At 41.9% G+C, this 72089-nt stretch overlaps 1 protein-coding gene across 1 annotated transcript; it reads left to right on the top strand.

The window, feature by feature from the left end:
- Positions 1-34532: 34532 nt before the first annotated feature.
- Positions 34533-62400, top strand: LOC142687897 (uncharacterized). Its single transcript, XM_075847564.1, is given in 5 exon segments — positions 34533-34671; positions 54368-54503; positions 55799-55950; positions 59367-59495; positions 62354-62400. Coding segments are annotated over 5 exon segments (603 nt in total).
- The last annotated feature ends 9689 nt before the right edge of the window (positions 62401-72089 follow it).

The raw sequence follows: 72089 nt of genomic DNA, 5'->3' as shown, positions 1-72089 counted from the left end.
CGCAAAATGGATACGTCCATGTGAATAAGGCCTAAAGGAGACTTAAACATCTCTAGAATAAAAGGCCTGTGTAGCCTGATCCTGAAGTCATACTCTTATCCTGAAATTAGATTAGCAAAATGTAGGGAACAGATGAAAGGGAGTATGACTGCAATATCAGATTATACAGGTTTTGTTTGTAGTATGTTACCCTGGAGCATTGGTCTGCATATGAACTATAGACAAAATCATGGTAGGACATTTTTTAAACAAGACCTACAGTATTGCATAGTTGGATACAAGAGAAGACAGGTGGTTTGGATCCAGCGTAGCTGTAACTAAAAAGGAACTTGTTCCAAGTTTAATGGATTGTATTAAAAGAGGTCAATCGGCATGATGTCCTCGAGTGCTGGGGGAGAAGTAGGAGGATGGATGAAGCCATTACAGCCATGACTAAGAACGCAGCTAGCGTTTGAAACGCGTAGGCTTCATCCATCCTCCTACTTCTCCCCCAGCACTCGAGGACATCATGCCGATTGACCTCTTTTAATACAATCCATTAAACTTGGAACAAGTTCCTTTTTAGTTACAGCTACGCTGGATCCAAACCACCTGTCTTCTCTTGTATCCCACACGACGCGTGCCGACGCGAGGATCCGTGCGAAGACTACAGTACACCCACTTGTACTCACAAGGTGAGCTGGAGGTTCTCCTCCTCCTTTCTTTCTATATTGCATAGTTGCTTTTTCATTTTAGTAGCATTGGTAAAATTAAAAAAAATATAAAATCACACTTGTGTAATCCTACTGCTTTCGTTATTTAAAGTTTATGTGCACTTTTGTCATGAAAAAAATTATTTTTAGGTATGTGTGTATACACCTGGAGAGGTTCCAGTTGTTGACTGATTTCTGTATTGCTACTAGGATATGTAACATGCTGTATGGGAATAATACTAACCTTCTCAGTTGGGGGTTAGAAAGAAAAAGGAAAATATAATATATATATATTATATAATATACAAATGGTTTGTATGCAGTCTGTAACTATGGACCCATAGCTGTATCAACCTGGTGCACATATGTCTAGATTGGAGCAGTAGACAGGAAACGGTAGTATCATTTAATCAAGAACATTTGCAAAGTCGCACTAGAAGCCAAAAGAACAGCAGTAAAACTCACTAAAACAGATTTCATTAACACAATTTGTAAATGGGAAGTAATAAATATCTATTGATCCAAGTGCAGCAACAACATACTGCAGTATAACAACCACCTCAAAATGTTTGTGAACATTGTTTTACGGTTAATGACAATACAAAATACTGCAACACCCTGTGCAACTCCCTTTTCATGGGAATTAGATGCTAGCAGAAATAACATATTATTATTTTAAGAGATCAACCCTTGTTTTTGTTAGCAAATTGATGGGAGTAATTGTGACGTACGATCAAATTTCCTGTATAAGTTCACCACTCTGTAGCTTTTATACTACATAATGGGTTATGATTTGCTACAATGAATATAGCATAAAATAATTTATTGTGTATGACATTTTTAAATTAGGCATACCTAAAATGTTGTATTTGTTTAACCAATCAAATTCCAGTTTTTCTTTTTTCTAATAAAGGTTAAAATTAAGTAGTGATCTGACTGGTTGCCATAATCATGACCATGGACCTGATTAGTTTTAATATATGATGCCCAAGTTTGTAAAAAAAACAAAGAAACAAAACATTTGCACTCAATTGTACAGTTTATTTGCTTTTTGAAATGTTTATGAGCACTGTATACTATTACTAAATCTTTTGTCCAGAATTCATAGGTAGCAGAAGAGTTTTTGCAACTTTTGTTGTTCAGCAAGGTAACGTAAGGTAACATGTCAGGCCAGTCAGCTGTCAGCATGTAAAGAAAGCAGCTAGATTATGTATTCCAAGAGAGCAAGACAGAAGCAGAACACCATAACCACATAGTGACTGAGTAATACCCCAATACTGTTACTGAATAATACCGCCACACCATAACCACATAGTGACTGAGTAATACCCCAATACTGTTACTGAATAATACCTCCACACTATAACCACATAGTGACTGAGTAATACCCCAATACTGTTACTGAATAATACCTCCACACTATAACCACATAGTGACTAAATAATACCCCCATACTGTTACTGAATAATACCTCCAGACTATAACCACATAGTGACTGAATAATACCCCATACTGTTACTGAATAATACCTCCAGACTATAACCACATAGTGACTAAATAATACCCCCATACTGTTACTGAATAATACCTCCAGACTATAACCACATAGTGACTAAATAATACCCCCATACTGTTACTGAATAATACCTCCACACCATAACCACATAGTGACCGAATAATACCCCCATACTGTTACTGAATAATACCTCCACACCATAACCACATAGTGACTGAATAATACCCCCATACTGTTACTGAATAATACCTCCAGACTATAACCACATAGTGACTGAATAATACCCCCATACTGTTACTGAATAATACCTCCAGACTATAACCACATAGTGACTGAATAATACCCCCATACTCTTACTGAATAATACCACCACACCATAACCACATAGTGCCTGAATAATACCCCCATACTGTTACTGAATAATACCGCCACACCATAACCACATAGTGACTGAATAATACTTCCATACAGTTACTGAATAATACCAGCAAACCATAACACATAGTGACTGAATAATACCCGCCATACTGTGACTGAATAATAACTCCACACCATAACCTCATAGTGGATGAATAACACCCCCATACTATTACTGAATAATACATCCACACCATAATTACATAGTGACTGAATAATACCCCCATACTCTTACTGAATAATACCTCCACACCACAACCACATAGTGACTGAATAATACCTCCACACCACAACCACATAGTGACTGAATAATACCAGCACACCACTACCACATAGTGACTGAATAATACCTCCATACTGTTACTGAATAATACCCCCATACTGTTACTGAATAAGGGCTGATTCAGACGAACGTGCCGTTTTTGCGCACGCAAAAACCGCAGCGTTTTGCGTGCGCAAATGGCACTTGACAGCTCCATGTGCCCTGTTCATATGAATGCGCGGCTGCATGCTTTTCGCGCAGCCGCCATCTTTATGACACTCCGTTTGGATGTTTGTAAACAGAAAAGCACGTGGTGCTTTTCTGTTTACATTCATTCTTTTACTGTTATTGCGCGAATAACGCTTGTCCCACGGAAGTGCTTCCGTTGGGCATGCGTGATTTTCACGCACCCATTGACTTCAATGGGTGCGTGATGCGCGAGAAATGCCGACACAGAACATGTCGCGAGTTTTACTCAGCGGACTAACGCTGCGCAAAACTCACGGACTCTCTGCACTGCCCCATAAACTTCTCTAGGTCCGCGCGAGCCGCGTGAAAACCACGCGGCCGACACGGACGCAAAACACGTTCGTCTGAATTAGCCCTAATACTGCAACACCATAGCCACATAGTGACTGAATAATACCCCCATACTGTTACTGAGTAATATCCCCATACTGTTACTGAATAATACCGCCACACCATAACCACATAGTGACTGTATAATACCTCCACACTATAACCACATAGTGATGGAATAATACTCCCATACTTTTACTGAATAAAAAAAACACTATACAAAGACCAATATTACCACCATATGGTGACCATATACAGTGAAGGAAATAAGTATTTGATCGCTTGCTGATTTTGTAAGTTTGCCCACTGTCAAAGACATGAACAGTCTAGAATTTTTAGGCTTGGTTAATTTTACCAGTGAGAGATAGATTATATTTAAAAAAAACAAAACAGAAAATCACATAGTCAAAATTATATATATTTATTTGCATTGTGCACAGAGAAAGGGTATGTGCACACACACTAATTACGTCCGTAATTGACGGACGTATTTCGGCCGCATGTCCCGGACCGAACACAGTGCAGGGAGCCGGGCTCCTAGCATCATAGTTATGTACGATGCTAGGAGTCCCTGCCTCGCTGCAGGACAACTGTCCCGTACTGTAATCATGTTTTCAGTACGGGACAGTAGATCCACGGAGAGGCAGGGACTCCTAGCATCGTACATAAGTATGATGCTAGGAGCCCGGCTCCCTGCACTGTGTTCGGTCCGGTACTTGCGGCCGAAATACGTCCGTCAATTACGGACGTAATTAGTGTGTGTGCACATACCCAAATAAGTATTTGATCCCTTACCAACCATTAAGAGTTCAGCCTCCTCCAGACCAGTTACACGCTCCAAATCAACTTGGTGCCTGCATTAAAGACAGCTGTCTTAAATGGTCACCTGTATAAAAGACTCCTGTCCACAGACTCAATTAATCAGTCTGACTCTAACCTCTACAACATGGGCAAGACCAAAGAGCTTTCTAAGGATGTCAGGGACAAGATCATAGACCTGCACAAGGCTGGAATGGGCTACAAAACCATAAGTAAGACGCTGGGTGAGAAGGAGACAACTGTTGGTGCAATAGTAAGAAAATGGAAGACATACAAAATGACTGTCAATCGACATCGATCTGGGGCTCCATGCAAAATCTCACCTCGTGGGTTATCCTTGATCCTGAGGAAGGTGAGATCTCAGCCGAAAACTACACGGGGGGAACTTGTTAATGATCTCAAGGCAGCTAGGACCACAGTCACCAAGAAAACCATTGGTAACACATTACGCCGTAATGGATTAAAATCCTGCAGTGCCCGCAAGGTCCCCCTGCTCAAGAAGGCACATGTACAGGCCCGTCTGAAGTTTGCAAATGAACATCTGGATGATTCTGAGAGTGATTGGGAGAAGGTGCTGTGGTCAGATGAGACTAAAATTGAGCTCTTTGGCATTAACTCAACTCGCCGTGTTTGGAGGAAGAGAAATGCTGCCTATAACCCAAAGAACACCGTCCCCACTGTCAAGCATGGAGGTGGAAACATTATGTTTTGGGGGTGTTTCTCTGCTAAGGGCACAGGACTACTTCACTGCATCAATGGGAGAATGGATGGAGCCATGTACCGTCAAATCCTGAGTGACAACCTCCTTCCCTCCACCAGGACATTAAAAATGGCTCGTGGCTGGGTCTTCCAGCACGACAATGACCCGAAACATACAGCCAAGGCCACAAAGGAGTGGCTCAAAAAGAAGCACATTAAGGTCATGGAGTGGCCTAGCCGGTCTCCAGACCTTAATCCCATCGAAAACTTATGGAGGGAGCTGAAGATCCTAGTTGCCAAGCGACAGCCTCGAAATCTTATTGATTTACAGATGATCTGCAAAGAGGAGTGGGCCAAAATTCCATCTAACATGTGTGCAAACCTCATCATCAACTACAAAAAAGTCTGACTGCTGTGCTTGCCAACAAGGGTTTTGCCACCAAGTATTAAGTCTTGTCTGCCAAAGGAATCAAATACTTATTTCTCTGTGCACAATGCAAATAAATATATATAATTTTGACTATGTGATTTTCTGTTTTTTTTTTTAGATAATCTATCTCTCACTGGTAAAATTAACCTAGCCTAAAAATTCTAGACTGTTCATGTCTTTGACAGTGGGCAAACTTACAAAATCAGCAAGGGATCAAATACTTATTTCCTTCACTGTAGTTGTGGATGCCAGTTATACACAGGAGCTCTGCAGAGGATATAAGTGATTAAAGGCAATGTGTTGCCAGAAAAACATGTTTTGTTTTTTTTAATTAAACATTTAGTGTGTAGGTGATTAAACATTGTTCAAATTTTTTTTATTTTTTTCACGAGTCAGGAAATATTATAAATTAATTCTAATTTATAATATTTCCCATTGCTGGTCACTAGATGGAGCTATTCCCAAAATTGCAGCATTGCATGTGGTAAAGCAACCACATTGCTTTATGCTGCAAAATTGGGTAAAAAGCCCTCGCTCTAGTGAGCTCTCAGCATCCCCCCCCCTCCTTTATCCTGGCTAGTGCCGGGATAAACGAGGGGTTTGAACGGTCTAACCTCCTACACTGTGTGTCGCCATTTTTTGAGCTAACACACAGTGTAGTAGGTTTACATACAGTAGTAAACGTACACAAACACGAACATACATATAAATCTCTTACCTGCTCCTGCCGCCGCGGCTCCCTCCGGCCCGTCCGCTCCGTCTGCTGCCGCTGGTCCAAGTGCACAAGTCCGGAAGCCGCGACCGGAAGTAGTAATCTTACTGTCCGGGCGCGACTTCCGGTCCACACGAAAATGGCGCCGGACGGCGCGCATTTCAAATTGGACTGTGTGGGAGCGGCGCATGCGCAGTTCCCACACAGACGGCGTACATTGAAGTGGATGAGACGGGAGCCGTTCGCAGTCCCTATGGGACTGTGGCTGCCGTATTCCATGTCTGTATGTGTCGTTAATCGACACATACAGAAATGGAAAAAAAAATGGCAGCCCCCATAGGGAAGAAAAAGTGTAAAAATAAGAAAAAGTAAAACACAAACACACAAATAAATATAAACATTTTTAATAAAGCACTAACATCGTTAACATATTAAAAAAAAAATTGTGATGACACTGTTCCTTTAAAGCACATTATATCTGGTGAGTCACAAGTGATGTTTCCTCTGATCAGAGTCATTCACATTCCCTTTTCTTCTCCACCCGGCCCAGACCACTGTGACGACTTATTCCAGCCACGACTTGTCTCTGCAGAATTTGACACACAGACATGTTGGTTTCTCGCTTTACCAGCATCCTTCCCACCTATATCCCATTCTCTTAACAAACTCATAAACAACAGTGCCCCAGATGGAAATACTGATCCCTCAGTGCTCGACATAATAAAAGTGCCCCATCAATAACCGTGCCCCTTTTGTGCCCCCACAGTAATAATACCCCCTTTGTGCCCCCTTTGTAGATATTGCCACGCAGCCCCCTTCTTTTATATGCCACCCAGTCCTCCCTTCTATATAGTGTCACACGGCTCCCCCCTCCCCCTGTATATAGTGTCAGTCAGCTTCTCTACCTCCCCTTGTATATTGTCACACAGCCCCCCTTCCCTTGTAAATAGTGTCACACAGCTCTCTCCTCCCTGTATATTGTCACAGCTCCCCCTCCCCTTGTATATAGTGTCACACAGCTCTCTCTCCCCCTGTATATTGTCATAGCTCCCACCTCCCCTTGTATATAGTGTCACAAAGCTCTCTCCCCTGTATATTGTCACAGCTCCCACCTCCCCTTGTGAATAGAGGCACACAGCTCCCCCTCCCCTTGTATATAGAGCAACAGCCCCTTTCCCATTGTATATAGTGCCCCATAGCCCCCTTCCCTTGTAAATAGTGTCACACAGCTCTCTCCACCCCTGTATATTGTCACATGGCCCCCCTCAAAAAAACTAAAAACAATTCTGCTTACCTTGCCCCGTTACCGTGACAGACGGATCACTGCATAGACTCTGGGCAGAACTCATGTGCAGACAAGCGTGATGAAAATAATCGCCGCATCCTAAAAGCATATAGCAATTTGCATTACATTTTGCCAGCATATTATAGATTTATGCCTTTAATGTATCTGACGTGTTTCAGCATTTTTTTTAAAGTTTCCTATCCCATATGTACATGCTCGAACAGCCCCTGCAATGCTATTTTTCATCTATTTCATTAGGTGGAGGAGTGTCCAGCGATCTTAAACTTACCCCCACTAGTCATAATGACGCTTTCCGGACCATAATTTCCAAAGTGCTGTGCATAATAACAGGAGCGTGCACAGCTTCTGACCAATAAGCTTTCAGCCCCCCTCCTTCCCTCAATATGTAAATGCACGGGAGTGCGCTTGAGGAGGCAAAGAGACGGAAAAGACCTACCAACAGGAAGTGGATGTTGATTTTATAGTTTGTGAAACCAAGTGGCCAGGACTTACATTATGTTTATATGGGGCAAGCAGCCATATTTTCTTTAATTAATGTTAACTACAAACATGCTCTACACCGGTTGAATTATCAAAATAGAAGTAGCTGTCTCAAAGTGCAGTGACCATTAAAGTCCAAAATAGGCTGCGTCCTGAAGGGGTTAGGGCTTGTCTTTTTTAGACAAATATTTGGAAGTAGGGTTAGAGCTACAAATATACTGCAGATCATCTGTAGGGGTGCAATTTGTATTTTTTACTAACTCATTTTTTAATTCTTTACTTTTTGCATAGTGCATTCCAAATATGATCGCAAAACACCTTTGATGATCTATTAATAGATTTTTATAATGGCAACCACAGTTGTGGGGGAAAAGTACCAAATAAAGCTATTTTGAGTATAGGTCAAGGTCTAGGACATGTATTTATAGGGCACAGATAGAATGTGCCACTACCTATTATGTCATTTCTACAAAGCACACGTAGAGCACTTTGTATAAAATTATCTGTTGCCTGTCACTGAAAGCTGGGTCCCATACCTCCAGCTGTACAGTTGTTTTTAAGGCGGCATAAAAAGTAATTACCTCAGAATAAAGTCAATTAAAGTGAACCTGTCACCTCTCGTAACATGTCTGTTTCAGTAAATATTTGCATTCCCCTTCAAATAATTCTAAAACATATTTTCTGAGAACAATACAATTGTGCCATTCCTCTGTTATTCCTCCTAAAAATATATGAATAAATTGACAAATGGGTGTGCAGAGACACACCCTTTTGACAAGGCATAGAGCAATACATAGTTGCCAATTTATTCATACATTTCTAGAAGTAATAACAGAGCAATGGCACAATGCAGAGTTCTAAGGGCTCATGCACACGACTGTGCCCGTAATCACAATCCGTAATTACGGGCACGGCCGGCCGCAGACAGCCATCCGCATTTACGAGCCGTGCTCCCATATAAAGTATGGGAGCACGGTGTGTAAAAAGCAAAAAATAGCATATGTCCTATCTTTTGCAGAGCCTTTCTACGGCACGGACACCTTCCCGTAAGGGTATGTGCACACACACTAATTACGTCCGTAATTGACGGACGTATTTCGGCCGCAAGTCCCGGACCGAACACAGTGCAGGGAGCCGGGCTCCTAGCATCATAGTTATGTACGACGCTAGGATTCCATGCCTCTCTGCAGGACAACTGTCCCGTACTGTAATCATGTTTTCAGTACGGGACAGTAGTTCCACGGAGAGGCAGGTGGTGTGCTTGGTTTTAACGTTACTTTATTTTTTCATGAGTTATTTACAAGTTTCTGACCACTTATAAAATGTGTTCAAAGTGCTGCCCATTGTGTTGGATTGTCAATGCAACCCTCTTCTCCCACTCTTCACACACTGATAGCAATGATTTCATTTTTGGCCAAGTTATGAGCTATTTTATATATATGCAAATGAGCTTTGAAATGGACAATTGGGCGTTTTTTTTCCGTTATGTCCAACTGGGCGTGTATTGTGTTTTTAACTGGGCGTGTTTACGTGTATGACGCTGACCAATCAATGACCAGTCAGCGTCATACACTCATCTCCATTGATTTACACAGCAGCGATGTGCAGCCGCATACACAGAGATTAACGTTAATCGAGTGTCCTGATAATGAATACACATGAAATCCAGCCTGGACATCATGTGTATTCAGAATCCTGACACTTCTGAATCTTTTCTGTGAGATTCCCGCAAGCCACGCGTAATCTCGCGAGATTACGGAGGTAAACGAGATTTCGTTTCCCTTGCTGGAAATCTCAAAGAAAAGAGTCAGAAGTGTCAGGATTCTGAATACACATGACGTCCAGGCTGGATGGTCATGTGTATTCATTATCAGGACACTTGATTACATTATCACACAGTTCTGACACTTTCATACATACACATTTCTTTTTTACCATACATTCACACCCTAGCACTACACTAACACTGACACTCATTTATCGCACACCTTTGAGCACTTAGTTCGCCACTCCCCTCAAGACTAGTGGGAGTGGCTATCACTATTTAATGCACACTCCTTCTGCAGCATTTTTTGACCTGTCTGCGTCCTGCTGGGAGTATGGCCTTTTTTGTGGTTTTGATTCTGAATACACATGACGTCCAGGCTGGATTTCATGTGTATTCATTATCAGGACACTCGATTAACGTTAATCTCTGTGTATGTGGCTGCACATCGCTGCTGTGTAAATCAATGGAGATGATTGTATGACGCTGACTGGTCATTGATTGGTCAGCGTCATACATGTAAACACCCCCAGTTAAAAACACAATACACGCCCAGTTGGACATAACGAAAAAAAAACGCCCAATTGTCCATTTCAAAGCTCATTTGCATATATATAAAATAGCTCATAACTTGGCCAAAAATTTAAGTTTTTAAAAAACAAAAAACGTTACTGTTATCTACATTGCAGCGCCGATCACATGCAATAGGAGATAGGGATTTGAGAATCTGGTGACAGAGCCTCTTTAAAGTGGACCTGTCAGCTCTCCTGACTTGTCTGTCTTAGTAAATACTTGTATTTCACATAAAAGAACACTGCAGCACCTTTTCTAATAAGGGCATGCCCCCACGTGGCGGAATTCCTCCGCAACTGTTCGCATCAATGCCGCACCTAATCCGGGTTGCGGATTACGGCTGCGGATCTGCCCAAAATGTGCAGTAAATTGATGCGGACTAGCTGCTGCGGACTGCGGAAAAAGGGCATGACCACACATGGCGGAATTCCTCCGCAACTGTCCGCATCCATGCCGCACAGAATCTGCGTTGCAGATTCTGCTGCGGATCTGCACAAAATGTGCAGTACATTGATGCGGACTAGCTGCTGCGGACTGCGGGAAAAGTGCTTCCCTTCTCCCTATCAGTGCAGGATAGAGAGAAGGGACAGCACTTTCCCTAGTGAAAGTAAACGACTTTCATACTTACCGGCCGTTGTCTTGGTGACGCGTCCCTCTTTCGGCATCCAGCCCGACCTCCCTGGATGACGCGCCAGTCCATGTGACCGCTGCAGCCTGTGCTTGGCCTGTGATTGGCTGCAGCCGTCACTTACACTGAATCGTCATCCTGGGAGGCCGGACTGGAGACAGACCCAGGGAGTTCTCGGTAAGTATGAACTTATATATTTTTTTACAGATACATGTATATTGAGATCGGTAGTCACTGTCCCGGGTGCAGAAACAGTTACTGCCGATCGCTTAACTCTTTCAGCACCCTGGACAGTGACTATTTACTGACGTCTCCTAGCAACGCTCCCGTCATTACGGGAGCCCCATTGACTTCCTCAGTCTGGCTGTAGACCTAGAAATACATAGGTCCAGCCAGAATGAAGAAATGTCAAGTTAAAAAAGCAAGACGCATCCGCAGCACACATGACATGTGCATGACAGCTGCGGACTTCATTGCGGAACTTTGAATCTCCATTGAAGTCAATGGAGAAATTCCGCCATGAGTCCGCCACTGCTCCGCAACAGACAGAGCATGCTGCGGACACCAAATTCCGCTCCGCAGCCTATGCTCCGCAGCGGAATTGTACGCATCGTGTAAACGAACACTGCTAAATTAAAGTGAAAGTCAATGGAGAAACGGCTCCGCTGCGGATTAACGCTGCGGAGTGTCCGCAGCGGAATTTAAGTGAAATTCCGCTATGTGTGAACCCGCCCAAAGTGCTTCCCTTCTCTATCAGTGCAGGATAGAGAGAAGGGACAGCACTTTCCCTAGTGAAAGTAAACGAATTTCATACTTACCGGCCGTTGTCTTGGTGACGCGTCCCTCTTTCGGCATCCTGCCCGACCTCCCTGGATGACGCGGCAGTCCATGTGACCGCTGCAGCCTGTGATTGGCCTGTGATTGGCTGCAGCCGTCACTTACACTAAAACGTCATCCTGGGAAGCCGGACTGGAGACAGAAGCAGGGAGTTCTCGGTAAGTATGAACTTCTATTTTTTTACAGGTTGATGTATATTGTGATCGGTAGTCACTGTCCAGGGTGCAGAAACAGTTACTGCCGATCGCTTAACTCTTTCAGTACCCTGGACAGTGACTATTTACTGACGTCTCCTAGCAACGGTCCCGTAATTCCTGGAGGCCCATTGACATCCTCAGTCTGGCTGTAGACCTAGAAATACATAGGTCCAGCCAGAATGAAGAAATGTCATGTTAAAAAAGCAAGACGCATCCGCAGCACACATAACATGTGCATGACAGCTGCGGACTTCATTGCGGAATTTAGAATCTCCATTGAAGTCAATGGAGAAATTCTGCCATGAGTCCGCAACCAGTCCGCCACTGCTCCGCAACAGACAGAGCATGCTGCGGACACCAAATTCCGCTCCGCAGCCTATGCTCCGCAGCGGAATTTTACTCAACGTCTAAACTAACACTTCTAAATTAAAGTGGAAGTCAATGGAGAAACGGCTCCGCTGCGGATTAACGCTGCGTAGTGTCCGCAGCGGAATTCAAGTGCAATTCCGCCACGTGTGAACCCAGCCTAACTGTGTATTCTGCCGTTACTCTGCTGTACCTACTGAAAATGAATGGATTGCCTGTCCACACACACTTCCACTTTTACCTCTGATTGACTGGTGTCAGTATATGTAGGAACATACCCCATAGACAAGGGGAATGGTAAAACCTATAGGGGCGATTAGGAACAGTGAAGCTTGGCATTTAAATGGTAAAGTAATAGTGCCTATAATTGAATATTTTAAATTTCTTATTTTGTAAGTCATAATAACCAGAAAATACCTCTGGTGAATCTTGAAAAATGTTGGATTATATGTTAAAGGACGTACATTTCATTTTTAATCACATTATGTAAATTTTGCTAAAACGTTCTCTGGAGTGATGAACCACATTTCACTATCTGACAGTCTGATGGACAAATCTGGGTTTGATGGATGCCAGAAGTACGAGACTTACCAGAATGCATAGTGCCTACTGTAAATTTGGTGGAAAAGAGACAATGGTCTAGGGCTGTTTTTTAGAGCTTGGGCTAGACTCCTTATTCTTCAGTAAAGGGTAATGTTAATGCTACAGCATAAAAATACTTTTATAGTGTATTCTTCCAACTTTGTAAAAACAGTTTGAGGGATTGCCCTTTCCTGTTCCAACATGACTGGGCCCCTGTGTACATAGAAAGGTCCATAAAGACATGGTGTGACCAGTTTGGTGTGGAATAACTCAAAGGGTCTGCATAGAGCCCTGACCTCAACCCCATCAAACACCTTTTAGATGAATTGGAACCTTAATTTTGAGCCAGACCTTCTCATACAACATCAGGGCCTGACCTCACAAATGTCCTTTTGGCTGAATGGGCACAAATTCCCACGGACACTCCAAAATCTTGTTAAAAGCCTTCCCTGAAGAATTGAGCCAGTTATAGCCGCAAAAGGGGGTCCAAATCAATATTAACGCCCCTTGGTCTTGGACTTAATGTCCAACAAGCTCATAAAGGTGTGATAATCAGGTGTCCATATATTTTTGCCCATATAGTGTATGTCCTAAAAGGGCATATGGATGGGGGTTCTCTGCTTTAACTGCTTTAGATAAAAACGGAAAAGGGTCGAATGCATAATGTTATGCAGTTTTACAGTATGCACCTCTGAATTATACTTATTAAAGTGTATCGAGTAGGTAATATTGGTGCATGATTGAAAACCTATTTTTTTTTTAGAAGATAATAGTAGTAGTAGTAGTTTCACAACAGCTGGAGTGCTGAAGGTTGTTGACCCCTGCTTTAATACATATAAATAAACTAACATTTACATACCGAATCCAAAATGTAAGAATTTTAAGCCACACCCAATTCTCCACAGAAATGCCCCCCAAACTACCTACAAACCCATGCATATTTGCATAAGCTCCACCTCTTTAAATTCCCATTCGTGGGATAGTCCCACAAAAGAAAGGAATTGTTGGGAGGTATGTAGTTATATATATGTTCTAAATCTACAGTATATGCAAGATGTCACATTTGCGCCTCATATAATTGTCACATTTTACAAATCTCATGAACTACATTTTTTAAAGATTATAAAATGAAAAAAGAATATGTTTTATTAGATCTATTTCCTCTTGTACACTGTAGCTTCCTGAAAACAATAGAAGTTTTGTTAATTTGTACATAAATGTATCACCTTTTAAGTCTGTAATTAAAGTGTGTTAGTTAAGGATTTCTGATATGCAAATTGGGTTCTTGATGTACTATCCATGGCCAATATTATTTAGTATATTATGTTCTTCAATAAAATGTTATTTGTCACATTCATAAAACTTCTCAATGATTTTTTTTCCCCTTTGCCCCTTTAGAAATAAAAAATATATTAGTGTTCGTTTATGTGTTCTTCTTCTTCTTCTTCTTCTTCTTCTTCTTCTTCTTCTTCTTCTTCTTCTTCTTCTTCTTCTTCCATGGCTCACTCCCATCATATCAGGGGTAGGATCCGGGCAGGTCACCCCGCTTTTCCTGAACCGGTTGTTAAAATTACAGCTGGTTCGGAGAACCGGGGTACAGCGGGAACACGGAACTGGTCCCCTGCACACAATTATATCCGCGTCCTTAGATACAATTGATTTGGCTACCGCTGCCCTGGCGATGCACAGGATGCCTCGCCTTTCGGCGCTTTAGCGATGATGCAGTCGCTGTGTCGTTCTGCTGTATGAGGCTTGGTGTCGCTGGAGGACGGTGTGGGAACAGGGGTCGCTATTTAAAGGGGATGCTACAGGGGGCACTATATACAGGGGACTCTATAGGGGTCCCTATCTAAAGGGGCCCTATCTACAGCGGATGCTATAGGGGGCCCTATGAACAGGGAATGCTACAGGGGGGGACTATCTGCAGGGGACTCTATAGGTGGCCCTATCTACAGGGCGCACTATCTACAGGGGACTCTACAGGGGGCCCTATCTATAGGGGACCCTTTCTACAGGGGCCCTATCTCTGGGGAATCTATAGGGGGCCCTATCTAGAGGGGATGCTACAGGGGGCTCTATCTACAGGGGACTCTATATTGGGCCCCGATAGTGCCCTCTGTAGCGTCCTCTGTAGATAGGGCCCCTATAGTTTCCCCTGTAGATAGTGCCCGCTGTAGCATCCGCTCTAGAAAGGGCCCCCTATAGAGTCCCCAATCTAGAGGGGATGCCACAGAGTGCACTATCTACAGGGGAAACTATAGGGGCCCTATCCACAGAGGACGCTACAGGGGGCACTATCGGTGCCCTATATAAAGTCCCCTGTAGATAGTGCCCCATGTAGACAGCTACAGGGGCACTATCTACAGGGGACTCTACATGGGGGCCCTATCTACAGAGGACTCTACATGAGGGCCCTATCTAGAGGGGACTATAAAGGGGCACCCTATCTACAGCGTACTCTACAGGGGGCCCTATCTACAGGGGACTCTACAGGGGGCCCTATATAAGGCCTATGTACAGCCCCCCTGTAGAGTCCCCTGTAGATAGGGTCCCCTGTGGAGTCCCCTGTACGTAGAGCCCCCGTAGAGTCCCCTGTAGATAGGGTCCCCCTGTAGAGTCCCCTGTAGATAAGGCCCCTATAGTGTCCGCTGTAAATAGGGCCCTCTGTAGCATCCCCAGTAGATATGGCCCCCTTTATAGACCCCTGTAGATAGGCCCCCCTTATATAGTCCCCTGTAAATAGGGCCCCCAACACTGCCCACTGTAAAAGAAAAAAAAAATTATATGCCAACCTGTCCCCGTTCCCACGCCGTCCTCCAATGACGCCAGGCCTCATACAGCGGATATATAAAAGGTAAATTAGAGTGCGATTTTATTGATTTTATGATGATGTTATGGGGTTCTCAACACCTATCAGCTCTAAGCCCATGGTAGAAAAAAATATTTTAGGTAATTAGGTAATTGCCACTCGAATACCGATTCAATAATGTGACTTTTTAATGTTATAGTAGATGCAGGATGATGAAATAAAAAATATGTTTGTTCCCAATGTTCAATTTAACATTCTCTAAAAATATGCCTGTACTGAAAAATAATGTAACTTTAAAGCATGCCTAACTTTTCAGGTGACTTTTCAGAAAAAGCTGTCATATTTGTGTACATGAGGAATAACATTATTTCTGGTTATTACATGATTATTGTATTCTGCATTTTTTTTTTAGCAGTTTTCCCCCCTGCAGGCTCTATCTCTAAGGCCCCATGCACACGAACGTGCTTTTGCGGCCGCAATTCCCCCAAAAATCCATGGGAGAATTGCGGCCCCATTGATTTCTATGGGGCCATGCACATGACTGTAGTTTTTACGGTCTGTGCATGGCCCAGGAGCCCGCACCGCAGAAAGAACGGACATGTCTTATTACGGCCGTCTTCTGCGGTCCGTGCTCATAGGAAATAATGGCCGCGGCCATGTGCATTGCCCACGATTTGCGGGCGGCTTGTGGCTGACAGTCCGCTGCCGGCTGACCCGAAAATTATGGGCGTGCACATGGCTACAGTCGTGTGCATGAGGCCTTAGTCTCAGTTGTTGAGCTAGTGGGCGGAGCCTAACTGCTATCATGTATTTTATACAGTACATTACAGACAAAGGATAGGAGAATCCTGCTCTCCTATCTCTATCTATCACATATATAGTAGCAGCAGCAGTAGCATGGGGGACATTATACAGCAGTATTGAGCAGTGTAGCTGACAAACCAGCACTGGGTTGAGACAGTAAGGCCATGTACACACAGAGTGTTTTGAAGGCAGAAAAATCTGTCTCAAAATTCCTTCAGGAATTTTGAGGCAGATTTTGACCTGCCTGCACTTCCTTTGCCGCGTCCTTCGTGGCGTTTTTCGGCCGCGGTCATTGAGTGCTGCGGACAAAAAACGCAGCGAAAAATGCTTTCTCTACCTTTCATTGATTTCAATGAGAGGTCAGAGATGGAACTGCAGGAAGAAAGAGGATGTCGCTATTATTTTCTGTAAGCATTTTTTTCTGCTCGCTCGAAAAAAATGCCTCTGATTGAAATCAACGAAAGGAGATTTCGGATGTTTTTTGGCGCGATTCTGATGCGGTGTCTGCATCAAAAAACTCAGTGTGAGCTAGCCCTAACACTTACCAGCAGCAGCTGCACATCTGTTTGTGCCTGTGTCTCTCACACACTCTGTTCCCTCTCTCCCTCCCCTTTTTATATGCTTGTATGGACAGTCTGTGTATCTCTCTCCCAGCCCCCTCTCCACAGACTTCTATTGGTAGGAAGTGAAGAGACACCCCCCCCCCACTTCTGTAGTCCATCTCCTCTGCTTTGTAACCAGGGTCGGCCAATGCTTGACAACAGGGAGTGGACAGCAGATTACAGGAAGGGAGACACCTAGTGGCAGTAAATCCACACCGAATTTGCATGGATGATACAACTAACTTTTAACAGTAGGTAAATTACAAAGTTGTTATATATCAGGTATACTATTAGATTAGCATAAGTTGTTTGAAAAGTTAGTGTCCATTTAATCCTAAAATACTTTAAACATTATAAAGGAAAATATGCAGATTAAGCTGAAAACATTAATTGTAAAAAAAAAATGTTATGGTGTATTTGTGGCTGTGTGATTGCCTGATGAACTGTATGAGCTAATCCAAAAGAAGGTTTTGTAGGATCAGGGACCACATAGGTAAAATTCTGAATAAGAGGAAAATTACAATTTCTCAACTATCATCAGCGTAATTCAAAGTCAGTCAGGTTCTCTGGCATTGAAGTTATATGCTAGAAAATAGGAGGCGTTGACTTGGACAAAAGGATCCTTAAAAAAAAAGTACAGTTTAAAATTTCCCCATGGCCTCAATGATGCTTTTCCTAACCACATATTGATCATGGTTGTTTCTATCTGGTTAAATGTATTATCATAATTATTTTTCAATGTATTGTTAAATAGCCATATTACCCCCTATGTATATACTTACTTTCTCCTATAATTTGCATTCTTATCTATATAGTTTAGAGTTAAAGGGAACCTGTCACCAGCATTTCACCTATTGAACTTTACTTATCCCTCACTGGCCGCTGCTATCAAAAGTTAATTGCCGTTATCCCCTGTCCTAAACTCCTCCTCCGACTGTAAATAACGGTCTGCAAACTTTTCGCGCTTTTTATCGTAATAATCCGGTGTCCCGTTGTACGTACATACTAGAATAGGACATCAATGCGCAAGCTCAGGATTTTGTGTGCTGGGGGAAGGCCAGGAGCTGTCAATCAAAAGTGAGGAGGCGTGGTAAACTCGGAAAGGCTTGAGGAATGAAGATATGACTCTTTTCAAACGAAGATTTGACTCTTTTCGAACGAAGATTTGACTCTTTTCTGCTCATTAGCATACAGTGTGGGAACACTAAAAAACTGAATACTAAAGCTACAAAGCCGACTAAGAAGATAATTATTGGTTATATAGAAATGATTTTTCACCCACTACCACCAGGTATTGCTGGTTTAATAGGTGAAATGCTGGTGACAGGTTCCCTTTAAGGCACTATTCCAGTTGCTGATTTTTGTCTATTTCTGTATTACTTTATTAATTGTATTGAAAAACATACATCACTTTTCGATACCAGGGGCTTATTCAAAAGAGTATACATTGTTTAATAATAGGAGTCAATGGTGGTCGTATGGAACTGTGCTGTATGAACTAATTTTTTTGTTCTATTCAATAATTTTAAACATGAAACAAATTTGCTCCCTTTGATCATAAAAATAGCAACTTGTTATGGTCCTTTTAGTATTTATGCAATGATGTTAATTGCATTCCTAAATATTTTACTTTCTAGCTGGAAACGAGCATTAGAGAAATCTTGTACAGTATTCTTCCAAAACAATTTCCCCATTTTTTGCTTAGAAAGGACACTTATGTAATTCTTTTTTTCATACTCCAATTACCATGTTTTTCTTGCCATGGAATATCTAATACCACAGTGCCTCAATTGTGTTGATTTAGTAAATAATATGAAAACCTGGACACAAAAATCTGTTCATGGGGTAATGAGGAAAATTATAATGGATTAAAAAAGGGAAAGGATAACCTATTTCTTACTATGAGAGGACATAGTGGAACAGGATTGTTGACTAATGGAAGGGATGATGAATATGATAAAATTAAGTCCCTATGGTGCAGACCTCAATACATATATGTATATTTAATCTACAGTTAGGTCCATAATTATTTGGACAGTGACAGAATCTTTATGATTTGGACTCTGCATGCCATCACATTGGATTTGAAATGAAACAACTGAGATGCAATTGAAGTGTAGACTTTCAGGTTTAATTCAAGGGGTTGAACAAAAATATCCTGTGAAACATTTAAGAATTGCAACAATTTTTCTACACAGCTTCCTCATTTCAGGGGTTCAAAAGTAATTGGACAAATTAACATTACCATAAATAAAATGTTTTTTTTTAAATACTTTGTAGACTATCCTTTGACCGCCTGAAGTCTGGAACCCATGGCATCACCAAACGCTGGGTTTCCTCCTTTGTGATGCTTTGCCGGGCCTTTACTGCAGCTGTCTTCAGTTGTTGCTTGTTTGTGGGTCTTTCTGCCTTAAGTTTTGTCTTAAGCAAGTGAAATGCAGCTCGATCGGGTTGAGATGTAGTGATTGACTTGGCCATTGCAGAATATTCCACTTCTTTTCCTCCAAAAACTCCTGGGTTGCTTTCGCAGTATGTTTTTGGTCATTGTCCAGCTGTGAAGCGACGTCCAATCAACCTAGCTGCATTTGGTTGAATCTGAGCAGAAAGTATATCCCTGAACACTTAAGAATTCATCCGGCTGCTTCTATCTTCAGTCACATCATCAATAAACACTAGTTACTCAGTGCCTTTGGCAGCCATGCATGCCCATGCCATCACACTGCCTCCACCATGTTTTACAGAGGATGTTGTGTGCTTTGGATCATGAGCCGTTCCAAGCCTTCTCCATACTTTCTTCCACCCATCATTCTGGTACAGGTTGATCTTAGTTTCATCTGTCCAAAGAATGCAGTGCCAGAACTGGGCTGGCTTCTTTACATGTTGTTTGGCAAAGTCTAATCTGGCCTTTCTATTTTTGAGGCGATTAATGATTTCCACCTTGTGGTGAATACTCTGTATTTGCTGTCATGGAGTCTTCTCTTTATGGTAGACTTAGACTGGGGCGTAGCTAGGGGGGGCAAGCGGGGCACGTGCCCCAGGCGCAGTTCAGAGGGGGGGTCGCATTGAACGCGGCGTCTATGAAAGGCGCTGATTGGCTGGGCAGGATGACTTTCCCTGCCGGCCATTCAGCGCCTCTCCACGAATGAAGCGACTGGTACCTTTTGTACCAGTGACGCTTCCATCGATGAAAGGCGCTGACTGACTGGCAGGGAAAGTCATCCTGCCCAGCCAATCAGCGCCTTTCATAGACGCCGCGTTCAACCCCCAGGAGACCTGCGCAGAAGAGAGCAGGTCTCCATGGCTGCCGGACGGCGTGGGAGCGGGAATAAGGTGAGTTTGAATTTTTTTTTTTTAAATTGTAATAGAAGTGCATGGCTGTATCTGCGGGGGGGGGGGGGACTTTGTCTACACGGGGGACTTTATCTACGGGGGGTGTTTATCTACAGGGGGACTATATCTACAGGGCTGGGCTATATACAGGGGGACAATATCTGCTGGGCTATATACAGGGGGACTATATCTGCTGGGCTATATACAGGGGGACTATATCTACAGGGGGGCTATATACAGGGGGAATATATCTACAGGGGGGCTATATACTGGAGTGGGCTGTCTATAGAGCACCATATACAGGGGTGGGCTATATAGTATATAGCCCCCTGTAGATATAGCCCACCCCTGTATATGGTGCCCCATAGATAGCCCACCCCAGTATATAGCCCCCCTGTAGATATAGCCGCCCTGTATATAGCCCAGCCCTGTAGATATAGCCCCCTGTAGATATATTCCCCCTGTATATAGCCCCCCTGTGTATAGCCCACCCCTGTAGATATAGCCCCCCTGTGTATATCCCAGTCCTGTATATAGCCCAGCCCTGTAGATATGGTCCCCCTGTAGATATGGTCCCCCTGTAGATATGGTCCCCCTGTAGATATGGTCGCCCTGTAGATATAGCCCACCCCTGTATATAGTCCCCCTGTAGATATAGCCCACCCCTGTATATAGTATCCCACAAATAGCTCCCCCCTATAGTGCTCCACAGAAAGCCCACCCCTGTATATAGCCCCCTTGTAAATATAGTCCACGTCTGTATATAGTGCTCCACAGATAGCCCACCCCTGTATATACTATATACAAGGGTGGGCTATCTGTGGAGCACTATATACAGGGGTGGACTATCTAGTGGAGCACTATATACAGGGGTGGACTATATGTACAAGGGGGGGCTATCTGTGAAACACTATATACAGGGGTGGACTATATGTGGAGCACTATATACAGGGGTGGGCTATATCTACAGGGGGGCTACATACATGGTTGTGCTATCTGTAGAGCTCTATATACAGGGGTGGGCTATATCTACAGGGGGCTATATACAGGGGTGGGCTATCTGTAGAGCACTATAGGGGGAGTTATTTGTGGGACACTATATACAGGGGTGGTCTATATGGGGGCACTATCTACAGGGGCTCTATGGCAGGCACTATTTACAGGGGGCTCTATGGCAGGCACTATCTACAGGGGGGCACAGTGTGTGTGTGTGTGGGACACCGTGTATGGTGCTATTATAATTAGAGGTGCAGTGTATGGCGCTATTATATTTAGGGGCGTAGTGTGTGGTATAATGATAACTTTATATTTATTTATAGGTGCAGAAATGTTGGAAAAGTGAGAAGCTGAAGACATGTGAGCGGCAAACTGCAGAAATGGGCTGTGACCGGGAGAAGTCATCATAGAGGTCTGGACCAAATGGAGAAAAAGAACTAGAATCTGAGACATCACCAGTGAGTCACTTAATGTAAATGTTTATTCTACCTCTGATAAGCACTGTAGTCACTGTATGATCTGCAGCGAGATGATGGGTGGTATGATTATGATAGGATTTATTTTTTGTGAAACGGCATCTCCCAGCATATCCTTATCATTGTTCGGGCCATGCTGGGAGCTGTAGTTTTACGCCGTACACACCTATACGGCAGGGGTTGCACTAAATTGAGCTGTATTTGTGCTGGGGCTGTATATATGTACCGAGCTTGGTTCTGGTGTTGTGTATAGAACCATATTGCTTGTGAAATAATTTTATGCTCGCGTTACATAAAAAGAAATGACATGTCGATTGGTAGAGAAAACAAACACGGCGAGGGGGAAGGAGATGTCGGGAAAGAGGTTGGGGGGGGGGCGCCAAACTGAATCTTTGCCCCGGGTGCTGGAGAACCTAGCTACGCCTCTGACTTAGATACTGATACACCTACTTCCAGGAGAGTGTTCTTCACTTGGGTAGATGTTGTGAAGGGGTTTTTCTTGACCATGGAAAGGATTCTGCAATCATCCACCACTGTTGTCTTCCATGGGCGTCCAGGCCTTTTGGAGTTCACAAGATCACCAGTGCGCTCTTTTTTGAAAGAACGTACCAAACTGTTGATTTGGCCGCTCCTAATATGTGTGCTATCTCTCTGATGAATTTCTTCATTTTTTTCGGCCTAACGATGGTCTGTTTCACTTGCATTGCGAGCTCCTTTGACGTCTTGTTGTGGGTTCACAGCAACAGCTTCCAAATGCAAATGCCACACCTGGAATCAACTCTAGACCTTTTACCTGCTTAATTTATGATGGATTTGTAATGGCGAGGTAGGGAGACAGACAGGTGAGCCCTAATCTACCCGCAACCCAGACCCTGCCTACTTGCACGGCCCGTCCTAGGAGACGGCGTACAACTGGGCGACGGTCCCTACACTCAATATGTGCATGACAGACAACACAGGGCAAGGGTACACTGAAGCAGGGAAGTGGGGCAGTTGCCCACGGCAACACCGTGAGCAACAGGAGAGTGAACGAGCCGAGTCATACCAGGAGAGTGCGTGGTAACAAAAGCAGAGCAGAAGAATAGTAGTCAGTCAAGCCAGGGTCGATATGAAGCAGAGGTCAATTGTATATAGCTGGAACAGCAGAGCCAGGAAACAGGAGAATCACAGGCAAAGGACAAGCAGCAAATGAAGGTATACATAGACCAAGGTAGGGAGCTAGAACCGTCTGGCAAGGCTGTGATAGATTCTCCCACTTCTCAACCTACCAGCCTGAGTGGTAGCAGATCGAGTCACTCCAGCAGACCTAGGCACAGATGCAGGCTGATTAACCACGGGCGTCAACACAGAAGCTCTGTCTGGCAAATCCTTTACAGGATTAATGAGGGAATAGCCCATGCAGCCCATGAAATCGTTTTTGAGATAATTGTCCAAATACCTTTTGTCCCTTGAAAAAGAGGCAGCTACATATTAAAGAGCTGTAACTTCCTAAACCCTTTCTCAAATTAGGATGTGAATACTCTCAAATTAAAGCAGAGAATCTGCTCTTTAAGCCCATATTGATTATATAACTGTATATTGAATATGTTTTGGTATACAGCTAAAATGCCAAAACTTGTGTCACTGTCCAAATAAATTCTGGACGTAACTGTAAGTAGGTCCAAAATTCATTATAGTGATCAGGGCTCTGTTTGTCTGATGTAGAACTTCGTCCCTTAACTAACTAGATTTACACAGGTCTTTCAAGTTCAACCATTCATAATCAATTATATTTATTGCTAGATTAATTATAACCCTCAATGCCCTTCTTCAGTAAATAATCATCTAGTCATTTTTTAAAGCGGACATAGTATCTGCCATCACTACCGCATGGGGTAGGTCATGCCATAGTTTGACTACTCTAACTGTAAATAATCCTTCCCTATATTGATATATAAATTGCCTTTCCTCCACACTTACATAATAAAATTTGATTTGCCTAAAGCCACCACTAGGTGGAGCTTGCTGAAAAGAGATGTATATATTTTTTATTAAGGTAAGACAAGTTTTTCATTTAACTGAGTTTCTTATGATAAGTTCAGAGTTGGGGGGGGGGGGGTTTCAAGGTAGTAGTAAACCCCTTCTAAATGCACCCCTGGTGGGAACAGCAGAAAAAAGGAAAATCATTAATGGCACTCATCAAGATTTCTGGGAGACAGACCTGTTTTACAACCCCAAAAGGTGCAGTTCTATGAAAAGTACGGTATAACAGTAGGGTTGAACGTAACCGTTCTGTCTGAATTGTGGTTTTGGAGATAAGATGTCAATGTTAGAAATTATATAAAGGATAATAGTAGCATGTTATTTAATATGCTAACCAGCAGATGATATTTCATACACATGGATGTATTGTTACACAGTTTTGAGCAGAGCCATAATAGGGTACCGTCAGAGGTCGATGGGGCCTAACTTTTCATCCATAGGCCTCCAATTTCATATAAATTAAAGCAATCATCGGATGCCATATGCGCGGAGCTATGTATTGCTATTAAAGGGTAACTAAACGTTCAACAAACTTCTGACATGTCATAGTGACATGTCAGAAGTTTTGATCGCTGGGCGTCTGTGCACTGCGACCCCCACCGATCGCTAAAATGGAGCAGCAGAAGCGCTCGTGTGAGCGCTGAGATGCTTTGTTTCTGTTCTGCTTTTCTTGCAAAGCCGATGTAGGGGTTTACAGTCTCATAGACTATTGAGTCCGTAGACCAACTACTCGTCTTTCCGAGAAAAGCCAAACAGAAATGAGTGTGAGCGCTTCTGCCGCTTCGTTTTAGCGATTGCTCAGACCCCCAGCGATCAAAACTTTTAACATGTCACAACGTCAGAAGTTTGTTGAATGTTTAGTTAGTTAATAAGTCTATACATAGGCTACCTGACAGGATGGTATAGCGGCACCCTGTGGATTCGAAATAGTGGATTCCACCATACAGCCTCATGCACATGACTTTGCTAAGTGCTTGTGGCCTAAATCTAAGTTTTCACTACGAACTCTTTAGAGTGTACACAACAAATAAAATGACCCGTTGCACAGGAGACTAGTACAACACTATTTTAAAAATTAGCTTATAAAATTTGCAACCCAGAATTTACATTTCAGAATTGTTGTGCTGTTCATCTTATGCTAACAAGTTTGTGTAAAGCGTAAAAAAACTTGTACGCTTTTTCATAACCCTGATTGGTATTGTTATTTTTGTTTTTCTTATTCTTTTTGCATATATCCATATAATATGAGAAGTGATCACTGCTAGTATTGTGATATCTGTAACGTCCATGGCCGCTGACCGTTGAGATTACTCACCCCCCAGCGGCCGCAGCCATGGATCTGTGAGTGCTGGCTTGCATCTCCTCCCCAGGAGACGCCAGCACTCACTTCCACTCAGGTCCACTATGTCCCGTAGGTCCAGCGCGCACACATGGGAATTATTCCTAATTAGCCCATGATCACCCTGGACTAAAAAAGGGCCCTGCCCCTTTGCTCATTGCCTGAGCGTTGTTGTATTTTCCTATGTTAGTCTTGCAAATGGTCCCTTAGTGTTATCCTGTTCCCGTTGTTTCCCGTGCCCTGCTACCTGTATCCTGTATCCCGTGCTATTTGTTCCTGTGCCTTAAACCTGTTGGAGTCGGCCACCGGTTTCCGCCTGCTGTGTTACACCACATCTGGTGTCTGCTGCCAAGGTCCCATCTGTGCCTAGCCGTTGCTACTGTCTGTACCCTTGTGCTTGGACTATTTATATATTGACTTAGTACTCCTTTGGCCAGCTGCTATCCCGATACGGCGGTACAGCCCAGTGGCTCTACATACCCACAGTTCGAGACAGTACGCTCAGGCCATGGACCCCGCTGGTCAACCCAAGACCATTGCGACATCAGAAGACATGCAGGCAGACCTGCGAGACCTTCGGGTAAGCCAAGACCAACTTCTCCTGGAAGTGAACTCCATTACACAGCAACTGGATGCACAAACTGTAGCTATCAAGGCACCTGTTCCTGTTCCTCCGGCTGTTCCTCCTATTGCACCTCCTGGCAGTACCAATACAGACTTCTGAATCTTGCTGCCACTACCTTCTCGCTTCCACGGAAACGCGAGTACCTGCAGGGGTTTCCTGAACCATTGCCAGATCCACTTCAGCCTACATGCCAAAGCATTTCCATCTTATGTCGCAAGGATCGCTTTCATCATCTCGCTCCTTACTGGCAAGGCCCTAGCATGGGTGAATCCTATCTGGAAACATCAGGGACCAGAGACCCGTGACTTCCAGTGTTTGCTACGGACTTTCCACTCTGTATTTGAGGACCCTGGGCGTGTTTCATATGCTGCTGCATCTCTGCTGACCCTTCGCCAGGGAGACACCTCCGCGGGTGAGTTTGCCATTCAGTTTCGCACCCTGGCGGCAGAGCAGTCCTGGAACAACGAGGCCTTCGTGGCTACATTCTGGCAGGGACTGCCTTCCAAGATTAAGGACGAGCTCGCCGCTCGTGATCTGCCACCGACCCTTGATGACCTCATTCCTTTCTCCACCCGGATAGACATGAGGATCCGGGAGCGATCCCAAGAGGTTCGTCGGGAGAGAGGACTTACTAGGTTGGCTCCTACTTTCCAGTAATCCCTGTTGCACTCACCAGTGGTTCCACCATAGGAGCCTATGAAGGTGGACCGGCTCAGATTATCCGTCTAGGAGAGACAACGCAAACGCACTTCAGGACTTTGACGTATTTTGGCCCCAGAGGCCATGTTGTGCGTTTGTGCCCTCAGAAGCCAAAGAACTCCAAATGCCTAGGACTGGTTGGAGAAACAACCCTAGGCGATACAGCGCTGAATAGAAAACTCTCTTCCAAACTATCCATCCCCATGACCATAGTGTCCGGCGAAAAGATGCCCTGGGTCTCTGCCTATGTGGACTCTGGATCCGCAGCTAACTTCATAAAAAAAAACCTAGTGGATCTTCTCCAGCTGCCAACAGTCCCTCTGGAGACATCTTTGGCTGTTACCTCTGCCCAATCCAATTGTTTCTGAAACCAAACCGCTGAAGCTCCAAGTGGGAGCCCTTCATTCAGAGCTAATTTGATTTTTTGTCCTGCCCAAAGCCGTCAATCCTGTGCTACTGGGCCTGCGTTGGCTTCGACTACATGCCCCAGTCCTGGACTAGAATTCCGGAGAGGTTCTCCAATGCCGTTCCAAGTTTACCAATCGCTCTTTGTTGCAGATCCATCCAGTCCAGCCTCCTCTGCATCAGTCGTTGGCAGGATTACCTCCTCATTACTCTCAATTAGCGGATTTCTTCAGCAAGAAGGAGGCTGAGACTCTGCTCCCACACCGGGCTTATAACTGTCCCATTGAACTGGTTCCGAATGTGTCCCCTCCTCGTTGACGGGTATACCATCTCTCCTTGCCAGAGACTCAGCCCATGTCGGCCTGTATCAAGGAGAATCTGGAGAGGGGTTTCATACAAAAATCCTCCTCCCCGGCCGGGGCCGGGTTCTTCTTTGTCAAGTAGAAAGACGGATCTCTTCGGCCTTTCATCGACTACTGGGGTCTCAATCAAATCATGGTCAAGAACAAATATCCGTTGCCACTAATTTCCGAACTATTTGACTACATACGAGGAGCCAAGATTTTCTCTAAACTAGACCTGCGTGGGGCTTACAACTTGATCTGGATCCACCGGGGTGACGAATGGAAGACGGCATTCAACACCCGAGACAGGCACTTTAAATACCTGGTAATGCCCTTTGGTCCGTGTAACGCTCCCGCAGTCTTCCAAGAGTTCGTCAATGACATCTTCCGAGAGCTCCTCTATGTCTGTGTTGTGGTCTATCTAGATGAAATTTTGATTTTTTTTCTCCAGATCCGACGACTCATCAGAGACATGTCCGTCAAGTTCTGCTGCGATTAAGGGAGAATCGCCTGTATGCCAAGCTGGAGAAGTGTGTGTTTAAGAAGAATTCTCTACCCTTCCTCTACCCTTCCTGGGCTACATCATCTCAGATCAAGGCCTCAAGATGGATCCTGAGAAGGTAAAGTCCATCCTGGAATGACCACGTCCTCAAGGCCTGAGGTCCATACAGTGTTTTTTGGGATTCGCCAACTTATACTGGGAGTTTATTCCAAACTTCTCTTCACGGACAGCTCCCATCTCTACCCTCACCAAAAAATAGCCTTAAGAGTGCCTTCACGTCAGCCTCACTGTCCACCCTCCTGATGTATCTCGACAGTTTTCGTTGGAGGTGGACGCCTCCTCTGTTGGTGCAGGTGCACTTCTGTTCCAGTGAGGTTCCAAAGGGAAGGCAGTGGTATGTGGCTATTATTCTAGACTTTTTTCTTCCGCAGAGCGCAATTACTCTATTGGAGATCTGGAATTACAGGCTATCAAATTTGCTCTGCAGGAGTGGAGACATCTACTAGAGGATGCAGCTCACCTCATCCTGATATATACCGACCACAAGAACCTCACCTATCTCCAGTCGGCTCAACGGCTGAACCCCCGTCAAGCCAGGTGGTCGCTGTTCTTCACCCGATTCCAGTTTGTGCTCCACTACCGTCCTGCTGACAAAAATGTGAGGGCCGATGCCTTGTCCAGGTCGTTCGAGACAGAGGACACCGTGGAGTCTCCGCAAAGTATCATTGATCCGTCCTGTAGTATTTCTGTTAATTCCCTGCAATTAGAGACATCCCTCCGGGGAGGACTTTTGTGCGCCTGGCAGACAGGGGGAGAATCCTTCGCTGGGGGCACAGCTCGAAACTGTCTGGGCATGCTGGTGCTCGTAAAACCCGAGCTCTGATTGACCATCATTTCGGGTGGCCCACGCTGCCCAAAGATATTGTGGACTTTGTCTCGTCCTGCAGCGTGTGCGCTGCCAACAAGGTTGCTCTCTCCAAGCCTGCTGGTCTGCTCCAACCTCTGCCTGTGCCCAATGCTCCCTGGCAGCACATAGCAATGGACTTTGTCACAGACCTTTCTTCTGCTGGATGCAATACGGTCTGGGTGGTGGTGGACCGGTTCTCGAAAATGGCTCATTTTGTTCTGCTGACCGGCCTACCTTCTGCTTCTCAACTGGCTAACCTCTTCATCCAACACATCTTCCGCTTGTATGGCTTGCCTCTTCATATCATGTTTGATCGGAGCTTCAGTTTACTTCCAAGTTCTGCAGAGCCCTCTGTAAATACCTACATGTGAAGTTGGACTTTTCCTCAGCCTACCATCCCCAGTCCAATGGTCAAGTTGAAAGGTTTAACCAAATCATAGAAAATTAACTACGAAACGTCATATCCATGCAGCATGATGGCTGGGTACAGCTTCTTCCTTGGGCCGAGTTCTCATACAACAACCACACAACAACCACACAAGTGAGTCACTGCTTCTACACCGTTCTTCATTGTCTACGGCCAACATCCACAAATTCTTCTTCCTGTTTCAGCTAGGTCCCAGGTGCCCGCAGCTGACACTGCATTCAGGGACTTTCTACAGATCTGGCAGCAAACTCGGTCCTCCATTCTGCTGGCAGTCGACCGCATGAAGTTAAAGGCGGATACTAGAAGAAGAGAGCCACCTCAGTATCCTCCGGGTACCAAAGTGTGGCTGTTCTCAAGGAATATCTGTCTAAAGGTACCTTCATACAAGTTTGCTCCCAGGTTCCTCGTACCCTTCGAGAGCCTACAGCAAATCAAACCTGTCTCCTACAAGCTTCGGCTGCATCCTACCCTCAGCGTCCCCAACTCCTTTCATGTGTCCCTCCTGAAGCCTGTGGTCCTCAACTGCTACACATAGACGCCTAGCTCTGCAATTGCTCCCAGCAGTTCTCCCAATGTATTTGAGGTTAAGGAGATCCTGAACTTCAAAAATGTAGGAGGAAGAACTTTTTATTTGGTGGATTGGAGGGGGTTTGGTCCAGAGGAGAAGTCCTGGGAGACAGAAAAGAACCTCAAAGCCATGCATGTCACTTCCACTCTGGTCCGCTGTGTCCCGTAGGGTGCAAGCGCACGCTAGTGCCCGGCCTTAAAGGGCCAGCGAGCACACATGGTAATTATTCCTAATTAGCCCATGATCACCCTGGACTACAGAAGGGCCCTGCCCCTTTGCTTATTGCCTGAGCATTGTTGTGTTTTCCTATGTTAGTCTTGCAAATGGTCCCTTAGTGTTATCCTGTTTCCGTTGTTTCACCTGCCCTGCTACCTGTATCCTGTATCCCGTGCTATTTGTTCCTGTGCCTTAAACCTGTTGGAGACGTGTTGTGCCACCGGTTCCGCCTGCTGTGTTACACCACGTCTGGTGTCTGCTGTCAAGGTCCCATCTGTGCCTAGCCATTGCTCCTCTCTGAACCACTACAGGTACCCTTGTGCTTGGACTATTTATATATTGACTTGGTACTCTGTTGGCTAGCTGCTATCCAGCTATGGCGGTCCGGCCCATTGGGTCCACATACCCACAGTTCGTAACAATATCATTATCATTGTACATCTGCGACCCTGCCTTTTGATTTTATTTTGTACTGGATACTCTTCCTTTTCTATTAACTGTATATGCTGGAAAAACAATAAATAAGTGTATTTAATAAGAATTGCTAAAAAAAAAGTTTGTATAAATTGTAGTAGAGATACTGTAAATTGTATGTCCTTAGAGCTTATGTAATCCTGTAAACACTTGTGGTAAATCATTGTAAAACCACTTTGATCTCGCCAATATGTGTAAGGACATCTGGATGACAGTTTGGCAGAAAATAAATAAAACTTTCCGTTGCTTTTTTTTTTCCTCATCTTAATCATTCTTAGTAATAATTAATATAATAAATACGTGTATTAAGTGTAAACTTGGCAAACAAATATAAAAAACAATAGATCTATTGTAAATTTGTATTTATAACAATAACAATTTTATTATAAAAATGTGAGATGAAGAAAGACAACTGATAAATATAAATTCAAAATTAACACACCTCATTGTATATAGTATCAATTCCTTAAATTATAAAATAAGAGGAATAATAACCCTAATCTAATAAAAGGACATTAGACAGAAGTTCAGATGATCAAAAAATGTGCAACTCGGGTATAATATTACAAGGAAACTCATCTACTAGTTCAACTAAAGATAGTTAAGGGATAATCCATATTTAAACATGCTGAGTGTAACGACCCTAATGTACAGATGTCCTTATCTTAACTTTTAACAATACACAGTGTGTGATTTGTGTATAGGTTCAGATAGCACCTGATATGTGGAAGGATGGGGTTTTGCACAGATAGGGGCTCAACCCGAAGGTGAGTATAAAAGAGTATCCGACACACCAATTTTGAAACAAAAGGTATTTTGTTTTTGTTTTTAATGCCAGTGGCAGAGTGCGACGTTTCGGTCTAAGTGACCTTCATCAGGCACTGGAATAATTAAAGAACAATAGTCAAAATGAGAATGTATATCATACAACACAAGATATAAGGGAAGGGGAAAAAAAAAACATGGATATAAAAATAATTACATAAATACATGTTAAATACATGTTACGCTGAACATGTGTACAAAGACGTTTAGGCTTATCAATTACTCCAAAAGGCAGAGAAAACAATAAGTAAAATAACGAGTAAAATTAAACACAACTACAATCAGGAGTAGGTAGAAAACATCCAAATACAGGTATGGATAAAGCATTACATTGTCGCAACAAGAAGAATTACATCAAAATTAATTGAACAAAGCAGTCTAATTGAGTGGTGGTATTTAAGGACACAGGTTGAAGAAAAAAAAATAATAATTCCCCCCCCCCTTCCCTTACATCTTGTGTTGTATGATATACATTATTATTTTCACTATTGTTCTTTAATTATTCCAGTGCCTGATGAAGGTCGCTTAGACCGAAACGTCGCACTCTGCCACTGGCATTAAAAACAAAAACAAAATTAAAATACCTTTTGTTTCAAAATTGGTGTGCTGGATACTCTTTTTGTTGTGTGATATCACGCTGCAGCAAGTTATCAGAGTCAAGATAAAGATGGCTACATCCGTATGTATCCAACGTGTTTCACGCTGCCTGAGAAGATGTTCCCTATCCCCTCCACATTTCAGAGGAGGAATATTGTCGATGATACTAAATCTGAGTTGATTTATAGAATGACCAGCTTCCGTAAAGTGACACGATACCGGAAGATCATATTTGCGTGCTCTGATACTAGATTTGTGATTATTAAGGCGTAAACGGCATTCTGTCCTAGTTTCACCAACATATAGTAATTTGCAGAGACACTGAAGGACATAGAACACATAGTCACTTTTACAGGTGTAAAACGAATTAATCTTATATTCCTTTCCAGTGCTAGGGTGTGTAAATGTGTCACCTTTAATTATCAAGGAACAATTCTCGCATGTCAGGCAAGGGAAACAACCCCTGCGTTTCATCAGAGGTTGTCCTGTTATATATTTTTTTACACTAACATCCGTTTTCACTAACCTGTCCTGTAAATTCTGCGGCCTTTTGTATGAGAATAAAGGAGAATATCTAAATGCAAGTACAGAATCATAATAATTAGTCAAAATATTCCAGTGTTTTTTAAAAAATTTTGAACATGCTGTGTGTGTTCGTACCCAAAGTGTGTATTTTTGCCGCCACAGCGATGTAATATACAAGTTGCAGTTTTTGATGGGTTCAGGCAACATACAGAATGTACTGGGAGACTGAAAAAAAAAAATCTTTGTGAGGTGGAATGGGAAAAAAAACAGTGATTCCTTCGTAACTTTTTTTAATTTTTTGTGGATGAAGCAGTGTGAGGACTTGTTTTCTGCAAGTTTTAGTTTTTACTGGTACCATTTTTGTGTGCATACAACTTTTTGATCACTATTTATTCCCTTTTTTGGTGAACGGAGGTGACCAAAAATCAGCTATTCTGCCGTTGTTTTTTGTTTTGTTTTTTTTACAGCACTCATCCTGCGGATTAAATAATATTGTATTGTACTAGATTGGACATTTACAGGTGCGGCAATATCAATTATGTTTAAATTTTTTTATTTTTTACATTTTATATTAACCCCTTCGCGCACCCAGACGTGCTATTACTGGCTGTTTAACCCCTCAAATACTGCATTCAATCGCAACTGCATCATCTAAGGCGCTAAAAAGAGGGGCCGGCACCCTACCACAGCTCATCACCCCCCACCCCTGCAGTAAAATTGGGGGGTAATGACGGTTGTTATGGCACCCCAGTGGCCTAATGAAGGCCCCCAGGGCTGCCTTCCCTCTGCCTCTGTTAAGCCCTGCAATACGTTAGTATTGCAGTATATTGTACCAGAGATCTAATGATCGCTGGTTCAAGTCCCCTAGGGGGGGCTAATAAGGTGTGTAAAAAATAAAGTTTTTAGTAGTGAAAAAAAATAAAACATATTAAAAGTTCTAAAAAACCCCCTTTTCTTATTTTCCCCTAAAGTAATGTCAAAAAATAAAAAAGTTAACAAAATTGGTACATCCGTAAAAGTCTGAACTATTACAATATAGCATTATTTAATGCGCACGGTGAACGCCGTAAAAAATAAAAATGTAAAACGCCAAAATCTCAGTTTTTTGGTCAACTTAGCTCTAAATAAAATGTAATAACAAGTGATCAAGAAGATCTACGTACCAAAAAATGGTACCGATAAAAACTACAGCTTGTCCCGCAAAACATAAGCCCTCACACCGCTCAATCGTAGAAAACATAAAAATCTTATGGCTCTCAAAGTGTGGCAACATAAAACATGTTTTTAATAATTTTTTTAGAATAAAGCTAAGTTGTCATTTTTACCACACAAAGAAAGCCGTAAAAATGAAACCCAAAAATACAATTGAGGAATCACACTTTTTTCCAACTTTAGCCCGCAAATAATTTTTTTTTCAGTTTCCCAGTACATTATATGGAACTATAAATGGTACCAAAAGAAACTACAACTCCTCCTGCAAAAAAGTAAGCCCACACACCACTCTATTGATGAAAAAATAAAATAGTTATGGCTCTTGTAATGCGGGGAGTGAAAAACAAAAAGGAAAAATTTAAAAATGGCTTTGTCTCAAAGGGGTTAATTTAGGGTAAAAATTAAAAAAGTTTTTTATTGTTTTATTTTTTTGGGGGGAACATTACTAAAAACGTTATATGCACAAAATAAATATTAGTATAGAGTCCCATCTTTAAAATGTGAACCTGTAAATGCTTTTAATTACAAGTGTTGAGCTTCTTTCTTCCCAGTCCCAGATTAATTGTTAAAATTGTTAAAAATGCAACAAATGCAAATGTCCAGCTTCACTTTATTGTCTATTATTCATCATCATAATGGTGGCATAGATCATGCAGATGGGATGCTAATTGTTGACAAGCAGAAAGGTTGTTACCTAAACTACTAGCAGAACTCGCTCCTATGACAGCAAACTTTATGGCTACGTATGGCAGCGAGTGATTTCATAAATAGCATTATAACCTAAAACCTAATCTTTCCTGTTCCCTTAATTAATGTCAGGCACCTACAAGTAGGAGTTATAAATGTATGCAGATAGTTATTGATGGGTTTCTTCCAGTAGTAGGGATGGGCTGGATTATAAATTGTAGCTATTAAAATAGGAGTTGCCTCAGTGTTACTAATCCGTTGATTTGAAATCTTTTGACTTTATGATACAATATCTTTCAGGCACCAGCGGTAACATAAAGCATTTTTTAAGCAGAAGGATGCATTGTGACAAGCTTTTCTTAGTAACTCTGCTGGTTCTATGGATGGGAGTCAGTTCTGTTCCTACTTTAACTGAAAAGCGTAAGTGAAATAACATATCACCTATATGTGGATTTATTATGTTTGGTTTCCATGATATATATATATAGGACTATGAAAATAATGGTCACATCTACTTGGATAGGGTATCTGATTATTTATGGAGTATGCATGCATTTATTACCAGGACACGTTTTGCTGGCTTGTATGTCTAAAAAACATTTAAAACTATTGGATTAGGGTTACAAATATTCAAAGATAAATGTGTTACCAAAAATAGCTTACGTATTTTGCATAATAATGTAAAATTGTGTTTGTCACATATTTGATTTCCATGACAGATATATGAAGCAGCTAAATGAGAAGCCTTTGAAGCCATAAATACACGTAAATGACTGAGCAGTTACACATTATAAACCAGTGTTCATATTTTTTCTGACTCGAGAGATAAGGGATAGCGTACAGATTGTAGAAAAAAGAACCATCTGCTGCAAGAAAAACCCTTGACCTGTAATTTTGTTTCGTTTTTAAAAAAAAGTTTGTAATTTACATTTTATAACAGATGGCTGTGGTATAGTAGCCTAAGTTTGAATGAGCTATGATTTTGCTGTCACGAAGAATGGTAATGGGTTTCACTATTTCTAAAATGCGTCTCTAGTTTATATTGATAGAAAGTTTGTGAGGAAGTTGTGAAAAACCATTGAAAATGATTACAGTTTATACAGATTAGCAGGAAAGAGTGAGTCCTTTGAGCGGCAGGTTGCCTACTATTTCACATGGGGAAATATAAGATAGTTATATATAAGATAGAGAGATCGATATAAAGTAGGTAGCTTAAGAGAAAGATATGAGAGATGATAGATATATATGAGATAGATAGATAGATAGATAGATAGATAGATAGATAGATAGATAGATAGATAGATAGATAGATAGATAGATAGATAGATAGATAGATAGATAGATAAATATCCAATGATAGGCAGCACTCCAATGTCAAGGTGAAAAAATAGCTTTAATAGCCCTCGTGCGACGTTTCGGCTCAATACAAGGAGCCTTTCTCAAGCATGTTAAACAGTGCAAACATGGTGATATATAAAGGGGCTGAACAAAGTAGTCCCAATCAGTGAGTGATTAATACATCAATTTAAAATCAATACAATGTCATATTGTCATACATTAAGGAATGCAAACAGTGTAAGCAATAGTAAAACTGTTAAAGAGATAAGTCCAGCATTACATCTGGAACTTTAATAAAGTGCAAAAAGTGCTCATTGCTACTAACAATATTAGTTATGTACAGCTGTGTAGAATTAAAAGCAGCCACATTAGCATATGCATACAGTGGATCCATGCTCGTTGTGTGTTCATGTTTCCGGCGTTCTCTACTTCCTGGTTCACATGATATTGAATTACAGATGTTGAGAATATCCTCATACTTACACTTATTTGAATCAAATACTACTCACATATACACTACCGTTCAAAAGTTTAGGGTCACTTAGAAATTTCCTTATTTTTTAAAGAAAAGCACAGTTTTTTTCAATGAAGATAACATTAAATGAATCAGAAATACACTCTATACATTGTTATAGTGCTAAATGACTATTCTAGCTGCAAACATCTGGTTTTTAATGCAATATCTACATAGGTGTATAGAGGCCCATTTCCAGCAACCATCACTCCAGTGTTCTAATGGTACATTGTGTTTGCTAACTGTGTTAGAAGGCTAATGGATGATTAGAAAACATTTGAAAACCCTTGTGCAAATTATGTTAGCACCGCTGTAAACAGTTTTGCTGTTTAGAGGAGCTATAAAACTGACCTTCCTTTCAGCTTGTTGAGAATCTGGAGCATTACATTTGTGGGTTCGATTAAACTCTCCAAATGGCTAGAAAAAGAGAGCTTTCATGTTAGAAATGAACAAAGAAAATGATCGACTGAAGCACAACAAATTGATAGCAAAAAATACAAAATTTTATTAACATGAAACCATGACAAAGGTTAAAACTGGAACAGGGAATGAGTCACTAAATAAAAAGACATCGAAAACAATCATGCACTAGATGTAGATGTGACATGAATCTATACAAGCTTGTTTATTTGTTAATACAGCAAAAGAGGATAGTGTACGTGCCTATGCGGACCTGTAGCTAATAAAGCCTAATAAATGATGGCAAAAAGAAGGTCAACAAGGAATAAAATGCATGTATGTACTGCCTGGGTTGCCTCTATGAGAGTATATATGTGGCAATAATTGTATGCAGATACCTGAATACAGTGATTATCTGTATATGCATGATAGCCTAATATACGCCATAGTGTGTATTACAGGATCAGTGCTACAGGTAACATACAGCAATGTGCATAGACGCACAAAGAGGTACTAGGCCAATACCAGGCAAGAAAGTCAGTGATAGCTGTATAACATACCAGTGGACATGATGAGGATGTCTGGACCCGACGCGCGTTTCGGCAACTGCCTTCGTCCGGGGTTAGGGTCAAGCTGCTAAAATCTACCTATATATGGAGCGTAGCTCAGGTGTTTGTAATATAAGAAGAGGAGGAGGCAGAATCAAGTGACGAAAAACGGCGTCTGGTGCGGGGTACCAAGATGGCGCTGCCCCACTTCCGGTCCGCGTCATCAGAGAGGATGTGGGGCGGCGCGGACTAACCACGCCCCCCACACATCCTACTCCGAGTCTAGACAGCGGTCGGAAGAGGCCAGGGCCACTCCCCCCTCGGACATAGACATCTGATCAGGATGTCATGAACACCAGCGCGCAATCCATCAGCGATATGTGCCAGAAGGAAACAAGGAAAAGAACTTACAATACGAATGGTTTGCAGGGTATTGTGTATAGTTGGAAATAAAAAGTAGCATAAAACGGCTTCCTATGGTGTGAATTATGTGATGTGTAACATGGAGAAGAAGGGGGGGGGGGGGGGAAGGAGGAGGGGGTTGGTTGTGATGTAAAACAATAAATGACTGCACCACTGGCAATAGTGAGATGAAAAAATATATGATGAAAAATGTGAATGTAGAAAGTTGAAAATAAAATTTTTTGTGAATGTATAAGATGATAAATGTGAAATGCTAATGAAATTGTGAATAGGATGACAGATGTGAAGTGTGATACTGGTGAATTGTACTGGGAATGTGATGAGACATAGAGAAAGCAAGAAAATCCGGTTAATGTGTGTGTAAAAATACAAGTGTAGTGGACACACGATTATACTATAGAAATCAATACTGAGTAACACCTAAATGCTAAGTCTAGAAAAACCATAATATTGAAGCCACATGTATTGGTACAAAAATACAATACACACCAATGTCTATACATACAGCAGGCAGTATATATATCACTTTAAGTTCTCTATGTTTGTAAGAACTAAACATATATAATTGTGCCTAATAGATGCTACTGGTAGCACTAAATAAATTGATAAGGAACACATACACAAAAACATATTATAGCAAAATACAGAAATAACGTATTGGGAATGAATCGTACAAAATAAAGGATCGGAATGATCCATACAAGATGGGAATAAATAGTAGATGAGTGATATGTGATACAAATAATACCATATCTATATAATGACCAATGCAGAAAATATATATAAAGCGCAGTATAGTGTATCTTGTTTCCTCCTAGAAGTAGCGAAGAATGGACCGCAAGACACCACCTCAGATGAACTCAATGGAAGAATATCATAATTCTGTATATCAGGAAAACACAACAAAAGAGGGTAGTTAATTTTAAAAAAAATGACAACAGGGATGAGGAAAAGATAAAAGCCAAGACCCACAAGGAGTCAATGGTTACAAAAACGAAACAAAGCTCAAAGATTCGTTTAATCCATGTGGAGACAATTGGATCTGGACCCTTGGGACAATGTCTCCACATGGATTAAACGAATCTTTGAGCTTTGTTTCGTTTTTGTAACCATTGACTCCTTGTGGGTCTTGGCTTTTATCTTTTCCTCATCCCTGTTGTCATTTTTTTAAAAATTAACTACCCTCTTTTGTTGTGTTTTCCTGATATACAGAATTATGATATTCTTCCATTGAGTTCATCTGAGGAGGTGTCTTGCGGTCCATTCTTCGCTACTTCTAGGAGGAAACAAGATACACTATACTGCGCTTTATATATATTTTCTGCATTGGTCATTATATAGATATGGTATTATTTGTATCACATATCACTCATCTACTATTTATTCCCATCTTGTATGGATCATTCCGATCCTTTATTTTGTACGATTCATTCCCAATACGTTATTTCTGTATTTTGCTATAATATGTTTTTGTGTATGTGTTCCTTATCAATTTATTTAGTGCTACCAGTAGCATCTATTAGGCACAATTATATATGTTTAGTTCTTACAAACATAGAGAACTTAAAGAGGCTCTGTCACCAGATTTTGCAACCCCTATCTGCTATTGCAGCAGATCGGCGCTGCAATGTAGATTACAGTAACGTTTTTATTTTTAAAAAACGAGCATTTTTGGCCAAGTTATGACCATTTTCGTATTTATGCAAATGAGGCTTGCAAAAGTACAACTGGGCGTGTTGAAAAGTAAAAGTACAACTGGGCGTGTATTATGTGCGTACATCGGGGCGTGTTTACTACTTTTACTAGCTGGGCGTTGTGTATAGAAGTATCCACTTCTCTTCAGAACGCCCAGCTTCTGGCAGTGCAAACACAGCCGTGTTCTCCAGAGATCACGCTGTGACGTCACTCACAGGTCCTGCATCGTGTCGGCACCAGAGGCTACAGATGATTCTGCAGCAGCATCCACGTTTGCAGGTAAGTAGCTACATCGACTTACCTGCAAATGCTGATGCTGCTGCAGAATCAACTGTAGCCTCTGGTGCCGACACGATGCAGGACCTGTGAGTGACGTCACAGATCTGCACTGCCAGAAGCTGGGCGTTGTGAAGAGAAGTGGATGATACTTCTATACACAACGCCCAGCTAGTAAAAGTAGTAAACACGCCCCGATGTACGCACATAATACACGCCCAGTTGTACTTTTACTTTTCAACACGCCCAGTTGTACTTTTGCAAGCCTCATTTGCATAAATACGAAAATGGTCATAACTTGGCCAAAAATGCTCGTTTTTTAAAAATAAAAACGTTACTGTAATCTACATTGCAGTGCCTATCTGCTGCAATAGCAGATAGGGGTTGCAAAATCTGGTGACAGAGCCTCTTTAAAGTGATATATATACTGCCTGCTGTATGTATAGACATTGGTGTGTATTGTATTTTTGTACCAATACATGTGGCTTCAATATTATGGTTTTTCTAGACTTAGCATTTAGGTGTTACTCAGTATTGATTTCTATAGTATAATCGTGTGTCCACTACACTTGTATTTTTACACACACATTAACCGGATTTTCTTGCTTTCTCTATGTCTCATCACATTCCCAGTACAATTCACCAGTATCACACTTCACATCTGTCATCCTATTCACAATTTCATTAGCATTTCACATTTATCATCTTATACATTCACAAAAATTTTTATTTTCAACTTTCTACATTCACATTTTTCATCATATATTTTTTCATCTCACTATTGCCAGTGGTGCAGTCATTTATTGTTTTACATCACAACCAACCCCCTCCTCCTTCCCCCCCCCTTCTTCTCCATGTTACACATCACATAATTCACACCATAGGAAGCCGTTTTATGCTACTTTTTATTTCCAACTATACACAATACCCTGCAAACCATTCGTATTGTAAGTTCTTTTCCTTGTTTCCTTCTGGCACATATCGCTGATGGATTGCGCGCTGGTGTTCATGACATCCTGATCAGATGTCTATGTCCGAGGGGGGAGTGGCCCTGGCCTCTTCCGACCGCTGTCTAGACTCGGAGTAGGATGTGTGGGGGGCGTGGTTAGTCCGCGCCGCCCCACATCCTCTCTGATGACGCGGACCGGAAGTGGGGCAGCGCCATCTTGGTACCCCGCACCAGACGCCGTTTTTCGTCACTTGATTCTGCCTCCTCCTCTTCTTATATTACAAACACCTGAGCTACGCTCCATATATAGGTAGATTTTAGCAGCTTGACCCTAACCCCGGACGAAGGCAGTTGCCGAAACGCGCGTCGGGTCCAGACATCCTCATCATGTCCACTGGTATGTTATACAGCTATCACTGACTTTCTTGCCTGGTATTGGCCTAGTACCTCTTTGTGCGTCTATGCACATTGCTGTATGTTACCTGTAGCACTGATCCTGTAATACACACTATGGCGTATATTAGGCTATCATGCATATACAGATAATCACTGTATTCAGGTATCTGCATACATTTATTGCCACATATATACTCTCATAGAGGCAACCCAGGCAGTACATACTTGCATTTTATTCCTTGTTGACCTTCTTTTTGCCATCATTTATTAGGCTTTATTAGCTACAGGTCCGCATAGGCACGTACACTATCCTCTTTTGCTGTATTAACAAATAAACAAGCTTGTATAGATTCATGTCACATCTACATCTAGTGCATGATTGTTTTCGATGTCTTTTTATTGAGTGACTCATTCCCTGTTCCAGTTTTAACCTTTGTCATGGTTTCATGTTAATAAAATTTTGTATTTTTTGCTATCAATTTGTTGTGCTTCAGTCGATCATTTTCTTTGTTGGATTCATCTATTGTTGATCGATGCACCAAGGTTATCTTGGTCATTACCTGGGACGCAAACACAGCAGATCTCATATTGTTCAGCAACGTTGCTTTATATTGAACATTACTCTGTGTCTGTGCCCCTTTTTCGGTGGTATTGTATTTGTATATATGTTAGAAATGAAGGCTATTCCATGTGAGAAATTGCCAAGAAACTGAAGATTTCCTACAACGGTGTGTACTACTCCCTTCAGAGGACAGTACAAACAGGCTCTAACCAGAGTAGAAATAGAAGTGGGAGGCCCCGCTGCACAACTGAGCAACAAGACAAGTACATTAGAGTCTCTAGTTTGAGAAATACACGCCTCACAAGTCCTCAACTGGCAGCTTCATTAAATAGTACCTGCAAAACGCCAGTGTCAACGTCTACAGTGAAGAGGCGACTCCGGGATGCTGGCCTTCAGGGCAGAGTGGCAAAGAAAAAGCCATATCTGAGACTGGCTAATAAAAGGAAAAGATTAATATGGACAAAAGCACACAGACATTGGACCTAGGAAGATTGGAAAAAAGTGTTATGGACAGACTAATCGAAGTTTGAGGTGTTTGGATCACACAGAAGAACATTTGTGAGACGTAGAACAACTGAAAAGATGCTGGAAGAGTGCCTGTTGCCATCTGTCAAGCATGGTGGAGGTAATTTGATGGTCTGGGGTTGCTTTGGTGCTGGTAAAGTGGGAGATTTGTACAAGGTAAAAGGGATTTTGAATAAGGAAGGCTATCACTCCATTTTGCAACGCCATGCCATACCCTGTGGACAGCGCTTGATTGGAGCCTATTTCATCCTACAACAGGATAATGACCCAAAGCACACCTCCAAATTATGCAAGAACTATTTAGGAAAGAAGAAGCAGGCAGCTGGTATTCTATCTGTAATGGAGTGGCCAGCGCAGTCACCAGATCTCAACCCCATAGAGCTGTTGTGGGAGCAGCTTGACCGTATGGTACGCAAGAAGTGCCCATCAAGCCAATCCAACTTGTGGGAGGGCCTTCTGGAAGCATGGAGTCAAATTTCTCCCGATTACCTCAGCAAATTAACAGCTAGAATGCCAAAGGTCTGCAATGCTGTAATTGCTGCAAATGGAGCATTCTTTGACGAAAGCAAAGTTTGAAGGAGAAAATTATTATTTCAAATAAAAATCATTATTTCTAACCTTGTCAATGTCTTGACTATATTTTTTAGTCATTTTGCAACTCATTTTATAAATATAAGTGTGAGTTTTCATGGAAAACACAAAATTGTCTGGGTGACCCCAAACTTTTGAACGGTAGTGTATATATATCCGTACCTTAATTATATTTATCTCATTCTAGAAGCCTTTTTTCTTGCATCCCTCTTGTCCAGTTATGATTACATCATGAATATTATATCCTATATACTTATCACTGTTCTTGTTAACCTATATGTGGAATACATATTAATATTTTTTTACGATACTTGACTACAGTGCGCAGGCGTGGACATGCGCTGTACGGGACAAAAATGGCTGCCGACGACTTCAGAATACATGTGCGCATACGCGGACATGCACAATTGATCCTGGCAAAATAGACCGGTATCTCAATGAGGATATTCTCCTCAGCTGTAATTCACTATCTTTGCGAACCAGGAAGTAGAGAACGCCGGAAACATGAAGACACACGAGCATGGATCCACTGTATGCATATGGTAATGTGGCTGCTTTTAATTCTACACAGCTGTACATAACTAATATTGTTAGTAGCAATCAGCACTTTTTGCACTTTATTAAAGTTCCAGATGTAATGCTGGACTTATCTCTTTAACAGTTTTACTATTGCTTACACTGTTTGCCTTCTTTAATGTATTAAAATATATGACATTGTATTGATTTTAAATTGATGTATTAATCACTCACTGATTGGGACTACTTTGTTCAGCCCCTTTATATATCACCATGTTTGCACTGTTTAACATGCTTGAGAAAGGCTCCTTGTATTGAGCCGAAACGTCGCACGAGGGCTATTAAAGATATTTTTCCACCTTGACATTGGAGTGCTGCCTATTATTGGATGTTTATTGGATATGGAACTGTGATTGGGTTCCCAAGGCGTGCACCCATCTATACTTTTAAAGCTGGTGCTGTTGGACGGTGGACTAGATAGATAGATAGATAGATAGATAGATAGATAGATAGATAGATAGATAGATAGATAGATAGATAGATGCCCCAGATTTTCTTTTTTATTAATTTGTCATTTGTGTCCTAAGTTTCTAAGTGATGAGGTAGAGGCACACAGAAATTAACTGCAACTTTTGGCTGGAATGATGGACAGGGATATTTTCGAGGAAACAATATATTTTTACATGGGAAGGAGACTGGAATATATTTCTGTATGTCTGTATTTTTTGTGTAACTCATAGCATATGCTTAGGTATATTCCCATACCTGTAAAAGGAAACATTGCTCTCATTCACTCTCTCTTGCTTTAGTCAGTTGCAGAGCAATACCACGTGTATGAACTCTACATTTCAGAGAGACACATACTGTAATTCACTGTAGGCTAAGTTTGTAAAGATGGGGCACATAATGAGGCATGTTATTCTTTAGTATTCTCTTTATCATATTTTGCCTTTGGTTGTCTACAATATATCATTCAGTAATTTCTCAGTGCATGAAAGCTTACAGATGTAGTAGATTCAGTCGGAAAGGCCTATAGGCAACATTAGCAATTCCAACCACCTTACTGATAGCTCAGAAAAAAACAACAGTTTTTTTATGATAACAGGAAGGTAGCTATATCCCAGCCTCCAGGTTTACTTCACCTAAAATCACTAAATATTAGTTTATAATCCCCTCTTTATTTTTTTTATAGCTATAGTATTCTCGTTTTTTTCTGGGAGTTTGCCGGAATTTTTTTGTGACTATAGACTGAGGGGGAATCTATCAAATTTTCTAAACCAGTTTTCTGCGTAAAAATTTGCGAATGTCTCAAAAGTCACAAAACTTGCCACTTTAGTGCTGTTTCCGCTGCTCTCGACTCTTTTCTAAAAAGTCGGACCAGCAGCCCAACGCATTTACTATAATGCTAAAACATCACGCAGTCCTAGGCAGATAAGGAAAATATGTGCCCCCCTGCACACGTAAAATCAATTCAATGAGGCTGCATTCACACTGTATCCAAAGGTTCCTATTCACCCATTGGGCTGGTATACATACCTTCTTTTCTACAGTATGGAACAGTGCTTTTCCATACAGAGTAATGGAAGCTCAATGCATAAATACAGCACAAGAACCAAGCTCAGAACATAAATACGGCACAAGAACCAAACTCAGTACATATACAGCACCAGTACCAAGCTCACTGTATAACTACAGCACCAGTACCAAGACTAATGCATAAATACAGCACCAGAACAAAGCTCATTGCATAAATACAGCACCAGAACAAAGCTCAGAACAAATATACAGTACCAGAACCAAGATCAGTACATATATGCAGCACCGAAACAAAGCACAGTACAGCAATACAGCACCAGAACAAGCCAAGTGCATAAATACAGCACCAGAACAAAGCTCAGTACGTATATACAGCACCAGACATAAGGTCAGTACATAAATACAACACCGGAACAAAGCTCAGTACATAAATACAACACCAGAACAGAACAAAGCTCAGTACATATATACAGCACCAGAACAAAGCTTAGTACATCAATACAGCACCAGAAAAATCTCAGTACCTATATACAGCACCAGAACTAAGGTCAGTACATAAATGCAACACCAGAACAGCTCAGTACATAATTACAGCACCAGAACAAAGCTCAGTACATATATACAGCACCAGAACTAAGCTTAGTACATCAATACAGCACCAGAACAAAGCTCAGTACATATATACAGCACCAGAACAAAGCTTAGTACATCAATACAGGACCAGAACAAAGCTCAGTACATAAATACAGCACCAGAACAAACTCAGTACATAAATACAGCACTTGAAACAAGCCCAGTACATAAATACAGCACCAGTGCCAAGCTTAGTATATAACTACAGTACCAGAACAAAACTCAGTACACAAATACAGCACCAGAACAAAATTTTGTACATAGAGCACCAGAACCAAGCTCAGTACATATATACAGCACCAGAACAAGGCTCAGTACATATATACAGCATCAGTACCAAGCTCAGTAAAAAAAACTACAGTACCAGAACCAAACTCAGCTCATAAATACAGCATCAGAATCAGGCTTACTACACAAATACAGTACAAAAACCAAGCTCATTATAAGTATACTGCACCAGAACCAAGCTCAGTACATATATACGGCACCAGAACAAAACTCAGTACATAACTACAGTACCAGAACCAAACTCAGTTCATAATTACAGCACCAGAACAGAAATCAGTACACAAATACAGCATCAAAACCAAGCTCAGTACATATGTACAGCATCAGAACAAAGCTCAGTACATATATACAGCACCAGTTCCGAGCTCAATGCATATATACAGCACCAGATCCAAACTCAGTGCATATATATACAGCACAAGAACACAACTCAGTACATAAATACAGCACCAGAACAAATTTAAGTACATATACACAGCACCAGATCCAAGCTCAGTAGATATAAACAGCACCAGAATCAAGCTCCGTACATACAGTTAGGTCCAGAATTATTTGGACAGTGACACAAGGTTTGGCATTTTAGCTGTTTACCAAAACATATTGAATATACAGTTATATAATCAATATAGGCTTAAGGTGCAGACTCTCAGCTTTAATTTGAGGAAGGGTTTAGGAATTACAGCTCTTTAATATGTAGCTGCCTCTTTTTCAAGGGACCTGTAAAGGATCTGCCAGGCACAACTTCTGTGTATACGCCCATGGGTAATCAGTCTGCACCTGGTTCTATGTCTCTGAGACTGACTCCATCTTCCACCACTCAGGATGGCAGGCTTAGGAGTGGGAGAGCCTATCGCAGCCTGGCCAGATGGAGCTAGCTCCCGCCCTCTGTCTATTTATACCTGCCTTTCCTGTTTCTCCTTTGCTTGTGATTCTTCTCGTGTGGTTTCCTGGCCTTGCTGCAGCTTCTAGCTATTTGACCTTGCTTCATACTGACCCTGGCTTACTGACTACTCTCCTGCTCTGCGTTTGGTACCTCGTACACTCCTGGTTTGACTCGGCTCGTTCACCTCTCTTGTTGCTCATGGTGTTGCCGTGGGCAACTGCGCCATTTCCCTTTGCTTGTGTCCCCTTGTCTGTTTGTCTGTCGTGCACCTACTGAGCGTAGGGATCGTCACCCAGTTGTACCCCGTCACCTAGGGCGGGTCGTTGCAAGTAGGCAGGGACAGAGTGGTGGGTAGATTAGGGCTCACTGTCTGTTTCCCTACCCCCCTGTCATTACATAATCACAAGCCCATATACCTAGGCTACCCTGGTCCCTCACACTACTATGGACCCCCTTGAGACCCTGGCTCAGCAAATGCAGGATGAGTTGAAGACTGCGTTTAACACGCCCGAAGGTCATTTCGAATACCTCGTCATGCCCTTTGGGTTGTGTAATGCCCCCGCGGTCTTCCAGAATTTCATAAATGAGATTTTAAGAGATTACCTGGGGGTATTTCTTGTAGTGTACCTTGATGACATACTTGTGTTTTCCAAGGACTTGTCCTCCCACATTGAGCATGTCAGGAAGGTGCTCCAGGTCCTTCGGGAAAACAAACTGTTTTCTAAGACCGAAAAATGTGTGTTTGGGGTGCAAGAGATACCATTTTTGGGTCACATCCTCACTCCTCATGAACCAAATCGAGCCATTTATCGTGGAGGTTGACGCATCCGAGGTGGGAGTGGGGGCTGTCTTGTCCCAGGGTACCAGGTCCCTCACCCATCTCCGTCCCTGTGCCTACTTCTCCAGGAAGTTTTCGCCCACTGAGAGTAACTATGATATTGGCAACCGCAAACTCTTAGCCATTAAATGAGCATTTGAAGAGTGGCACCACTTCCTGGAATCTGCCCGGAGGCTAAACCCGAGACAAGCTCGATGGGCGCTATTTTTTACCAGATTCAACTTTTTGGTTAACTATAGGGCTGGGTCTAAAAATATTAAGGCCGATGCACTGTCGCGTAGCTTCATGGCCAGCCCTCCTTCGGAGGAAGATCCTGCTTGTATTTTGCCTCCTGGTATAGTCGTTTCTTCTATTGATTCTGATTTAGTCTCTGAAATTGCGGCTGATCAAGGTTCAGCTCCCGGGAACCTTCCTGAGAACAAGCTGTTTGTTCCCCTGCAATTCCAGCTAAGGGTACTTAGGGAAAATCATGACTCCACACTATCTGGTCATCCAGGCATCCTGGGTACCAAACACCTCATTGCCAGAAACTATTGGTGGCCTGGGTTGCCTAAAGACGTTAAGGCCTACGTCGCCGCTTGTGAGGTTTGTGCTAGGTCCAAGACTCCCAGGTCCCGACCAGCAGGCTTACTACGTTCTTTGCCCATTCCCCAGAGACCTTGGACCCTTATCTCCACGGATTTTATCACCGATTTGCCTCCATCTCAAGGCAAGTCGGTGGTTTGGGTTGTAGTAGACCGCTTCAGTAAGATGTGCCACTTTGTGCCCCTCAAGAAACTACCCAATGCCAAGACGTTAGCTACCTTGTTTGTCAAACACATCCTGCGTCTCCATGGGGTCCCTGTCAATATTGTTTCGGACAGAGGGGTACAATATGTTTCATTGTTTTGGAGAGCCTTCTGTAAAAAGTTGGAGATTGATCTGTCCTTCTCCTCTGCCTTCCATCCTGAAACTAATGGCCAAACCGAGAGGATTAATCAGTCTCTAGAACAATATTTAAGGTGTTTTATCTCTGACTGTCAATATGATTGGGTCTCATTCATTCCCCTCGCCGAATTTTCCCTTAATAACCGGGTCAGTAACTCGTCAGGGGTCTCCCCCTTTTTCTGTAATTTTGGGTTTAATCCATGGTTCTCCTCCGTTTCACCTGGTAGTTCCAACAATCCCGAGGTAGAGGTCGTTCATCGGGAACTGTGCACAGTCTGGGCCCAGGTTCAGAAGAACCTAGAGGCGTCCCAGAGCATACAAAAAACTCAGGCTGATAGAAGACATTCTGCTAACCCCTTGTTTATGGTCGGGGATCTGGTGTGGTTATCGTCTAAGAACTTGCGCCTTAAGGTCCCGTCCAAGAAGTTTGCTCCCCGGTTTATAGGGCCATATAAGGTCATTGAAGTCCTCAATCCTGTCTCCTTCCGACTGGAGTTGCCCCCATCTTTTCGTATACACGACGTGTTTCATGCCTCCCTCCTTAAACGCTGCTCCCCGTCCTTGGCTCCCTCGAGGAAACCTCCTGTTCCCGTTCTCACCCCTGAGGGGGTGGAATTCGAGGTGGCCAAGATTGTGGACAGCAAGATGGTCCAAGGCTCCCTCCAGTACCTGGTCCATTGGAGAGGATACGGGCACAACTTCTGTGTATACGCCCATGGGTAATCAGTCTGCACCTGGTTCTATGTCTCTGAGACTGACTCCATCTTCCACCACTCAGGATGGCAGGCTTAGGAGTGGGAGAGCCTATCGCAGCCTGGCCAGATGGAGCTAGCTCCCGCCCTCTGTCTATTTATACCTGCCTTTCCTGTTCCTCCTTTGCTTGTGATTCTTCTCGTGTGGTTTCCTGGCCTTGCTGCAGCTTCTAGCTATTTGACCTTGCTTCATACTGACCCTGGCTTACTGACTACTCTCCTGCTCTGCGTTTGGTACCTCGTACACTCCTGGTTTGACTCGGCTCGTTCACCTCTCTTGTTGCTCACGGTGTTGCCGTGGGCAACTGCCCCATTTCCCTTTGCTTGTGTCACCTTGTCTGTTTGTCTGTCGTGCACCTACTGAGCGTAGGGACCGTCGCCCAGTTGTACCCCGTCGCCTAGGGCGGGTCGTTGCAAGTAGGCAGGGACCGAGTGGTGGGTAGATTAGGGCTCACTGTCTGTTTCCCTACCCCCCTGTCATTACAGGACCAAAGGTAATTGGACAATTATCTCAAAAGCTATTTAATGGGCTGCATGGGCTATTCCCTTGTTAATCCTTCATCAATTAAGCAGGTAAAAGGTCTGGAGTTGATTCTAGGTGTGGCATTTGCATTTGGAAGCTGTTGCTGTGAACCCACAACATGAGGTCAAAGGAGCTCTCAATGCAAGTGACCAAGTGGTATTTATGGAAACACCGTAACTCACATGCTACGCTGCTTCCATAACTGCCATTCACTTCTATCAGAGTTACGGAAACACTGTTTTCGTAACTCCTGACCATGAAGTCAGGAAGTAGCTGGGAGGCAGCGAGAGCAGAAAGAGGTAGAACGGGGTTTAGGGGGCCCCGTTCTAGAGATAAGTGAGGGTTCCAGATGTGGGACTCGCAGCTATCTTGTGGATATTTAATAAATGTCCCTCATGGGAAAACCCCTTTAAAGTGTAACTAAACTTCAAAAGAGTTGCATGACCGAAAAATCAGTAGTTCATTTCCATGGCACAACGATCACAAGTGCCACTGAGGCGGGAACTTGATATGTAAGTGCTCCTGGCTTCTTACTGCGCACAGCCAGCCCTTGCCCCTCTGCTCGGATTGATGGCTCTATCAGCCTCCTGATTGAGCAGTGGGGCCATCAATAAGAGTAGACAGTGGCACCGGCGACCGCCGCACCGTTGGTTTTTTGTTTACGTGACCGAGACAAAAGGTATGTCTGCAATGCCTCGCCCTCCCCTGACATTCCAGGCAAAATTGCCAAGTTGGGTGATGATGCGAGGGTGTCAGTCTCAGAAATGGCAGCCCTAGTGGATACTGATCTCCCTAACAGCCGGGAGAACAGCCCAGCTAGTAGTCGGCGGGATGGTAATGCAGGTAAGCCAAGACAATTGATAGTCGTAGGGGATTCTATAATCAGGAAGACGGATAGAATAATTTGTCGCCAAGACCACCTCAACCGAATGGTTTGCTGTCTCCCTGGTGCCAGGGTTCGGCATGTGGTGGAACGGGTGGACAAATTGCTGGGAGGGGCTGGTGATGATCCAGCTGTCGTGGTCCATGTCGGTACCAACGACAGAATAAATGGTAGGTGGAGGAGCCTTAAGAATAATTTTAAAGAACTAGGCTACAAGCTGAAGGGAAGGACCTCCAAAGTAGTATTCTCAGGAATACTGCCTGTGCCATGCGCATCACAGGAAAGACAGCGGGAGCTCAGGGAGTTAAATGCATGGCTGAAGTCTTGGTGTAGAGGAGAAGGATTTGGATTCCTAGAGCACTGGGCTGACTTTTCATTGGGGTACAAACTGTATTCTGCAGATGATTTGCACCTAAATAGAAGGGGGTCCGCTGTGCTGGGGGAGAGAATTCTAGCTGGGGTGGCGGAGTATTTAAACTAGGGCTGAGGAGGGAGGTCAATGTAGAAAAAAAAGGGGTAGCCAGGTTAGAGAGGGGTCAGACTATATTGGTGGGGGGAGAAACAGAATGTGGGGAGAGGACTAGACAACAAGATAAGGAGATCCTTTCGTTACAAAACATCAGTGTAAATAAAAAGGCCCGATTAATGTCAAATCACATTTCTGATAATAAAAGTGAAAAACTGACAGGCAAGTTAAAGTGTATGTTCACAAATGCCAGAAGTCTAGCAAGCAAAATGGGGGAGCTGAAGGCCTTGATACTGGAAGAAAATATAGATATAGTTGGTGTTGCTGAAACATGGCTGGACTCTTCACATGACTGGGCTGTAAATCTACAGGGTTTTACACTTTTTCGGAAAGACAGGACAAATAGGAAAGGTGGTGGTGTATGTCTGTATGTGAGAAATGATATGAAGGCGAGTGTGAAAGAGACAATAGTGGGTGAAGACTGTGAGGAGGTTGAAACCTTGTGGGTGGAACTAGAAAGGGAGGTAAACACTGAAAAAATTACTTTTGGTGTAATCTATAGACCCCCCAATATAACTGAGGAGATGGAAGGTCAGCTATATAAACAGATGGAGCGGGCTGCACAGGCGGGTACTGTTGTGATAAGGGGAGATTTTAATTATCGGGATATTAATTGGTGTCATGGTTCAGCTTCAACTGCAAAGGGGAGACATTTCCTCAACCTGTTGCAGGAAAATTTTATGGGCCAGTTTGTGGAAGACCCGACTAGAGGTGAAGCTCTGTTGGATCTGGTCATTTCTAATAATGCAGATCTTGTTGGGAATGTCAATGTTCGTGAAAACCTCGGTAACAGTGATCATAATATAGTTACATTTTACCTATACTGTAAAAAACAAACGCAGGCTGGGAGTGCAAAAACATTTAATTTTAAGAAAGCCAATTTTCCCAGGATGAGGGCGGCAATTCAGGATATAAACTGGGAAGAACTAATGTCAAATAATGGGACAAATGATAAATGGGAGATTTTCAAATCTACTTTGAGTTATTATAGTGCAAAATGTATTCCTATAGGTAAGAAGTATAAACGACTCAAATTAAACCCCACATGGCTTACACCTTCTGTGAAAGGGGCAATACATGACAAAAAAAGGGCATTTAAAAAATACAAATCTGAGGGTACATCTGCAGCCTTTGTAAAATATAAAGAGCTTAATAAAATCTGTAAAAATGTAATAAAATTAGCAAAAATACAAAATGAAAGGCAGGTGGCCAAGGATAGTAAAACAAATCCCAAAAAATTCTTCAAGTATATAAATGCTAAAAAGCCAAGGTCTGAACATGTAGGACCCCTAGATAATGGTAATGGGGAGTTGATCACAGGGGATCAAGAGAAGGCAGAGTTACTAAATGGGTTCTTTAGCTCTATATATACAACAGAAGAAAGAGCAGCTGATGTAGCCGGTGCCAGTGCTGTTAATATATCAGTTGATATACTGAATTGGATGAATGTAGAGATGGTCCAAGCTAAATTAAATAAAATAAATGTGCACAAGGCCCCGGGACCAGATGGGTTACACCATAGAATTCTTAAAGAGCTTAGTTCAGTTATTTCTGTCCCCCTTTTCATAATATTCAGAGAATCTCTAGTGACTGGTATAGTGCCAAGGGACTGGCGCAGTGCAAATGTGGTGCCTATTTTCAAAAAGGGCTCTAGGTCTTCCCCAGGTAATTATAGACCAGTAAGCTTAACATCCATCGTGGGGAAAATGTTTGAGGGGCTATTGAGGGACTATATACAGAATTATGTGACAATAAATAGTATTATAAGTGATAGCCAGCATGGTTTTACTAAGGACAGAAGTTGTCAAACTAACCTAATCTGTTTTTATGAAGAGGTGAGCAGAAGTCTAGACAGAGGGGCCGCTGTGGATTTTGTGTTTTTGGACTTTGCAAAGGCATTTGACACTGTCCCCCATAGACGCCTAATGGGTAAATTAAGGACTATAGGTTTAGAAAATATAGTTTGTAATTGGATTGAGAATTGGCTCAAGGACCGTATCCAGAGAGTTGTGGTCAATGATTCCTTCTCTGAATGGTCACCGGTTATAAGTGGTGTACCCCAGGGTTCAGTGCTGGGACCACTATTATTCAACTTATTTATTAATGATATAGAGGATGGGATTAATAGCACTATTTCTATTTTTGCAGATGACACCAAGCTATGTAATATAGTTCAGTCTATGGAAGATGTTCATGAATTGCAGGCAGATTTAAACAAACTAAGTGTTTGGGCGTCCACTTGGCAGATGAAGTTTAATGTAGATAAATGTAAAGTTATGCATCTGGGTACCAACAACCTGCATGCATCATATGTCCTAGGGGGAGCTACACTGGCGGATTCACTTGTTGAGAAGGATCTGGGTGTACTTGTAAATCATAAAGTCAATAACAGCATGCAGTGTCAATCAGCTGCTTCAAAGGCCAGCAGGATATTGTCATGTATTAAAAGAGGCATGGACTCGCGGGACCGGGATGTAATATTACCATTTTACAAAGCATTAGTGAGGCCTCATCTAGAATATGCAATTCAGTTCTGGGCTCCAGTTCATAGAAAGGATGCCCTGGAGTTGGAAAAAATACAAAGAAGAGCAACGAAGCTAATTAGGGGCATGGAGAATTTAAGTTATGAGGAAAGATTGAAAGAATTAAACCTATTTAGCCTTGAAAAAAGACGACTAAGGGGGGACATGATTAACTTATATAAATATATTAATGGCACATACAAAAAATATGGTGAAATCCTGTTCCTTGTAAAACCCCCTCAAAAAACAAGGGGGCACTCCCTCTGTCTGGAGAAAAAAAGGTTCAAGCTGCAGAGGCGACAAGGCTTCTTTACAGTGAGAACTGTGAATCTATGGAATAGCCTACCACAGGAGCTGGTCACAGCAGGGACAGTAGATGGCTTTAAAAAAGGGTTAGATAATTTCCTAGAACAAAAAAATATTAGCTCCTATGTGTAGAAATTTTTCCTTCCCTTTTCCTTTCCCTTGGTTGAACTTGATGGACATGTGTCTTTTTTCAGCCGTACTAACTATGTAACTATGTAATAATATCACTCTGCCAGCAGCTTTGATGCCTCAAAACGGTTGATAGATTTCCTTAAACATGCTTGTACTGCCAACCTTAATCGTGCTATTGTTCATTTCTATTGGTTCTAAAAGATCTTTTGGCCAACAATTATTTCATGTACTTGAACATCTTAATACTTTTACCTTTACTAATGTTGTCGTCTGTCTTCATTTTCATGTAGAAGGTTTATACATTGAACTCAAAATGCCCTCTAGCATTTCCATTTGCTATAATGAATATGACCTAAGGATCTAGCAGTGTCCTTATTTTCTATCTACCTTTATATGCTTACTGTAAAAAGCAAAGTTTAATCATTCAATATATTAATCAAAAGGAATGGCGGGACCTTTGTGCTAACTGTAGCTAAGCGGAGACAACAAGAGAGTAAATAAAATCATTAAATACAATGTTCAGTCTCTTTATTGCTTCTCTTCCCTGAAATGTGACATTATTAGGATTCTATATACTACAAATGGACTTCTGAGTACATCTAATACTATTACAATCTGTACATTTTTTCCTGTAGCTAAGGAAGGCTTATGTCCAAAGCCAGTGGTTTTAATAAAATCTACAGTTCCCTGTGATAACAAATGATTAACTGACAATTAATACTCAGAAAACATGAAATGCTGTTATACTGGAGGTGGACACACGTGTATATTTTTATAACTTATTTTTTATTTTTTACTTCTTATTTCTATGTTTTAGTGCTACATGACAGTTAAAGTACATGGAAATTACCTAGAAATCAATATATTCATTGCATTTATATACACTGTTAGGGCTCATGCACACAAACAAGAAATAAATTATCAAAGTAAACACAAGATAACCTTGTTTACACTGTTTGTCAATCTATAGGATCTTTCACATGTTTCTACACAAACAATCTTCTAGAAATCCTGTAGAGAACACAGGGGTTATCACCTGTGGATCTATTCCATTTTTGCCTGGTGAACAGCTGAGGGGGGCTTAACAATTCTTGTGTCCTACTGCAGACAGGGCAATCGGGGATGGTTCCTAGTACGGCCAGTTGTCTTAAAACCAAACACATAATAGTGAGAAGAAGGGGGATATGGCGGATTTAAAACACTTATAGAAGACTTATTTTTATATATATAGATATATATATATATATATGTAAAGGATCTGCCAGGCACAACTTCTGTGTATACGCCCATAGGTAATCAGTCTGCACCTGAGTCTATGTCTCTGAGACTGACTCCATCTTCCACCACTCAGGATGTCAGGCTTAGGAGTGGGAGAGCCTATCGCAGCCTGGCCAGACGGAGCTAGCTCCCGCCCTCTGTCTATTTATACCTGCCTTTCCTGTTCCTCCTTTGCTTGTGATTCTTCTCGTGTGGTTTCCTGGCCCAGCTACAGCTTCTAACTATTTGATCCTGCTCTATACTGACCCTGGCTTACTGACTACTCTCCTGCTCTGCGTTTGGTACCTCGTTCCCTCCTGGTTTGACTCGGCTCGTTCACCACTCTTGTTGCTCACGGTGTTGCCGTGGGCAACTGCCCCATTTCCCTTAGCTTTTTGTACCCTTGTCTGTTTGTCTCGTGCACTTACTGAGCATAGGGACCGCCGCCCAGTTGTACCCCGTCGCCTAGGGCGGGGCGTTGCAAGTAGGCAGGGACAGAGTGGCGGGTAGATTAGGGCTCACTTGTCCGTTTCCCTACCCCCCTTCATGACAATATATATATATATATATATATATATATATATATATATATATATATATACACACATACATATATATTTTTTATTATTTTGAAAGGATTTACTATATATATATATATATATATATATATATTTCACAGTACTAATCGCAGTATGAGACATAATAGGATAAACGGAAAGAGTTATTGAAAGTATTTGCTGGGATTTTTTTGTTTATTTTGTATGTTTAGTGTTCCAATAATTATGTTTTCGTTAATAACGAATGTTCCCTTTAGAACGTCTAGGATTCTGTCCATTCAATGACCTACCTGAGGAATCGGGTGTACCACAAAACCCAAAATGCTTAAGTGATTTTGATTGCCAGAAAAATGCTAAGTGTTGCAAACGAGGATCTTCACTAGATTGCCTCCCTGCATCAAAAGGTGAGTAATATTATTTTTGCCACTGAGCTGATTTTAGTTACAAGGGACCCTTCCCTGCTAAGTTGAGATGTCCTACTGAATGTTGGGTCCCACAGAGTACGAAAGTCAAAGATCTAAAAGTTTAACCCGTGAGGTTAAAAAGATAAAAATTGAGAGTACTCAGTAGTTGATACCTTTTAAAAGGTTTCTTCTAACTTTTAAGTTGGTGGTATATCCATAGGATATGGCATCACTTTATAATTAGTGGGGTCCGACCTCCGGGACAAACACCGATACAGACAAGTAGGTACCTACAGAATGGATTCATTCGTGTGTCCCCTTCTAAGTTTTCCCAGCACTCCCACACAGGGAACTGCAGCTGGCTCCATTCCTTTGATGCGCTGCAAAAGACCCTTCCCTGCCATAAACCGCAACTGCATTTTGTTGATGGATTTGTATGGTAATGATAGGGAATTTAAAGGGGTAGTCTAGGCACGGACAACTCATGACCTATCCATCAGTATATGATCGGTGGGGGTTCTGACACCCAGACCACGCACCAATCAGCTGCTCCAGCTGGCTCCGGTCACGGAATAGCGGCCGAGCTTTAGTACTGCAGCTCTTCTCCTATTCAGGTGAATAGGCACAGAGTTGCTGGTCTAAAGCACAGCCTCTATGCAGTGGTCAGAGCCATCTGTTTCTGGCTCCGAATACTGCCTAACCTACATAACATCAGGCACCCGGAGGTATCGGAGCCGCTGATCGGTTAGAAGTCCGGGTGTCGGACCACCACCGATCATATACTGATGACCTATCCTGTGGATATCCATGCCTGGGCAACCCATTTAAGTTCCTTGACAATATCCTGCTGTATTATCATAGTATTCCTGCTTGTGAACAGACGGAGTATGATAATAGGCATATATTTGGGAATTATGATTCACGCCATCCTACAATATATTAATGCAGGATAACCAGTAGTGAACTTGCACTTTAAATTGGTCTGCAGGGCATCATTATATGCAGTCTGTATGTACAGTAATATTACATATAGTAATCATCAGGCTTCGTCATAAACTAGTATAAAAAACAGTAACTAATACATTTACTCATGTCGTCTTTCCTGATTGTAATCACTTGCCTCCTCCTTTTCCTACTCCTGGCCCAGACCATTATAGTAACTTCTTTCCAGAGTTTGCTGCATGGGCAACTTTTACTTTTTGGACCACATACTCCCTATTTTCCCAGCAGCACATTCCTTTTAGCAGGACATCTTCCCGATTTAGTACCCCCCCCCCCCCCCCCTGGCAGCAAACCATACACCACCATAAGAAGATGAAAACAGGTTAAAAAAAATCTATGGAGTTTGTTATAACACAATACTTGACAGGTAGTCTTTGTCTTCTTACTAGTGTACCTGCAGCCCTTGAATATTTTCCAAGTTGCTAAATAAATGACATTGGTGCAAGTGCTCAGTATTTTAGGTCTACATGTTCCAAGTATAATGATGTCATTGGCTACAAGACAGTCGAGGGAAACTTTTAACCATGCCATTCGCAAAGACAACCAAATGGCATTTCTATGGATTGTACTTTACAGCTGTTTAGTCATGAAAGAAAAAGGAAGTAACTTTATAATATAAACTTTTGTCTTCTATTTAGCACTATTTACAATTTCTTTTAAAGGGGTTGTCCGAGATAACATAATAATTTAAATAACACCATTAAATCATTTAAGTTAAAAAAATAAATACATTTGTAATATACTTACGTTTTCCAAAGTGGCCCCGTTTCCAAATCCTGCCGTCGGGAACTTGATTGTTGATGTCTCTCTCTGCTCCGGCTCTGCCACGTTGTTGATCTTGAATTCTTGCCGGGTATACGACACGTCACTTGTGACGTGGTGTATATCAGCTTGTTCTGTTGTAACGCGCATGCGCGGCCCCTGCTGTTATCTCGAGAACAGCAGGGACCGCGAGAACAGCAGTGACAGCGCATGCGCGTTACTGCATGTGAAGCAGAAGAAGCCGATATACACCACGTGACAAGTGACTTGTCGTATACCATCCGAGGTCTCTTTCGTGCGAGACCATGTGATCGGGATACGACACGACAGTGGAGGCAGCTGAAAAGGTGACGTCAGAGCTCAAGTGACCAGAAGGAAGAAGCAGCCAGAGCGGAGAACAGAAGCAAGATTGCACAGGTAAGTACATTATGCAATTTTTTATATGTTTAATGTATTTCTAAATGCACTTAAAAAAAAAATCTCGGACAACCCCTTTAATGCAGGGAGTAAGGTTTACAGCAGATGTGTTATTTCAGGCTGTCATGACATTGCCCAGGGATATGGACAGATCTCTACTGTAATTGTATCTATCTCTTTTCGTAGTAAACTTAACATATTTAATCTAGTGTATGTATATTAGTGTTGGCTAGAGGATAAATTGTTGTTACCTAAATCCATGTAAATGGCAAGATTAAAGCAATAGGAAATCTCAAATTTTCCATACAAAAAAATGAATAACCCACGTTTCAACATAGATTGTAAATAATACTAAAAATAATCTAAAGGTTTCTTAGTCTAATAATTTAGTAATATGTAATATCATTTATCACATGCAGGGCCTTTTATGCCAATAACTACATCGTTTTTTCTCTTCCCCTAATGCTTTGTGTTTTGGTGCCGTTTTCTTATTTTTAGCTAAAAATGACATTGGATTAAAAAACAAGAAGATGTGTAAAATGCGGCCATATACATATGTCTAATCACCTTAGGATCTACTTCTGTTTGTTTAAAAATACATGCACAAACTGCAATATGTAAACACAACCTAAGACCTTGTTCACAAAGTGCAGTTCTGATGTGTTTGTGGGTGCATTTTGTTTAGCCAAAGTCAATATTGCATAAAACAAAAAAGAAAAAGAAGAGAAATATAAGTAAGAACTTTCATTATTCAATTCCTCTGTGTTCCATTTGCTTAAAAAAATCAGTAGGTCAACAACCAAGATCAGACTTCACACACAGTTGGTATGTGGCTTGTAATCATGGAGACACAGTGTTCTGCATAGGAGCTGTATACACATATAGTTTATTTGTAACACTATTTGCAAATTTGCCTAATTTTTTTTTATGTTAGATGCGCTGAAGCAATGAAAATGTTGACAAATGGTTGCAAAAGCACACATAATCCTAAACTCCTTTTGCCAGTTTCAGGCGGTAACGCTGTGTGAATACTAACAACATAATTAATACTGAGAATATTGACAAGTTTTCAACGGTTCTTGATCATTTGATAATAAACTTGTTTATTAGTGATTAATCACTTGCATGTATTCCCGGTCACCTACATATATATATATATATATATATATATATATATATATATATCCTGCTTATATCTGTACATTTTATCTGATTGTTTTTCATTATTTGTCCAGAAAAGCCAGGAAGATGTCCTGATGTCTGTGAATCACATTCTGAACCCAAGTGCTCTGCTGACAGAGATTGTCCAGATAATCTTAAGTGCTGTCCTCAGTGCGGTCAGATCTGCATGGTACCTATAAAAGGTAACTGCTTCTTATATATCAAAGGTGTTCACTTTGTGTGTGGACAGGTTGAATATGCTCCGTCCTCAGGACAAATGAGCTGAAATACTGTAGAATGTTTGACTGTGACTTACTGCAGGAAAGCATGACAGCAATCTTCTTTTATGTGAACTAATGAACAATTGCAACAAAAAATAAAAAATTTGCCCTCGCAAATAGTAAAAATGTCATGTCGACATTTGTAACATTGTCGGCTAACACTGGGAGTCGTCATTTATTTTATTTGTTCTGACACGTTTCGGCGAACATAACAATGTGTCATGTGTATTTTTCAAGAAATGCAAATAAAAATGTAAATAACTACATCAAATATTTCCGCCAGTACTGCTGTATTCAAGTATGAGTATATAGGCCAGAGACCCACTTATATTTGTAGAAAAATAGTAACATGCAATGTCACGCTATTAAACTTCACCATTCCAGGAAAGGGGGTCCGTGCCTGCTGTCTTCTCAACCTTGAAGAGGTTTGCTACATAGATTATCCTTTAAACCCTATAAAATTATTTTGCTGGACTATACCAGACTGTGATGGCTCTTTATTTAGAAGATTCCCCCATCAATAATGGAGGTTATAGTGATTTTTGTATTGGTAGGGCACTTTCATGATAAGAAGGGACTGCCCAGATGGGACAATCACTTTAAGCTCTATCTGGCATGATATAGATCTAAAAATTTCAGTTGAAATAGACACACCATGACGCCTAAATGAAATAAAAAATATGGTATTCATACTGTACGTCTTAGAGCAGATCTCCAAGCTCCCCCTTACTGGTGTAATTTGCCCCAGTATGTGTGTCATTTTCCTGATCAACTTCTTGAAACTGTTCGGTGGTTTAGTTGCTTGCAGTATAATATATATATATATATATATATATATATATATATATATATATATATTTATATATATCAGTCATTACTAACATAAAGATCAGTTCTCCATGTATTGACTTCCTAGTTAGCTTTTGGTGGGCTTGGGCTCTATAGAGTAGCCAAACAGAACACAGAGCTACAGTGTAACACATGGGGGAGACATTAGAGCAGCCTCCTCAGTCTGTGGTGGGACATTGGGTGAATTTCATACTACTTCTGACTCCGTAAACATTGTAGCTAAGCTTAAGTCAAAGACCACAGCTTTGCCCTAATTAAATAAAAATCAGCCAAGGAGCTAACGCTTAAGAAAAAAAATAGCATGTAAGCATTAACTATAGGTGACAGAAGGTCATCTATAACTTTAAATTATTCTTGTATCCTGTTGGTATGCTACGATAATTATTATATTTTTCATATTATATAGATCACTTTTAATAGCATGTTAAAGTCACTAATATTGGGCTGTCAAAATGGCAACCCAATTCTATGGACGTAACAGTGAACTTACATTATAATTTCCTTGCCACTAAATTGCCAAAACACTGCTCCATCGTATGTTGGCAACTCCATTTGCCACTGTTTGACCAGGAAAGGACAGTACAAATCTCCTGAATGTCACTTGATACAAATGTAGCAAAGTTTATCTTGCCTACGATAACTTGCTGCAGTATGATATTACACATAAGCCATTGAAAAAGTCAAGTTAAAGTTTCCTGCCTCTGTGTATTTAATGTGTTAATAGTCAAGTTAAAGTTTGCTACATCTGTATGTATACTGTGGCTATCCATAACTGAAAAACCTAAAATGGTCACAAATATGTGTTTAACAAAAAAATATAGTCAAACATGACCAGTATTTTTGTAAGAACTAGTTAGATTAGAGCAGAGAGCTAGATGTATGGAAAATGTCCCTGCATCCATATAGTCAGCACTTGTGATAATGATTACAATTCCACCTCACTTTCCAAGAACAATAATCTGATTATGTGTTTATTTATGTGTCATGCTAATGGTCATTTAGGGTGCAGTCACAAATGGCAGATTTTGTTGCAGAAATTTCTGCGACTTAGGCCCCATTCACACGAGCGTATCAGATTCACGCGCGTGAAAAACGCGTGTGACTCTGGTACGTGTGTGTTGTGTTATGCATCAGGGTGCTTTGCGAGTGGCACACGTTATTCACGCACTCGCAAAGCACATTTTGTTTTTCGAATTGATGCGCAAATCACACACCACACACGGATGTGCATCCGTGTGCAGTGCGTGGTTTTCACGCACCCGTAGACTTCAATGGGTGACTAGGTGCGTGAAAATGCACCAATATAGGACATGCAGTGAGTTTCATGCAGCGGACTCTCGCTGCGTGAAAACTCATGTGTGAACGGCCCCATTAAAATCAATGGGTCCGTGTGCTGTGCGTGATTTCCATGCGGGGCACAAGGACATGATTCATGCTCGTGTGAATGAGGCCTTAAGATCAGCTCCATTCATCTAAAAAATTTTGTTTTTTTCTGCATGCACATGGAGTTATGCAGCAAAATCTGAATCTACCCAAGTCCTTGTTCACACAGTGCGGATTTGATGTAAATTTTGTATACATTTTTAATCCAAAACCAGAATTGGATCTAGAACAGGAGAGGCCTTCCTTTATATATCACTCCTGTTTTGGTACCGTTCCTGGTTTTGGTTTTGGAAAGTACATGCAAAATCTGCTTCAAATTTGGGCTGTGTGAACAAGGCCTTATAGTTTACTTTCTGTCATTACAGGGCATGGGTACCATCTTTGCATGTCATTTCTTGACATGAAATTCCAACCATACACTATGTCCCTACAGTTAATAGCAAATGGACAATTGTGTAAATGTACACAGATGAATTGTTTGCATCTGTCATCAATGTGTTTCTATGTATAAATATCTGATTTCTGCACGTCTACCTTTTTCATTTCAGTGGTGCATGCAGTTCCTCCAAATGAATTCATTAAGAATGCTACATAAGCAAGAAGACACATATTCTGCTCCACTTTCAGTTAATTTTTTTGGTCAAAATATCATTGCTTAACATAATTCTGGTAAATAATTGCAATACAAGCACATAGCTTTACAAGTGTCATCATTTGCTTGTAATCAGAATTGTAATGAATTGACTTTATAGTAATAAGACCTTTCATAAAGCAACTGCTGAGGAAATAAAGTTTTTGTTTATCATACTCCATTGTTTCTCAATGTATGTGTTGCGTTATCGTATAGATAAAATGATGTCAACAATGTAACATAGTACTGTTTGTAAAGAAAAGTTTGTGACAACACCATGGGGAAATGGCTCATAGAAACTTCAAGGAATGGACCATGCTACACCTGAATTTAAAAAACACAATGAAATCTCACACAATTTGAAGAACAAGCAATTCATACTTCCCCATTTTTTTTCATCAAGCAGGTCCAGTATTTTATGTCATAGACACACCTTCACAGTACATGAAGTGGGTGCGACAGTTAAGGGTTAATCTATTTCCACTTGCTCAGTCTTGCACTCTTCTTCCACTCGGGTTGCCAATTGAACGTAAATCAAACTTTAATACAGTTTACACACCCCAGATACACAACTCGCTGCCACCACCTGACAACTGATTTCTTGGCCGATAGGTATCTAATGCACGTATCTAATGCACACAAACACACACACACACACACACACACACACACACACACACTACTTTCCAGCAGTGATAGGGTTAACACACTCTAAGAGACCATGGAATCTATATAGCATACAAGTACTACATTTATTAAAGTTTTAAGCTTTAATATAAAAAGTACAGTGCTTAAAAAAATACTAAAACAGGACACAAAACAAGCAAAACAGTTACAAAATAAAATGTAAAAATAACAGAAACACCTAGACATTTGCAACTCTTAAGGGGGTTGTCCACTACCGGACTACTGATGATCTATCCATTCGATAAGTCATCAGTATATAAAGGAGCGGGTCCGACAGCCGGACCCTGCACCCATCAGCTGCTCTAGTGGCCTGCGGGCACCAGATGTTATTGCCCTTTATGCAATGTACGGAGCCGGAAGCAGATGGCTCCGTACGTAGCATAGCTATGCAGTACTGCGGATAGGTCATCAGTATCTCACATCGGTGCGGGTCCGACACCTGGACCCCACACTGATCAGCTGCTTTGGTGGCTTGCGGGCACCGGATGTTATTGCCCATTATGAGATGTACGGAGCTGGAAGCAGTTGGCTAAGTACATAGCATAGCTATGCAGTACTTGAGCTCGGCCGCTATTCCGTAGCCGGAGTCAACTGCTTCCGGTGTGGACGTCCGGTGCCCAGAGGCAGCTGGAGCAGCTTAACTGTGCGGGGTCCGGGTGACTGACCCCCACAGATCATGTACTGATGACCTATACAGTGGATAGGTCATCAGTTATCCGGTAGTGGACAACCCCTTTAAGGCCCTATTACACAGGTCAATGCTCTGGCAAATGAATACAGGCTCAATAAAAAGTCTATGAGCCCGTACTCCGATACATCGGCTTTCCGGAAAAAGTCGAACAGAAACAAAGCGGCTGAGCGCTCACATGTGTGTTTCTGCTGCTTCATTTTAGCGATTGGTGGGGGTCTCAATGCTCGGACCCCCACTAATCAAAACATCTGAAATGTCATTATGACATGCTGAAGTTTGTCAAATGTTTAGTTACCCTTTAAATAGTTCATCGTGATTACCCTGTCTTAATGAGCAACTGTCGATTTAGAGATGCATTCACTAGGCTTAGGTGTTTAAGGGGACACAAAGGCTTCTTCCAGTGACATCCACTAAGCTCTGGTCACTGCTACCATCTATGGTCCAGAATATCCAGAACTACAATAAAAATTCCTGGACGCTGGCTAATTTCAAGAGCTTATTTTTCTTACCCATGAAATTAACCATGTGGTTACCAATTACTTACAGATATTACATTTAATTTCAGTCTATAGGACACATCATCAGGCAAACCCACACAAAGCACTGATTAGAACACGACCACTCGGATCAGGCTCTCCACTGATTTGATTTTTGGTTTGCAAGGTAAAAGGCCTATGGACTTCTGCTCTAAACTATTCTAAAGTAATAATTGAATCATTGCTAGTAAAAATCCTATTTTATTTTTATCAATTCCACTTTTTATTTTGACCTTAAAATACCTGTAAACGGTGCAGTAAAATATTCGACTAGGATTCTTTCAGTGGCATACTTTTAGATTAAGCAGATAGTACTTGGTGACAAAATCGATGATTTTAATGTCTCCCTCAGGCAAACCAGCACAACACTGCTAATCTGTGATATCAGATGTAAGAGCTCGGCTATCACACTTTGTGTGAACAATCCTATCTGAAACAGTTTTCTGGAGCATCAACACAAATATTGAGCCTTCAGTTGAGAGTTAGGAAAAGCTGTTAATCATAGAAGATCTAAATCCTTGCAGGCGTTGTCCGCATCATTTTGAGTTACTGTAAAGACTTCCAAGAAAATGTCGCAGACTGTCCTGATTAATACTTTTTCACCATATGAATCTAAATGTATAGCTGTGTGTTAAACTGAATGTGTCATTTTTAAATATAAAAATTCTGGGTGTTGTGTTATGCGTTATCAAACCAGAACATTTTCTAAATCTATGATAGATGAAAGGTTTTAATGAAGGCCAATATATTTGCAGGAAAAACACATTCAAATATTCCCAATTAAAAAATCAGTTGGGTGTCTTGCCAATCCGACTCTGCTTGCGCAATCCGCAAATCCAATAAGTCATTAATAAAACATCATTGTCCATAAAAGAATAGACTACCAGCATAATGCTGGTTAATTCTTACACCTCCTAGCATACATTTATCACGCAACTATTATAAGCTCATCATAGTCCTCTATGAAGGACAGATAATATAACTGATGCATAATGTAATTAAAGGTGTCATTGATACAGTAGTGAGGGGAGCTGCATGTGGCTGCGCACTATAGTATTACAAATTGTTATGTCCTCAAGTTACTAATAATTATAATTAATAATAGATAGGTGTACTATGTTTTTTCCTCACATCTTACAGTTTTTTGGAGCTTGCATTTTGTTTGCATAATGGATCTGTTTGAGTAATCGTCTTAGGCCCCATGCACACGACCGTGCCCGCAATCACGGCCCGCGATTGCGGGCACGGCCGGCCGCTGACTGACAGCCGCATTTCCGGGCCGTGCTCCCATACAAAGTATGGGAGCACGGCCCGCAAAATGCGAAAGAACGGACATGTTCCATAATTCCCGGAACATTTCCACGGCACGGACACCCTTCCATAGTGCTACGGAAAGGTGTCAGTGTTCAATGAAAGTGAATGGCTCCGTTTTTGCGGACCGCAATTGCGGTCCGCAAAAACGAAGGTTTTTTGCTGTCGTGTGCATGGGGCCTTAGGCTGCGTACACATCTGCGTCAGGGCTCCGTTCCGACTAAATTTTCCCTTGGAACGGAGCCCTGACTGACACAAACAGAAACCGGAGGTTTCCGTTTCCATCACCATTGATTTCAATGGTGACGGATCCGGTGCCAATGATTACGCTACCACTGCAACACGGAGACAAACAGAAACCATTGGCATCGGATCCGTCATCATTGAAATAATTGGTGATGGAAAATGAAACCTCTGGTTTCCGTTTGTGTCAGCCAGGGCTCCGTTCCGACGGAAAGCTCCGTCGGAACGGAGCTCTGGCGCAGATGTGAATGCAGCCTTTTTGCTCATATTCACTGTTTGATGCTAAGTTGCATGAAGGTGGTTGTGCATTTAGAAACAACGGGTTTAATTAATTCACAGGGGAAACACCCATGGCAAACTCTATTAAAGATGTGTGGTGGTATGATGTTTGGAGGTATGGCCACCCAGTCATAATACTCCTCTTATTCAAAAACATATGACTCCTTCCTTCTCCTGGATTAATTTAATTTTGGGTAATGAATATATCTTACCATATGTTACAAAAGTGGCCTATGATGCCAGGGGACTATTAGACCATATGGTAGTTTGTGCCAAAGTCAATATGGCTGCAGTCTAGATTTTTTTTTTTTAAAGATCTGTATGTTTACGTTTGTTTTTTGCATATGATAGGATTGTTTTTCAAATTAATGCGTTTTGTTTGTTTTTTCTACAACTATTCACTCTGCTACTCTTGGGGGGGTTTGTGACACTTTTTTTTCAGCTTGGAAGCCATAGATTCTCTCATTAGATGACATAAGACAATTGTTTGGTATATATAATGAATAGGGGTTTTTTTCATGTGTTTTTTTTTTTTTTTTTTTAAACGCCTCTCTTCCGCTGGCTTGTCGAGTGCTAGATTATAGTGTAAATGTGAATTAATTGAATTGGTATTTTGCAATAATATTATAATTAAAATAAAAACGCTGGACACCTTGATATATTATTTTCACATTGTTTTGATGCGTAAACCTCTGTTTGGATGCGAGTTTTAGGCGTAAATGTACGTTTTAATGCTATTTTTTCATAAACCCTTTTTGCCACAAAGTTACATGATGGTGGAAATGGCTGTAAACAGAACGTTAAGACGACTGCAATTGCCATGTTTTCTGCTTTCAGAATAAATAGGGTGTAGGGTGGGGGGTACACTCACTTGTAAAATGTGTGTAATGCTTGTTTTTGGTTAGCAGCTTTTATTTCTATTTTCTAGCCTAAAGGTTTTTTTTCCCACGGGGTATTTTGCAGGAGGAATATCTGCCTCAAAATTCCGTTTGGAAGTTTGAGGCAGATATTCCTCTCCCTGCACGCCGATTTTCGCGCCGTTTTTCGCGCCGTTTTTCGCCCGCGGCCATTGAGCGCCGCGGGCATTAAACAGCGCGAAATACGCTTTCTCTGCCTCCCATTGAAGTTAATGGGAGGTCAGAGGCGGAAGCGCCCGAAGATAGGGCAAGTCGCTTCTTTTTCCCGCGAGGCAGTTTTACTGCTCGCGGGAAATAGACGCCGACGCCTCCCATTGAAATCAATGGGAGGCGTTTTCTGGCCGTTTTTGCCGAGTTTTGCGACGCGGTTTCTGCGTCAAAAAACTCGGCAAAATACTCCGTGTGAACATAGCCTTAGACTTTTTATGTAATATTTACAGGAAATGCCATAAATATTTGATAGATGTGAAGCCGAACTCTGGGACCTACACAAATCTCCAGAACTGGGGTTATCTGATGCTGGCTGCCACATTAAGGTGGAGAATGACTGGAGATGCCATTTTTGTAACTTCCAGATGAACAGAATGGAGGGAGCCACAGCCACCTCTCCATTCATACTCTACCTGGATGCGGCGGCTGCCTCACCACCTGGGACAGGGTTCAGGCGATCCTGTTCTGGAGATAAGTGGGACCTACATCTATCAGACTTTTATGGCATATCCCATGTATTGGGACACATTTCCTTATTGAATTCAGGTGTTTCATTCAGTGCCATTGCTACAGATATATAAAATAAAAAACCTAGTCATGCAGTCTGCCTTTACAAACATTTGTGAAGGAATGGGTCACTCTAAAGAGCTTACTGAATTTGAGCATTGTACTGGAATAGGATGCCACCATTGTAATAATAATATAAAATGCTATTGGGTGGTTTTTCAGGTGTTGGCATAGGCCTCTTTGTTCAAGTGAAGGGAAATCCTAATACTTCAGCAAGCCAAGACATTTTTGACTTTGTATTGTATGCTTCCAAGTTTGTGGGAACAGTATGGGGAAGGCTCTTTTCTGTTCCCCAGTGGACAAAGCAAGGTTCAAAACGGCATGCTTGGGTGAGCTTGATGTGAAAGAACTTGACTGGCCCACACAGAGCCCTGACCTTAACCCCATCAAACACCTTTGGGATGAACTAGAACCGCGATTGTGAACAAAGCGCTCTCGTACGACACTAGTGCCTCACCTCATAATTCAAATTTTTCAAGATGAATGGGCAAAAATTACAACAGACACACTCAAATCTTGTAGAAAGCCTTCCCAGAGGAGAAGCTGTTTTAGCTGCATAAGGAGGACCAACTCCATATTAATGTCTATGGATTTAGAATGGGATGTCACAAAAAGTCCTGTAGGTGTAACGTGTAGCTTTCCCAATACTTTCGTCCATATGGTGTACACAAGCATGTGGGTTTAGTATGATTTTTTTATTTTATAATTTAGGTTTTATTTGTACATGTCAAAAGACCTCTGAGAAAGCTTTGTTTAGGGCAGAGATAGGTGAGGGGGCGTTTTTCTGTGGTGCTGGCCAGACCCATTCTCCATATGGCCTAATTATTAACTTTGGCATATGGGCTAATTTTAATGCAAAAACAGAATTGCATTCAGCAGAGCAAACCTATAAGGCTGGAATCACACGAACGTGGCGTTTTTGCGGACGCAAAAACGCGGCGTTTTGCGCGCGCAAAAATCACTTGCCAGCTCCGTGTGTCATCCGTGTATGATGCGCGGCTGCGTGATTTTCGCGCAGCCGCCATCATAGAGATGATTCTAGCCGACGTCAGTCACTGTCCAGGGTGCTGAAAGAGTTAACTGATCGGCAGTAACTCTTTCAGCACCCTCGACAGTGAATTCCGATCACCATATCTAGCAACCTGTTAAAAAAAAAAAGAGGTTCGTACTTACCGAGAACTTCCCGGCCGTTGCCTTGGTGACGCGTCCTTGGTGACGCGCCTCTCTTGACATCTGGCCCCACCTCCCTGGATGACGCGGCAGTCCATGTGGCCGCTGCAGCCTGTGCTTGGCCTGTGATTGGCTGCAGCTGTCACTTGGACTGAATTGTCATCCCGGGAGGTCAGACTGGAGGAAGAAGCCGGGAGTTATCGGTAAGTCAGAACTTTTTTTTTTTTTTTACTCGTTCATGTATATTGGGATCGGAAGTCACTGTCCAGGGTGCTGAAACAAACTCTTTCTGCACCCTGGACAGTGACTATATCCGGACGTCGCGTACCGGAATTTTTTTTGCCGGGTTCGGCCAAAACGAGTTCGGCCGAACCCGGTGAAGTTCGGTTCGGTTGTCCGGGTTCGCTCTTCTCAAAGACACTCCGTTTAGATGTTTGTAAATAGAAAAGAACGTGGTGCTTTTCTGTTTACATTCATCCTTTTGACAGCTATTGCGCGAATCACGCAGTTCGCACGGAAGTGCTTCCGTGCGGCATGCGTGGTTTTCATGCACCCATTGACTTCAATGGGTGCATGATGCGTGCAAAACGGAGAAAGAACTGACACGTCGTGACTTTTTTTCAGTGTACTCACGCTGAGCAAAAATCACGGACATGTCTGCACGGCCCCATAGACACATATAGGTCCGTGCAACGCGCGCGCAAATCACGCGCGTTGCACGGACGTTTTTAACGTTCGTCTGAATAAAGCCTTAGGGCACGTTCAGACGTGGCGTAATTTTTCCGCTGCAAATGTTGGTGGAGATTTGGCGCAATTACGCAAATAAATCTGCCCCAACATTTGCATATTTGTCAGGTAATTCAGACGTTGCAGATATCACAGCGGACTTGCCACAGGTTGCAGTTTTTGCATTGCAAAGGCTGAAATCCGCAGTGAAATTCCGCTTCTTCTCCGTAACGTCATGAGCATGCTGCGGAGGGAAAATTCTGCACCACAGCCTGATTTCCGCACAGTTATTTTCTGCAACGTCTGAACTAACTTTCCTAACAATTTACAGAAACAAATGTAAAAAACGGCTGCTGCAGAATTCTACTGCAAACTGTCCGCAGCGGAATTCAACAGCATTTCCACCACGTGTGAAGGCCTTCCTTTATATCATGTTTCTGTCTAGGTTCCGTTCCTGGTTTTGGCTTAAAAAAAAAATGCATGCAAAATCTGCAGCAAATCTGCAATGTGTGAACAGGGCCTAACAGCGACCACAGGCTGCACTACTATAAATGAGGGGATTTTCTCTGCCTAAATGCTTTAATAGTATTATTATTGTTCACTATTATACTAGTATATAGAGGTCTGCCAAGACATTATAGCTAGAAATAAAAAGATCAAAAGCCAAAGTTCCATAATTTTTAAAGAAATATTAAAACATATTAACCCCTTCCCGATATTTGTCGTATGGATAAATTTCAAGTCATAAAATTAAACACAGGTGCTTTATTATTGAAAAAAATAAATAAACCATACATATTTGGCATCGCCTAAATTATAAAAATATTATGTTATTTATTCCACACGGTGAACGGCGTAAAATAAACCCTTAAAAAACAATGCCAGAATTGCGGTTTTTTTTGGTCACTTTGCCATGCAAAAATTGGAATAAAAAGTGATCAAATGTGTATACAAAAATGGTACTTATAAAACCTGTAGCTCGTCTTGCAAAAAACAAGCCCTCATACAGCTACGAAGAAGAAAAAAATTAAAAGTTATGGTTCTCACAACATGGGGACAGAAAAAAAATACATTCTGTTTACAAAAGTCATTTTATTGGAGTAAAAAAAACAAAAACTTAAAAAAACTATGCCAGAATGACTGTTTTTTTGGTCACCTTGCCTCACAAAAAATAGGATAAAAAGTGATCAAAAAGCTGCATGTACCCGAAAATGGTACAAATCAAGGTCGGACTGGCCGTCTGGCAGTTCTGGCTAATGCCAGATGGGCCGCTGAACAGTGGGCTGCCTGCTTGCCGTCCAAACAATCAGTGTCGGCTCAGGCGGCATGGTACAGCATTTGTAAGGGGGCGGCCGGCAAAGCAGCTAAGAACTGCCGTTCCGACTGTAATAGCCGCCGTGGTCTGTGCTGCCATTACTAAAACTCCCTGTACCACACTAAAATCTCCCCCTCCAGCCCCACTTCCCTGCTCTTCACACAACCTCTCCTCCACCTCCTGCTGTTACCAGTCAGGACGTGAGGGAGGGGGAGGGGAGACTGTGTCGGGCTGTGTGATGTATATATAGTGTATGTGATGTGTACATGTGTGTATTTATAGTGTGTGATATGTTCATGTGTATATATAGTGTGTGATGTGTGTATATATAGTGTGTGATGTGTTCATGTGTGTGTATATATAGTGTGTGATGTGTTCATGTGTGTATATAGTGTGTGATGTTTGTTTGTGTGTGTGTATGCATATAGTGTGTGCGTATATAGTGTGTTTGATGTGTACGTGTGTGTGTGTATGTATACATAAGTGGAGAGCGCTATAACTGTTGTATTTATTTTACTCGTAGTTTAAATACTGCAGATTTTACCAATGGATTTCGTTGTGGTAAGGGCTCGTCCACACGCTCCTGAATTGCTGTGTTTTTGCAGCACGGAAATTTGGCTGGAAAAAACGCAGAAGAATATAGTAGCAGCATAGTGGATGAGATTTAACAAATCTCATCCACGTGCTGCGTAAAATTTCCGAGCCGAAATTGACCAGCGGTGCATAATTTACAGACCGCAGATTGTCAATTCCTCCTATGGAAAGTGTGCAGAATTGCTGCGTTTTTTATAGGAGACGTCTCCATCTCCTAACATTGAGAAAAACGCAGCAATTTACGCACCATTTTTTTCCGCAAACACCGCAGGAAATTTTTTTGCTACAGCGGAAAGCCTTTGACTTTCAAATGGATTTGCTGCAGAAATTTTCTGCAGCAATTCCGTTGTGTGTGGACAAGCCCTAAATCCGCAGCATAAGGGCTTCTCCACACGTATTGGAATTGC

Source organism: Rhinoderma darwinii, chromosome 1 (assembly GCF_050947455.1).
Source record: "Rhinoderma darwinii isolate aRhiDar2 chromosome 1, aRhiDar2.hap1, whole genome shotgun sequence".
NCBI lineage: Eukaryota > Metazoa > Chordata > Amphibia > Anura > Rhinodermatidae > Rhinoderma > Rhinoderma darwinii.
This window is presented reverse-complemented; position numbering and strand designations above follow the sequence as displayed.